The 60,948-nt window shown below is 39.8% G+C and overlaps 3 protein-coding genes across 3 annotated transcripts; 1 reads left to right on the plus strand and 2 right to left on the minus strand.

Moving 5' to 3' along the window:
* Positions 1-28,311: 28,311 nt before the first annotated feature.
* On the minus strand, positions 28,312-31,904 carry LOC133014956 (E3 ubiquitin ligase TRAF3IP2-like). Its single transcript, XM_061082167.1, has 9 exons — positions 31,504-31,904; positions 31,288-31,421; positions 30,367-30,505; positions 29,965-30,161; positions 29,202-29,290; positions 29,034-29,102; positions 28,716-28,820; positions 28,560-28,634; positions 28,312-28,482 (listed from the first exon to the last, which is right to left on the minus strand). Exons 1-9 carry the CDS (start codon positions 31,902-31,904, stop codon positions 28,312-28,314), a joined length of 1,380 nt encoding a protein of 459 aa, XP_060938150.1.
* Positions 31,905-34,426: 2,522 nt separating this feature from the next.
* On the minus strand, positions 34,427-53,509 carry fyna (FYN proto-oncogene, Src family tyrosine kinase a). The gene is made up of 12 exons (XM_061082610.1): positions 53,440-53,509; positions 43,837-44,087; positions 41,825-41,921; positions 41,078-41,176; positions 40,738-40,841; positions 39,948-40,097; positions 39,631-39,795; positions 38,547-38,726; positions 38,047-38,123; positions 37,571-37,724; positions 35,483-35,614; positions 34,427-34,635 (listed from the first exon to the last, which is right to left on the minus strand). Exons 2-12 carry the CDS (start codon positions 44,075-44,077, stop codon positions 34,427-34,429), a joined length of 1,608 nt encoding a protein of 535 aa, XP_060938593.1. The 5' UTR covers positions 44,078-44,087; positions 53,440-53,509.
* Positions 53,510-59,071: 5,562 nt separating this feature from the next.
* marcksb (myristoylated alanine-rich protein kinase C substrate b) lies at positions 59,072-60,707 on the plus strand. Its single transcript, XM_061083436.1, has 2 exons — positions 59,072-59,179; positions 60,111-60,707. Exons 1-2 carry the CDS (start codon positions 59,081-59,083, stop codon positions 60,705-60,707), a joined length of 696 nt encoding a protein of 231 aa, XP_060939419.1. The 5' UTR covers positions 59,072-59,080.
* The last annotated feature ends 241 nt before the right edge of the window (positions 60,708-60,948 follow it).

Genomic DNA, 60,948 nt, shown 5'->3' on the forward strand with positions numbered 1-60,948 from the left:
ACTTGATTTCGTACAGAAGCGTATTGCATTCACTTGAAAAAATAAAAAAAACTCTGGGTAAAAAAAAAAAAAAAGTTCGAAAAACAGGATTTTTCCTGTTTTTTGAACTTTTTTTTTTTTTCCTGTTTTTCCGAGATAAAAATCCTGTTTTTCGAACTTTTTTTTTTCCTGTTTTTCTGAGATAAAATCCTGTTTTTCGAACTTTTTTTTTTCCTGTTTTTCCAAGATAAAAATCCTGTTTTTCGCTCAAATTTTTTTCCATGCTTTTATTTTGAAATGACGTATAGCGTCCATAGACGTAGCGTCAAATAAACCTGAAAACATCAGTCGAAAGTCTCAACCATCTTTCGGGGGATATGCTACATATAGGTAGAGGATAGTTTTTATTTTTGTCCCGTTAGTGGCTTTATTATAGAAGATTGATGTGTAGTTCCTGTTATAAGCAGGTTGGTAGTTGGGACTCTTGTTTTGAAAGGGGTTCTAACGGAAAAGGGTTCTATCGATAGAGAAAAGTGTGAAGGAAAATAAACGAGTGTGATGTCCCGATTCAATAACCATCTCTCGGATCCTCTTAAGGCTGAGGCCTCCTGACAGTATAATAGAACAAACTGCTCGGCTACATTAGTCTGTTGCAGGGTCAGGCTGATGCAGCAGCAACCAGACTCCATGCGTGTGAGAGCTTCAAGCAGGATTAAGGGAACGCCTTTTCCGGAGAAAACTTAACTCAGAAAAACAGGATTTTTATCTCGTAAAAACAGAAAATAAAAAAGTTCGAAAAACAGGATTTTATCTCGGAAAAACAGGAAAAAAAAAGTTCGAAAAACAGGATTTATCTCGGAAAAACAGAGAACAAAAAACAGGAAAAATCCTGTTTTTTACCCAGAGCTTTTTTTATTTTTTCAAGTGAATGCAATACGCTTCCGTAATTTCTGCTGCTGCAAAGCGGTTTCCACAAAGAAAGCAGCATGAAACACAATCCTGTTATTTACCTTTCTTCTCTTCAGCAGGTGTTGGTTTTGCCGCCTTGATAACTGGTGCTACAATAATAAATGGTCCTATTAACTCTGATGTATCTAGTGAATCTAGAAAGTAGTGTGTTCTGCAGAATGCATTAAAAAGGATAGTGAAACAAGATTGAACCTTTTTTGGGAGTCACTGGCTCGGCCTTCTTCTCCTTTACAACTTCAGCGTCTAAAGAAAATAATAATAATCAGCACATGGTAACAGAATGTTTCTCATAACAATTACAATAGATTTTTCTTTTACTCTATAACTAAACAAAGATGCACTGCATAAATCAAACATCTGTAAAAATGTGACAACAGAAAAAAATTCACTAAAATACAAGGGACATATAAAATATAAACATACATTGAATAATAACAAACACTAAAGATGTTAAATCACTGTAACTACCTTTTTTTGTTGGTGCTGGTTTGACTTTTTCTTTGGGAGTTACAGGCACTAAAGCACAGAAAATAATATTTGAATTAATGAAAAAAGTATTTCACTTTAAAAGTCACACACTCATCCTGATGTGAATACAAACATCCTTTTCACTAAAGTTTGTGCAAACAAAAAGATGATGTACCTTTCTTCAGTGGCACCACCTTCACCTTCTCCTTTGAAAGAGACACATTTCTGTGTGGTGCTTCTGCCTCTGTAACAAATAATGGATCAGTGTGAAAATAAATCGATTTATTATTTAATCATTAACATAAAACCAGTAAGTGTTGTTTTACCTCTGGCCACTGGGGCTGATTTTGTCTTGAGAGGAGCAGGTTCTATTGAAGAGATTTTAGGTTTGTAAAAATCACAGTGACACTGAAACTGTGAAATGAAATAATTCAGTCTTACCTCTCTTTGGTACAACTGGTTTGGGCTTCTGTTTTGAAACCTCTGCTACAAAGAAAACATCAAATGTTCTGTATGCAAAACTCAAAATGCCTCAAATGTCACATATATTTTGATTTGAAGTATTAAATGTGCAGTACCTGTCTTTGCAGAGACTCCTCTGATGCTCTCTTTTGGTTCCTTGACCACTGTAAACATAAAGTAAATTGTAAATTCTCAAGTTGCTTTTTAAAGAGTTTCCTAAAGTACATGTCCAAAAACGAATTTGTCATCTTATAGCGAAGCATTTGTATGTTCAAGTAAAATAATGAAAATGACAAAAATGTGTTTTCAGATGACACTTATTCAAAAGACGAACTTTGGAGGTCAACAAAAAGTTCAAAACACGTCTTTGAAAGGATTTAAACATTTACTGAGTCTAGATGATTTAATAATGTTAAACAGTTAAACAGTTAAAGATAAGTTGAATTGTTTCCAGCTGGGTCATGATCACATGGCAGGGAGGCACATCAGCAGCAGCTACGTGTCAGTACAATATTTAAAAGATAAAGTTGGACAGGACTTGATTTCTGCTTCTGCAAAGCGGTTTCCACAAAGAAAGCAGCACGAACACAATCCTGTTATTTACCTTTCTTCTCTTCAGCAGGTTGTGGTTTTTCCGCCTTGACAACTGGTGCTACAATAATAAATGGTCCTATTAACTCTGATGTATCTAGTGAATCTAGAAAGTAGTGTGTTCTGCAGAATGCAGTAAAAGGAAAGTGAAACTAGATTGAACCTTTTTTGGGAGTCACTGGCTCGGCCTTCTTCTCCTTTACAACTTCAGCTTCTAAAGAAAATAATAATAATCCGCACATGGTGACAGAATGTTTCTTATACAATTTTTATTTCTACACAATGATGCACTGCATTAATCAAATATCTGTACAAATTAAACAGAAAAACATTCACTAAAATAGACGCAACATATAAAATATAAACATACACTGATTAATAATGAGCGGTTAATATGGGAAATCACTGTAACTACCTTTTTTTGTTACTTCTGGTTTGACTTTTTCTTTTGGAGTTACAGGCACTAAAACACAGAAAATAATTATATTTGAATTAATGAAAAAAGACATTTAATACTCAATTGTCACACACTCATCCTGATGTGAATACAAAAATATTTTTCACTAAAGTTTGTGCAAAAATAAAGATTATGTACCTCTCTTCAGTGGCACCAACTTCACCTTCTCCTTTGAAAGAGACGCATTTCTGTGTGGTGCTTCTGCCTCTGTAACAAATAATGGATCAGTGTGAAAATGAATAGATTTATTATTTAATCCCGAACATAAAAACAAAAAGTGTTGTTTTACCTTTGACCACTGGGGCTGCTTTTGGCTTGAGAGGAGCAGCTTCTATTGAAGAGATTTAAGGTTTGTAAAAATCAAAGTGACACTAAATCTGTGAAATTAAGTAATTCAGTCTTACCTCTCTTTGGTACAACTGGTTTGGGCTTCTGTTTTGAAACCTCTGCTGCAAAGAAAACATCAAATGTTCTTTATGCAAAACCCAAAATGCCTCAATGTCACATATATTTTGATGTCAATTATTAAATGTGCTGTACCTGTCTTTGCAGAGACTCCTCTGATGCTCTCTTTTGGTTCCTTGACCACTGAAAACATAACGAAAACAAAAGATGGAAATTATTGTTGTAATTGGGAGGTTAAGGGTAATTTTACCTGATAATGGAGGCTTGTATCTGAATTACCTTTTCTGGCAAGAACTGGCTTGGCCTCAGGTTCTAAAGAGAGAGAAACATTTTTAATAAATGTTGTAATGCTTCGTGCTTTTTGAAAAGTGATGGATGTAACATGTGATTGAGACGTGACTGAGATGTTATTTAGATGAGAAACTTGTCTGAACCAGCTTGGATATTATGGCTGTTTATCTGAAATGTAGAAAATGTACCTACACTTTATTCTTCTTAATATTAGAGACAGAATATTGAAACGTATTTGGCACCTTTCTGTGAGGTTTTTGCTTTTTCTTTCACAACAGCGTCTACAATAAAAGAAGGAAAAGTCAGAATAGCTACGAGCCCACAAAGCTTTTCACACTGATGTGATGCAGCTTTCAGCAATACGACTTTCTTTTCAAGTCTTTGGACTTAATGCAACTTAAATGAAAAAAATTCTCGAGTTGCTTTTTAAAGAGTTTCCTAAAGTACATGTCCAAAAACGAATTTGTCATCTTATGGCAAAGCATTTGTATGTTCAAGTAAAATAATGAAAATGACAAAAATGTGTTTTCAGATGACACTTATTCAAAAGACAAACTTTGGAGGTTAACAAAAATTTCAAAACACGTCTTTGAAATGATTTAAACATTTACTGAGTCTAGATGATTTAATGATGATTTAATTGAATAAACCAGTTAAAGATAAGTTGAATTGTTTCCAGCTGGGTCACGATCACATGGCAGGGAAGCGCATCAGCAGCAGCTACATGTCAGTACAATATTTAAAAGATAAAGTTGGACAGGACTTGATTTCTGCTGCTGCAAAGCGTTATTCACAAAGAAAGCAGCACGAACAGAATCATGTTATTTACCTTTCTTCTTTTCAGCAGGTTGTGGTTTTGCTGCCTTGGTAACTGGTGCTAAAATAATAAATGATCCTATTAACTCTGATGTATCCAGAGAATCTAGAAAGTACTGTGTTCTGCAGAATGCAGTAAAAGGAAAGTGAAACTAGATTGAACCTTTTTTGGGAGTCACTGGCTCGGCCTTCTTCTCCTTTACAACTTCAGCTTCTAAAGAAAATAATAAAAATCAGCACATGGTGACAGAATGTTTCTTATACAATTTTTATTTCTACACAATGATGCACTGCATTAATCAAATATCTGTGCAAATTAAACAGAAAAACATTCACTAAAACACGCAACATATAAAATATAAACATACACTGATTAATAATGAGCGGTTAATATGTGAAATCACTGTAACTACCTTTTTTTGTTAGTGCTGGTTCGACTTTTTCTTTTGGAGTTACAGGCACTAAAACACAGAAAATAATAATATTTGAATTAATGAAAAAAGACATTTAATACTCAATTGTCACACACTCATCCTGATGTGAATACAAAAATATTTTTCACTAAAGTTTGTGCAAAAATAAAGATGATGTACCTCTCTTCAGTGGCACCGACTTCACCTTCTCCTTTGAAAGAGACGCATTTCTGTGTGGTGCTTCTGCCTCTGTAACAAATAATGGATCAGTGTGAAAATAAATATATTTATTATTTAATCGGAACATTAAAAAAAAATAAGTGTTGTTTTACCTTTGACCACTGGGGCTGCTTTCGTCTTGAGAGGAGCAGGTTCTATTGAAGAGACTTTAGGTTTGTAAAAATCAAAGTGACACTGAAACTGTGAAATGAAATAATTCAGTCTTACCTCTCTTTGGTGCAACTGGTTTGGGCTTCTCTTTAGAAACCTCTGCTGCAAAGAAAATATGAAATTTTTTGTATGCAAAACCAAAATGCCTCAATGTCACATATATATTGAGGTTATTGCTTTTTCTTTCACAACAGCGCCTACATTAAAAGAACGAAAAGTCAGAATAGCACAATGTTTGAAAAGCTACCAGCCCACAAAGCTTTCCACACTGATGCAATGAGGCTTTCAGCCAAACTACTTTCTTGTCAAGTCTTTGGACTTCATGCAACTTCAATTTAAGATTTTCTCAGGTTGCTTTTTAAAGAATTTTCTTGATTACAAGTCGAAAAACTAATTTGTTAGATTATAGCGAAGCATTTGTATGTTCAAGTTAATAATGAAAATGACAAAAATCTGTTTTCACATGACTCTTATTCAAAAGACAAACTTTGGATGTTCCAAAAAAAGCTCTTAACACGTCTTTGAAATGATTTTAACACTTACTGACTCTAGGTGATTTCATAATGATTTAATTGAATAAACCAGTTAAAGATAATTTGAACTGTTTCCAGCTGGGTCATGATCACATGGCAGGGAAGCGCATTAGCAGCAGCTACGTGTCAGTACAATATGTAAAAGATAAAGTTGGACAGGAGTTGATTTCTGCTGCTGCAAAACATTTCCACAAAGAAAGCAGCACGAACACAATCCTGTTATTTACCTTTCTTCTTTTCAGCAGGTGTTGGTTTTGCCGCCTTGATAACTGGTGCTAGAATAAAAATTGGTGTTATTTACTATGATGTATTTAGTGAATCTAGAAAGTAGTGTGTTCTGCAGAATGCATTAAAAAGGAAAGTGAAACTAGATTGAACCTTTTGTGAGAGTCACTGGCTCGGCCTTCTTCTCCTTTACAACTTCAGCTTCTAAAGACAATAATAATAATCAGCACATGGTAACAGAATGTTTCTTATTACAATTACAATAGATTTTTATTCCTACACAATGACCCCCTGTATAAATCAAACATCTGTAAAAAATGGGACAACATAAAAATGTTCACTAAAATACATGTGGCATATAAAATATAAACATACTCTGATTTATAACGAGAAAAATATGTTAAATCACTGGAACTACCTTTTTTTGTTGCTGCTGGTTTGACTTTGTCTTTTGGAGTTACAGGCACTAAAACATAGAAAATAACAGAAAATAATAATAATTGAATGGATGAAAAACATAATTTTCACTAAAGTTTGTGCAAAAAAAAAATGATGTACCTTTCTTCAGTGACACCACCTTCACCTTCTCCTTTGAAAGAGACGCATTTCTGTGTGGTGCTTCTGCCTCTGTAAGAAATATTCGATCAGTGTGAAAATAAAAGATTCATTATTTAAACATGAACATAAAAACAAAAGGTGTTGTTTTACCTCTGACCACTGGGGTTGCTTTTGTCTTGAGAGGAGCAGGTTCTATTGAAGACATTTTAGGATTGTAAAAATCACAGTGACACTCAAACTGTGAAATGAAATAATTCAGTCTTACCTCTCTTTGGTACAACTGGTTTGGGCTTCTGTTTTGAAACCTCAGCTGCAGATGAAAACATGAAATGTTCTGTATGCAAAACCAAAAAAAAGCTTAATGTCCCACATATTTTGATTTGAAAAATTAAGGGTGCTGTACCTGTCTTTGCAGAGACGCCTCTGATGCTCTCTTTTGGTTCCTTGACCACTGAAAACATAACGAGTACGAAAGATGGAAATTGTTGTTGTAATTGGGAGGTTAAGGGTAATTTTACCAGATAATGGAAGCTTGTATCTTAATTACCTTTTCTGGCGAGAACTGGCTTGGCCTCAGGTTCTAAAGAGAGACACATTTTTTATTAATGCTCTAATGATTCGTGCTTTTTGAAAAGTGATGGATGTAACAAGTGATTGAGACGTGACTGAGTTGTTATTTAGATGAGAAACTTGTCTGAACCAGCTTGGATATTATGTCTGTTAATCTGAAACGTAGAAAATGTACCTACACTTTATTCTTCTTAAAATTAGAGACAGAATATTGAAAAGTATTTGGCACCTTTCTGTGAGGTTTTTGCTTCTTCTTTCACAACAGCGTCTACAATAAAAGAAGGAAAAGTCAGAATAGCTACGAGCCCACAAAGCTTCTCACACTGATGCGATGCAGCTTTCAGCAAAACTACTTTCTTTTCAAGTCTTTGGACTTAATGCAACTTAAATTAAAAAAAATGTTGAGTTGCTTTAAAAGAGTTTTCTTAAGTACAAGTCCAAAAACGAATTTGTCATCTTATAGCGTAGCATTTGTATGTTCAAGTTAAATAATGAAAATGACAAAAATGTGTTTTCACATGACACTTATTCAAAAGACAAACTTTGGATGTTCACAAAAATAGTCCTTAACACATATTTTAAATGATTTTAATACTTACTGAGTCCGATGTTTTAATACTGATTTAATTGAATAAACCAGTTAAAGATCATTTGAACTGTTTCCAGCTGGGTCAGAATCACATGGCAGGGAAGCGCATAAGCAGCAGCTACATGTCAGTACAATATGTAAAAGATAAAGTTGGACAGGACTGGATTTCTGCTTCTGCAAAGCGGTTTCCACAAAGAAAGCAGCACGAACACAATCCTGTTATTTACCTTTCTTCTTTTCAGCAGGTGTTGGTTTAGCCGCCTCGGTAACTGGTGCTACAATAATAAATGGTCCTATTAACTCTGATTTATTTGGTGAATCTAGAAACTAGTGTGTTCTGCAGAATGCAATAAAAGGAAAGTGAAACTAGATTGAACCTTTTTTCGGAGTCACTGGCTCGGCCTTCTTCTCCTTTACAATTTCAGCTACTAAAGAAATTAATCATAATCAGCACATGGTAACATAATGTATTTTATTACAATTACAATTGATTTTTATTTATACACAATGACGCACTGCATAAATCAGATAAACATTGACTAAAATACATGGGACATATAAAATATAAACATACACTGATTAATAACGAGCGCTTAAGATGTTAAATCACTGTAACTACCTTTTTTTGTTTGTGCTGGTTTGACTTTTTCTTTTAGAGTTACAGGCACTAAAGCATAGAAAAAAACAAAAAATAATAATATTTGAATGAATGAAAAAAGATCTTTCATACTCAATTTTCACACACTCATATTGATGTGAATACAAACATAATTTTCACTAAAGTTTGTGCAAACAATAAGATGATGTACCTTTCTTCAGTGGCACCACCTTCTCCTTTGAAAGAGACACATTTCTGTGTGGTGCTTCTGCCTCTGTTACAAATAATGGATCAGTGTGAAAATAAATAGATTCATTATTTAATCATGAACACAAAAACAATAAGTGTTGTTTTACCTTTTACCACTGGGGTTGCTTTCGTCTTGAGAGGAGCAGGTTCTATTGAAGATATTTTAGGATTGTAACAATCACAGTGAAACTGAAACTGTGAAATGAAATAATTCAGTCTTACCTCTCTTTGGTACAACTGGTTTGGGCTTCTGTTTAGAAACCTCAGCTGCAAAGAAAACATGAAATGATCTGTATGTAAAACCAAAAACGCCTCAATGTCACACATATTTTGATGTGAATTATTAAATGGCTGAGTCATCAGGAGGAAAACAGAAGTTGTCATTATGCTTGGTTTGTAATTCCAGCACATCAATGCACCACTTACACCAATAACTACATGTTTCTGTCACCACACATGACGACAATGTGAGAAGTGAATATTCTTTTAGTACCTTTTTTAACAACTGGTTTGACTTTCTCCTCTGGTGCTTTGGGCTCTATAAAAGAGAATATGAATAATCTCAGCAAGTATCTTAATCAGTTATACTTCATTGACACATACTTATCATTTAATTATATATAGTTAGATTGTGTGAGGTACTACTCTGAACAATCAGCAGGGAGGGAGCAGTTCTACCTTTCTTCTTTTCCAGGGATTTGACTTTTTCCTTTGGTGCTTCAGCCTCAGTTTTAGGAGCTGATTCAGAAATGTAACGACAATAACAGCATCACAATACTAAAGTGACTAAAAACATTTTCTTTGACAGTTGAGATTTACCTTTTTTCTCATGAACTGCTTTAGGCTTCTCCTTTACAACTTCTGCTTCTGTGAAACAAGATGGAAATTATTGTTGTAATTGTGAGATTAAGGGTAATTTTACCTGATAATGGAGGCTGTATCTGAATTACCTTTTCTGGCAAGAACTGGCTTGGCCTCAGGTTCTAAAGAGAGAGGGAAAAAATTAAATTAATGCGGTAATGATTCGTGCTTTTTTTTTAAGTCTTTGGACTTCAACAAACGGAACTTTTTTACTTCGTCTCGTTGCTTTTTAAAAGATTTTCCTAAGTATAAGCCCACAAATGCTGTGATGATTTAACATGCACTGAAGATGTTAAATCACTGTAACTACCTTTTTTTGTTGGTGCTAGTTTGACTTTTTCTTTTGGAGTTACAGGCACTAAAACACAGCAAAAAACAGAAAATAAGATATTTGATACTTAAAACCCTAACCCTAACCCTAACACATTCATACTGGGGTGAATACAAAAGTAATTTTCACTAAAGTCTGTGCAATCAAAAAGATGATGTACCTCTCTTCAGTGGCACCACCTTCACCTTCTCCTTTGAAAGAGACGCATTTCTGTGTGGTGCTTCTGCCTCTGTATCAAATAATGGATCAGTGTGAAAATAAATAGATTTATTATTTAAACATGAACATAAAAAACAATAAGTGTGGTTTTACCTCTGACCACTGGGGCTGATTTTGTCTTGAGAGGAGCAGGTTCTATTGAAGAGATTTTAGGTTTGTAAAAATCACAGAGACACTGAAACTGTAAAATGAAATAATTCAGTCTTACCTCTCTTTGGTACAACTGGTTTGGGCTTCTGTTTAGAAACCTCAGCTGCAAAGAAAACATAAAATGTTCTGTACATAAAACAAAAAAAAGCCTAAATGTCCCACACAAATATTAAATGTGCTGTACCTGTCTTTGCAGAGACTCCTCTGATGATCTCTTTTGGTTCCTTGAGCCCTTAAAACAAAAAGAGAACAAAAAATGTTAGTACATTTAAGTCTACAATCTGAAACCAATAAAATAAAAGTAACTCACCTGTCTTCATAGGCGCTATCTTGACTCTCTCTCTTACCACGGAGGCATTTCTGGAAGCACCTTCTTGTTCTGTCAATACAAAATTGAGAATAAATTACACTAAAATGTGATTGTAGTTCAAGGTGTAGTTAGTTAAAGATTTCCTATTTGCATCAGTCTTACCTTTTTTCACAATGATTGATTTGGCCTTTTCTTTTAAAGCAGCAATATCTGTGTGTCAAATACACAGAGTTACAACGAGCGAATACCGTCCTATTATGGTAATTCATATTTTTTGCTATTTCATGATCAGATCATTGGCGGGAAGTTTACTAGCAACCAATGTGAACATCACCTGTTTTGACAGGAACTGCTTTGGCCTTCTCCTTTGTAACTTCTGTGTCACAAAACACAAAGTTAGTCTCAAGTTTAAAAAAAATCAAACTATAATGAAGACAATTTTTTTCAAGAGCAGCCTTCATTAAAGTATCATCAAACTATACTATAATACGAAAATTAATTTCTTTTTTAGGAACGTGGTGCAGTGAAACTGTAAACAGTGTTGGATTATTGTGTATTGTAGAGCAGCACAGTAAATGTACCCTTCTTTGAAGGTGTGGTCTTTTCTTTGGTGATTTCAGCGTCTAAATGAAACGTGAACGGTACAAACATATAACATCACAAGTCAAACAATCTGACATGAATAGTATGACGTCTGATAAGTGTAATTATTATTGATATGTACAAATTATAAATTTTTATTCTGCATCATTCATGAAGATTTTTTTTAAATCAATCCCACCTTTCTTTGCAGTAGTTGTTTTCTCTTGTTTCTTCACTGCAACAATATCTGTGGATTGGCACAAGATGTCTTTATGTTTACAATCACAGCTGAACAATGTTATCAGTTGTTAATATCACCTGGAGAGTTTGCATTACCTGGTTGTACAGGTTTAGTTAGGATTTTTGGCTTTGTTTCCATCTTTGGCTCCTTGGCAGCTGCCACTGGTAGAAAATTGAAAGAAAAATGTTTTGAGTTAAGTTTATAATAATAATAATTTATTGTGTGTATCCATTTTTGTGTACCAACATTAAAAACAAGTGTCATAAAAGTAAAATTCCTGCATATTATCAAACTACAATATGGCTGAATATGATTTTATACATCGTTAAATTAAAATGATAAATTTATACAAGAATTTGTAGAATCTTAAAATGTGAAAATTATGTTTGTACCTTTCTTTGCAGATTCTGCTTTGGCTTTCACCTTTGGAACCTCTATGATTGGGGGAAATTATAAAATTAATAAAAACATATATATTACATCTTCTTTGCCTGAGACCTGCATCTACTGTAATTGTAACAATGGGCCGGATGCAGAAGCAACACGTTTGCATGCTCTCCAAAACAATTGGTTGCAGGGTTCAGGATTCTGTGAATTGGTGCAATCTGTCTCCTGCAGCATGAAAGAAAGGTGTCAGATCGTGTGCTCTGAACATCTTAATTAAATTATTAATTCCAAGTCCAAAAAAACATGCCAGGGCTTTGAGATGAGACAGCAGCCTTTTGGCAAAGATAACTGTCTGCATTTCATGATTAGTTTTATGACAGCTTTATGATGGCAGGCTGGGACATGCGGTCTGAGCAACACAAACACCTGGCGATGGTGATAAGCTTCACATCCACTCAGACTTCAAACAAAAATTTGATGTGTATTTGAAGTCAGAATTAGTTTTTTTTATGACTCTACACACTGTAGCGTCAGTTAATACACACTGTGGTTGTGGCCTGTTACTGACCTGACTGAGTGACATTCAAATGTTCCTTCTTCAGGATAGGAACGATTTGTCTTTGAACACCTCTCACCACCTTGATAATCCTCTTGGGTTCTGCAGCTGAAAAGACAACACACAGTTAATTCTTAAGTTATACTATCACACTCGGGCGTTTCAACTATTCCAAGAATTTGATCTTCATTCAAATATGTCTCAGAATTCATTCTTATCTAATAATTGTGACTGAACCTTGGCAACCTTCCATTCTGATGAGCTTGTGGCGCTGATAGAGACAAGTCATACCTCGATGATGAAACAGACTGTGTGTAGATGTATTATATATTTGGCGCCCCCATCAGTGGAATAAAGACAAAACAGCGTTGAAACTAAAACTTGATTTAGGGAAGGGAACGATGCCATCTGAAAGTCACACTTACTGTCGGAAACAGGATCCTAACAGCAGTCACTTGTTGTGTTTACCATGTAACCAATGCATGACCTTGAATGGCCATGAATACACTGGACAGACTGGTTAAACTTCCCAGTGACACAAACTTTGGCATTCTTCCTCACCTGATTTTGTAACATTAAGATGTTCCTTCTTCAGGACAGATGCAATTTCTCTCTTGACTACTTTGATTCTACTTGTAGCCTGTTTGCGTCTGGTGTCTGAAATAAAAAGGAAAGTCAATGTATAAGTTTCATATTGTCCAGCAAAAAGAGTTTCATTTTCTATTAATAATCACAAATATCTTGTTATGAGAACTGTTTAAATATCGTGACTGTATTTTTTATTAATGATAATATCAACCAGTCTGGACGGATTGCAATGGAATTTGGTGCAGACATTCACGATCCTTTAAGGATGAATTGGAATTTCTGTGTTGCCCCAAAATGTGTCTGTTGTCATAAGCAGGTCACCATTTCAGTTTGTACTTTAGGTTTTGTGCACTTGTCAGCACTCATACTACTAACGTACTAAACTAAGATGGTGCACTTTATACCTAAATGTCACCATTTCCTAATGATGATATATGTTTTTCTCAGACTACCACTGTGAAGTAGAGCCTCACAAAGTCACAAAGGAATCAGTGGATCTTTACATTGTGTAAATCCTTGTATCGTTGGCCTTTACAGTATGTACCTGTATCTGTGTCTCTCTTCTTGACAACTTTTTTGTCTTCTTTCTTTTCTGTTATAGGTTTCTTGATCTCCTTTGCCTCCTCAGATGGTTTCTTCACTTCTTTCCTTTCCGTTAAAGACTTAACCTCTTTCTCTTCTTTGGAAGGCTTCTTCACCTCTTTCTCTTCTTTAGATGGTTTCTTGACTTCTTTCTCTTCTTTGGGAGGCATCTTCACCTCTTTCTCTTCTTTAGATGGTTTCTTGACTTCTTTCTCTTCTTTGGGAGGCATCTTCACCTCTTTCTCTTCTTTAGATGGTTTCTCGACTTCTTTCTCTTCTTTATGAGGCTTCTTCACCTCTTTCTCTTCTTTAGCTGGTTTCTTCACCTCTTTCTCTTCTTTAGGAAGCTTCTTGACTTCTTTCTCCTTTTTGGGAGGTGTCTTCACTTCTTTCTCTTCTTGGGGAGGCGTCTTCACCTCTTTTTCGTCTTTAGATGATTTCTTCACCTCCTTCTCTTCTTTATGTGGTTTCTTGAATTCTTTCTCTTCTTTAGGAGGCATCTTTACCTCCTTCTCTTCTTTAGGTGGCTTCTTCACCTCTTTCTCATCTTTAGGAGGTGTCTTCACCTCTTTTTCTTCTTTGGATGGTTTCTTCACCTCTTTCTCTTTTTTAGGAAGTTTTGTGACTTCTTTCTCTTCTTTGGGAGGTGTCTTCACCTCTTTCTCTTCTTTGGAAGGCGTCTTCACCTCTTTTTCTTCTTTAGATGGTTTCTTCAACTCTTTGCCTTCTTTAGGAGGTATCTTCAACTCTTTCTCTTCTTTAGATGGTTTCTTCACCTCTTTCTCTTCTTTAGTTGATTTCTTGACTTCTTTCTCTTCACTAGATGGTTTCTTCACCTCCTTCTCTTCTTTCAGTGATTTCTTGACTTCTTTCTCTTCACTAGATGGTTTCTTCACCTCTGTCTCTTCTTTAGTTGATTTCTTGAATTCTTTCTCTTCTTTAGATGGTATCTTTACCTCTTTCTCTTTTTTAGGAGGTGTCTTCACCTCTATTTCTTTTTTAGCAGGCATCTTCACCTCTTTTTCTACTTTAGGTGATTGCTTGACTTCTTTCTCTTCTTTAGGTGTTTTCTTCACTTCTTTCTCTTCTTTAGATGGTTTCTTTACCTCTTTCTCTTTTTTAGGAGGCGTTTTCACCTCTTTCTCTTCTATAGATGGTTTCTTCACCTCCTTCTCTTCTTTAGGAGGCATCTTAACCTCTTTCTCTTCTTTTGATGGTTTCTTCACCTCTTTCTCTTCTTTAGGAGGCATCTTCACCTCTTTCTCTTCTTTATGTGGTTTCTTTACCTCTTTCTCTTCTTTAGATGGTTTCTTTACCTCTTTCTCTTCTTTGGATGGTTTCTTTACCTCTTTTTCTTTTTTAGGAGGCGTTTTCACCTCTTTCTCTTCTTTAGGAGGCATCTTCACCTCTTTCTCTTCTTTAGATGGTTTCTTCACCTCTTTCTCTTCTTTAGATGGTTTCTTTACCTCTTTTTCTTTGTTAGGAGGCGTTTTCTCCTCTTTCTCTTCTTTAGGAGGCATCTTCACCTCTTTCTCTTCTTTAGATGGTTTCTTCACCTCTTTCTCTTCTTTAGGAGGCATCTTCACCTCTTTCTCTTCTTTAGATGGTTTCTTCACCTCTTTCTCTTCTTTAGATGGTTTCTTTACCTCTTTTTCTTTGTTAGGAGGCGTTTTCTCCTCTTTCTCTTCTTTAGGAGGCATCTTCACCTCTTTCTCTTCTTTAGATGGTTTCTTCACCTCTTTCTCTTCTTTAGGAGGCATCTTCACCTCTTTCTCTTCTTTATGTGGTTTCTTTACCTCTTTCTCTTCTTTAGGAGGCGTCTTCACCTCTTTCTCTTCTTTAGATGGTTTCTTTACCTCTCTTTCTTCTTTTGATGGTTTCTTCACCTCTTTCTCTTCTTTAGATGGTTTCTTTACCTCTTTCTCTTCTTTAGATGGTTTCTTTACCTCTTTTTCTTTTTTAGGAGGCGTTTTCTCCTCTTTCTCTTCTTTAGGAGGCATCTTCACCTCTTTCTCTTCTTTAGGTGGTTTCTTTACCTCTTTCTCTTCTTTAGGAGGCATCTTCACCTCCTTCTCTTCTTTAGTTGATTTCTTGACTTCTTTCTCTTCTTTAGTTGATTTCTTGACTTCTTTCTCTTCTTTAGATGGTTTCTTCACCTCTTTCTCTTCTTGGGGATGTTTTTTGACCTCCGTCTCTTCTTTAGATGGTTTCTTCACCTCTTTCTCTTCTTTAGAAGGCTTCTTCAGCTCCTTCTCTTCCTTAGATGATTGCTTCAGCTTCTTCTCTTCTTTAGGTGATTTCTTGACTTCCTTCTCTTCTTTAGATGGTTTCTTCATCTCTTTCTCTTCTCTAGATGGTTTCTTCACCTCCTTCTCTTCCTTAGGTTGTTTCTTAATTTCTTTCTCTTCTTTGGGAGGCTTCTTTACTTCTTTCTCTTCTTTAGGAGGCGTCTTCACCCTTTTCTCTTCTTTTGAGGGTTTCTTGACCTCTTTCTCTTCTTTAGGAGATTTCTTTATTTCTCTCTCTTCTTTAGAGGGTTTCTCAACTTCCTTATCCCCTTGAGCTGGTTTCTTGATTTCCTTTTCAGTTTTGTGCAGTTTTTTGGCCTCTTTCTCTCTTTGGGGTTGTTTCTTTACTTCTTCCTTTTCTTTTGAAGGTTTTCTCGCTTCTTTCTTTTCTTTGGAAGGTTTCTTCACTCTATCTTCTTTGGATGGTTTCTTACCTTCCTTATCTTCCATAGGTGGTTTCTTTACTTCCTTCTCTTCTTTGGGAGGCTCCTTTACGACCACTTCTTCTAAAAGCAATCAAGTGTCAGTTTTCATATATTGTTACATGTCTGAAACATACTTAAAGGAGAAAAGACCTAAAACTGGACAAAGCTGTTGTTTAATGTTGTGCTGAAACAGTTTTGTGTATGTAGTGTTTTATGGTGAACAGTATTATCACTATGTTCTGTATACAGTATGGTTAAATATTGCTATATTTGTGCATATTTCAGAGCTTGTTTATTCAAGTATTTCGAAATTAAAAAACAAACAGTTTTCAACAGCATCTTTCATACTTTTGATAATTTTATAATCAGTTGTGATTACCTTCAGTCTTCTCTGGTTTAGTCTCAATTGTTTTTGCTTCAGGTTTGATCTCCTTCTTTGGCTTTTCTTCTTTTAGTTTGTCTATGGTTTCTTCAAGTTTGGCTCCCTTCTCTTTTTTCTCCTCCTCAGGTTCCGTGGATTTTAGGTCTGCACACAACAATAAATTCCCATTTAAGCAAAACTACAAATTGAATTATACCCGACCACTAAATTTAGTAACAACATTTGGATGTATAGAATTTATTTGGGGAGAAAGTGTAGTGTAGAATGTTCAAAAAACTAGTTCATCATGCAAACATATGTAGAAAATGACACAGTGACAGTGACAAGTATCAGACCAGTACTATCATCATGACTAATAACAAATAATCATTCTGGCATTAGCACTAGAAGCACTACAGCATTAAACACAGCACAAGCTTTGTTTAATTGTTCAAACAATCAGACCTAAGTTTTATATCTATACTGCAGGGATGTAGTAATGTAATGTAATGTTATTACACTGACGTACTGTAGGCCAACTATGAACAGAGCAGATAGGACACAACACGTTGAGTTTCCTCCTCTTCAAAAGACTTATCCACTTTTTTTCCTCAGCCTATTAGCTCCATCTAGCTGCTATAGAGCTTTACTATCTCCCTGCATTGACAAACAGCAATGACTGTTTAAAGGAGGAACACTTAAGTACATAATTAGCGCTTCAGGAAATAGATTTGTCTTTACTTAGTCATCGAAAAGAAAATGTTGAAGGAGCTTAAACTCACAGGTGCTGAACTCAGATCCTCTTTCCTCACAGCTGTTAGCACCCGACTCAAAAAGAGTTTCTGATATAAATAAAACTAACTTGACCTTATAAGGTCAATTTTTTATTTCCTTATCAGTCTGGTGTATAATAAAAAACGCACACACCAGTGCTTTGGGAAATCGTTGTATCTCCTACTGAGAAGAACAGCATCAGTCTATTGCTGTGTCCAAGATTGGTCAGGCACACAAATCTATTTTTCAGATGGGAGATAAATCGAAACTAAGCTGATTTGAGTGAATTTGAGAGCAACTGACAAAGCTATGATTCCTTAAAAGTATATTGTTAAATATAAGGGTTCCTCTAACCATAACATATGTACTGTATTATATACATAGATACTTTCTCTTCTTTAGAGGGTTTCTCAATTTCTTTTTCCTCTTTAGAAGGTTTCTTGATTTTTTTTTTTATTTTTTATGTAGCTTCTTGACTTCTCTTGCTCTTTTAAGTTGTTTCTTAATGTGTTAATTTATGAGGTACTATAAAGTGTAGAGGGTGCTAGTACACAGCACAAGCACTCTCCACAAACAGTTTGCTAGCTAAAGTTACACCTAACACTAAAACACAGGTAGCAACCCATTAATCGATGTGTATTGTTAAATAAAAGCCTTCAAACTGTTTTCCAGTTTGTGCTAAGCTACGCTTAACACACTGTAATCTTTGGCTCTTGGAAACACAGGTTTTAAACAGAGTTCAATTAAATGTTTCACCTGTAGAATTTAAAACAGTCACAAGACAAATTTCTCAGACATGTTAGCACTGAAATGAAAGAAGACTACGAAACATGTGACACAAATAACAGAACAAATACCTGTTCGATGAAAAGACATTCAGTGTGTTTGACCGCCCACATTACTGCACATTCAACACACTCGGCATTCAGAAACATTTCCAAAATAATGTTTACAGATGTGTGATGATGATGATGACGGTGAGTTTTGTACCTTTGTCATGTTTGTGGAGTTGCTCTTCGTCTTTGTGAGCAGCTCTGGATCGGAGTCCTCGGATCCTCCTAAAGGGAACGAGATGTTTCCTCCTTCCTTTAGCTTCAGCTTTACTGTTCTCACTGTTGTTGTTGATTTCGTCGTCGATGACGTCGGAGTATTTGTCTTGGTCATAACCAGAAGGAAAAGTGGTATCGTCTTCATCATCGGATTTGGGTACAAAGCTGACGTTGCTGAGTTTTTCAGCCGACAGAGTTTTAGGATCTTCGTCCTCAGCTTCTGTTTCTTCATGCTTTTCTCCTTCCTCCTCTGAAGCTTCATCGCCTTCTATTTCTAGATTAGTGTTCGTTAATTCAATGTTTTCTCCATCTCTTTCTTCATCCTCATGAATATCTATATTTACAGTTTCCTCCTCTTTAGTCTCTTTTTCAAATTGTTCCTCCTCATCTCCCACTAAATCTTCCTTAGTTTTGATCTCTTCCTCCTCCTCCTCCTCCTCCTCCTCCTCCTCCTCCTCCTCCTCCTCCTCCTCCTCCTCCTCCTCCTCCTCCTCCTCCTCCTCCTCCTCCTCCTCCTCCTCCTCCTCCTCCTCCTCCTCCTCCTCCTCCTCCTCCTCCTCCTCCTTCTCTACCTCTCCAGCTTTCTCTGGAAGCTCTTTAGTTTTTGTTGTATGTGCCTCCTCCTCTTCATCTTCTACCAAATCTTCAGTTCTGGCCTCCTCCTCCACCTCATCCTCCAAAATGTCAGTTTTGGCCTTCTCCTCCTCATCCAATACTACAGTTGTGGGCTCCTCCTCTTCCTCCTCCAACTCCTCCTCCTTTTCTTCCAAAGCTTCAGTTTTGGCCTCCTCCTCCTTTTCTTCCACAACCTTAGTTTTTGCCTCCTCTTCCTCCTCTTCTTCTTCCAAATCTTCAGTTTTTGCGTCCTCTTCTTCTTTCAGAACTTCTGTTTTGGCCTCCTCCTCCTCATCTTCTTCCAAATCTTCAGTTTTCACCTCCTCCTCTTCTTCCAGTACTTCAATTTGGGTCTCTCCCTCATCTTCTAGAACTTCAGTCTTGGCCTCCTCTTCCTCCTCTTCTTCTAGAACTTCAGTTTTGGTCTCCCCTTCCTCATCTTCTTCCAAATCTTCAGATTTGGCCACCTCCTCTTCTTCCAGAACTTCAGTTTTGGTCTCTCCCTCATCTTCTAGAATCTCAGTTTTGGCCTCGTCTTCCTCATCTTCTTCTAGAACTTCAGTTTTGGCCTCTTCTTCCAAATCTTTAGTTTTGGCTTCCTCCTCTTCCTCATCTTCCAAATCTTCAGTTTTGGCCTCCCCCTCTTCATCATCTTCCAAATCTTTAGTTTTGGCCTCCCCCTCTTCATCATCTTCCAAATCTTCAGTTTTGGCCTCCCCCTCTTCATCATCTTCCAAATCTTCAGTTTTGGCCTCCCCCTCTTCATCATCTTCCAAATCTTCAGTTTTGGCCTCCCCCTCATCATCATCTTCCAAATCTTCAGTTTTGGCCTCCTCCTCTACTTCCAAATCTTCAGTTCTGGCCTCCTCCTCTAATTCCAAAACTTCAGTTTTGACTTCCTCTTCCTCCTCCTCATCTTCATCCTCTACCACTTCATCTGTTTTTGGTTCCTCCTGCTTTCCCTCCTCTTTTTTTTCAACCATCACTGCATTAATGTTGTCTTGTTCTCCTTCATCTTCCACTGCTTTTAAGTCCTCCTCCTTTTCTTCACCTTCCTCCTCTGCATCATTATCAATGACGGCCTCATCTTCCAGTGGTAGGTCATGTTCTGTTTCTTCAAGGTCGACATGTTTCACTAGTGATGCGACAGTAAGAAATTTAGTGCCTATGCCTAATGAATGTGACTATTTAAGAAAAACCATGTGAAATACCATCATCTTCCTCTTCCTCTTGCACATCTGTCTCACTGGCAGCGTCAGTGGGAACTTCAGCCTCCTCCTCCTCCTCCTCAGTCTTTGAGTCTTCACCTATCTGTGCGGGAGCAGCTTCATCTTTGGCCGCTTGCATAATCTCTGCAACTGTAACATCAACCTGTGTCATCTCTCTTATCTGAAAGTAATTTCTTTGGCATTTCTCTTGGAAATGCAGATCCAAACAAATTTTAAGGTACAAAGGTAATTTGATGAAGTGAAATGGAACATGATGACAGAAACCATTCATTGCATCATACAATTTACACCACATTCACAAAGAGAGTCTTTCCTTTCTGCAGTCACCAAGTGCTTGATCGGACCTGTTGGGTCTCTCTTTGTTGTAAGGACCTTGCTATGAAAATCGCTTGATTAAGACATCGTTCATTTTGACGTAAATTGTGAACCTGAAGTTGTTCTGCATTTTTCTCACTGTCAACAAATCCCAAGAAAAGAACAAAACCAATAACAAAAATGCTGGATGTGGTAGTTTCCTACCAAACATCAAACAGGAGTTTGTAATTTTTGTCCTAAAACTATTGTAGTATTAATAGACATGCTATTTTATTAATATAGACCCATTTTTTGGCTCTTTGATGTGAGCAGCTGTGGTTCAGGAGGTAGAGCCCATCGTCCATTAACCAACCATTCAGTGGTTCGATCCCTGGTTCTCCCTGTTTTGTGGAGTATGAGGCACTTTGACTGGTTATTAAAACATAAAATGCTTCATGAATTTAGTCCCTTCAACATGTAATGCTGGAATCAGGCTTTGGTTACGAATACAATACTTAGTGGGATCAGCTCCTTGTTGTTTTGAGTCTTTTTATGGGATTTATTGACCATAAGAAAATAGAGAATATTTACAGGAATATATTCTTTCGACATTTTTCCTCCAAATTGAACCTCAGAAAATTCTAGCACCAAACATGGCAACAATCAATTATATTCTCATTGCTCACTTTTGAGATGTGGTGTAAACCTGTATGATTTCATGCAAAGTTAAAAGTATTTCACACACAGCCGCATGACATCCAGCATAAACATCAAGATACACACACACACACACACCCTGTGTGATACAGATGTTTAAAAAGTAAAAATACAGATGTCAGTCGTTCGGTTGCACAGAAAATGCTTGAACAATGCAGAGGAGGGCAGCAGAGGACTGCAACTTCAAAACACACAAATAAGGCAAATATTCATCAACTTCAAAACACACAGGTTAGACAAATATACATGTGCAATAGTACATATTATTTCCAGTTTTCCAAGCATAGGACACAAGACATGACTATATGAATGAAAACAACTTAATGGCAAAACCCTTGAATTCAGTTCCATGAAACAGTCAGTGAAACAAACTGAGGGAGCGACACAGCGAGGCATAAAAACTCGGTTGCATACAGACGTTTATTGAGATCAAAAATGTACAAAGGTTATGATGCATGTTTGTTCATGCCATAAAGTAATGAGCACAGACAGAGTTTGAAAGGGGGTTAAATGGAACATGACATATTGTAAGTAAGCTTGTTAACTGGTAAAAAAACTAAAATCTTCATGCATGGAAGGCCACACGATACGACGGAGGACAGACACGACAGGTCTATGCGAACTATCTGCTGGCAACACACATTGCACATTGTACAAAAACACATCTTAAAGTTTCAAACATTTTCTTACCTTTTACCATAGGTGGCAGAAACACTCCTACGTGTCAAAAAGATAATTAAGTGGCTTGAATATTAAATATACGATTTGATTTAATAATTCAATAAAGTCTAGTTCTTACCTTTTTTTTTCACCAAAGTTATATCAGATGGAGAAGCTACGGTTTCATCTAAATAAAAGAAACACACACGTGTGAGTAAGCGTGACGGTTAATGGTGAATAAGTGTATAAGAATATTGCGAAACAGTTACAGGTTAATACTATGTTTGAAGATGTATTAATGCTGTAATAAAAAAAAAGAAACCTTCTTCAGTTACTACATTCACACTGGGCATGGCTACAGGTTCACCTGGAACAAGGGAAGAAATTACACCCAAGAGATATAACCCTATATCCCTAACCCTAACCCTAACCCTAACCCTAACCCTATACATTTTATTATTGAGAATTTTTAAAATCTTATCCTATATATAATTTGAGACAGAATATTATAGTATACAGCTAAATGAGAAATCATACCTTGATCCCCAACAAGCATGCTTGACATGTAAGCCACGAACAAATCTTTCTTGTCTGAGAACTGCAACACGGCGTCTTCCACAACTTTCATGGGGTCGATGGACACTTCAGACACGATCCCTGAAAAATCTGCAAAACGCACAGTCAGTAAAATCATACTTATCTATGTCTTTCCTTCTAGAGATTTTGCAACCACATTAGATGTAGTTGGTACGGACCTTCATCATCGAGCAACATCGTGGAGACGTAGCTCAGGAGCATGTTCATCTGTTCTTTGGTGATTTCTGCAGTCTTCTCCAGAACCGACATGGGACTGTATCCCACAGCCTGCTGGACATCTGACCCACAGAGACGTCAAAACAGTTTAGTCTTGTGAAGTTTGTGGAAACAGCAACTGCCATGCCTCAGCAGTGTATACATTGAGATGGGTCACAGATTAGGGAAAGTTTAAAAATCAATTTCTAATGTGTCCAGTATTACATCCAGCTAAAAAAATCTTTGGTTACAGTGAACTGATTTAGATTGTTTTAGTCCATGAACTCTTTATAAAGATTGACGACATTTCTCCCCCTCCCACAAAAATGAAGCCAGAATATTCTGAATGCGGCTGCCACCATCGTGACCTTATTTGGAGCCAGAGTCTACGTAAGTTGGAAAATTTAACACATGAATACATTTCAGTGTGATATGAACCACCCAAAATGACAGAAACCCTTCTTTAGGGAAATGTTTATTTTATGTGTAATTTTACTTTTTATTTTGACCCATGTCCCATCTGCTAACAGAAGAGGCAGGGCTTTATGACCTATACTGCAGTCAGCCACCAGAGGGCGATCAAAATGATTTGCTTCACTCTTGAGTCATTTTGTCCATGTCTATATAAATGACATCGTTATTCATCCAAAACACAGGCTATCAGTTATATTTACTATCAATGCTGATTAAGTAATGAATAAACATAGAATTAAATTATAAGAAACATGATATTATGACATGTAAACAATACAAAGTTTAAATATGAAGCAGGTACCTTTTATATTATCCAGTGTGCTGTCTATGAGGGAACAGAGTACATCCTGGACGTAGATCACTATTCCACTGAAAGTGTCGTTAGTCACACTGAAGACGTTTCTGCCAACGGACACAGGATCCATGAAGCTGATGTCTGTGGTTCCTGTGAAGGAAAACAAATAAAACAACAAATAAATCAATGCCGTGTATTGTGTTATTAGTAATTTTAAGATGTTAGGCAATTGCAGCTGTTAAACGAGGAGAGTAATTACCTTTCACCACGTCCAGAATAGTGTCCCAAATGGCACAGAGAACATTCTGGATGTAATCCTCCACTCTACATATGAACTCAATCATAACACTGAAGATGCTTCTGCCTGTCAACACAGGGTCTATGTTGCTAAGGTCAATTTTTCCTGAGAAAAACATAAACATTGTTAAGTAAGTTTTATTATAAGACAAGTTTTTTAACACATTAGCTTAGGTCATTTACTTGCAAGTGAAACAGGGAAGGCAAACTGATTTGAAGTATTAAAACATGGAATACATACCTTCAGTTATATCTGTTATAGTATCGAATAGAGTATCCACAATAGCACACATTGATTCCCTGACGGAGCACGCCATTCCACCCATGAAGTCGTTGGTTGAATGGAAAACTTTTCGTCCGATGACCACAGGGTCGTAGTAGCTGAGGTAGAAGTTTCCTGCAGGTTTGGAGGGACATGGTTATGTCACATTAAACGTACAATGTGTGTGATTCTTTGAGGTCGAGCGAGTTGCCATACCGTCCTTGTCTGAAAAACGTCGAACAAATCCATCTTTTGCATCCGATATTTCTTCAGCTACATAAGCGGCAGTAGACGCGGGGTCACTTAAATCAGGTGCACATTCTGGAGGCCCAGGAAGGAGAGTTACATTTTACTATGCTTGCTTTCAAACGTAAAAAAAACCATGAGAAACCTTGTGTCCAATTTTTCTTCTGTACCTTGAAATTTGTTGAGCAGAATGGAAACTTCATCTACAGCGTCGTTCACAGCTTGCATAGGGTCCGTAATGATTTGTTGAATGTCTGAGAACACAAACACAAAATAATCTTTCATATCTGATGCAAGCAAAAACTAAAGGAGATTTGTTTGTGTGTGTGTGTGACTTACCTGGAACAGTCTTGTACTCCACAAAGTCAAACATCACCACTCCTACAGCCGCCCAGGACAGCAGAGCGGCCAGAGCGATCAGCAGCTCCACAGACACCTTCACCTTCCTGAGGAGGCCCAGACCTTTAGACTTGAGAGAGTTCGTCTGTGGCGCCGCTGCTCCACTGGCGGAGGCCGGTTTACTTCCTGTTTTTGAAAAGACAAGGTGTCTTTAAGAACTCTGAACAACATTAGGATCTTTAGGATTGTGATCTTTATCTTGTTGCTTACTATGCGAATGCTGCCACACTGAAATTTTTTTTTTTTAACTCGAACTGATCAGTATTTTCAGCCCAGTTCTCACTGGGATATGTAGTAGTTCAAACCAAATACTAAGCAATAAAGTGTATAATGACATAATAGCGTGTACTTTTATACTGAGCATAATTTCAGAGAGGAATGGCTCTTGCATAAGTGCACTGGAAAAGTGCAATGCCAATATATCGCCTGATTTAGCTTATTGCAAATATATCAGGATGAGTGTTTATGATGTCACAGAAACGCCAAATGTTACATTGTGTCATCACAAGTTTATTTTCTCACTGTTAAATCCCCCACCACAGAAACATTTATCTATATTTTGGTCACAATTGTCTAAAAATAAAACAAAGGATTCATCTGTAGCGACCAGTTTATCCTCATGAGATGTTTTATACTCTTAAATATTGAAATTTGCTCCAAACATAATGTTCCATCAGAAAACTGTATATATGTATATCATTATCTTCAATGAAGAGTGATTCAGAACCATGTTGAAAAACTTATGAACAGAACTTGCTGATATAATGTGTCTTTCTTGGGAATTGGATACAATCTACTGCATTTAGATGACTGAGACTAAAAGTATCCACTGGTACTTTCCCCATTAATTAATTAATAAATTCTTCATGAGGTTGCGCCTCAGTAAGAAAATTACTTTAATGACTCAATGAAGTTAGTACGACACTGATCCTTCGTAGACACTTTTCCAGTCTGATCATTTTCACACTGCAGCAAGTGAGTGATACTTCATGTCAGGTCAAAGGACTTGAACATAACATGGAGAAGACAGTGTCTAATTTTTCCATTTATAGAATAGCATCATATTCCTGTGTGTTCCAAATACATGTAAACTAGTATATGAATTAGATTTATCTGAGATTTCAACATTTTGCCACATTACAGATCAGAAAATGCAGAACTCAGCTGTCGGAGTTTCATCTAATACATTTTATGACATTTGCACCTGATTCCCACGAGTAAAACTGGATAAAGCCTGTGACCACATTTCATGACAGCCTCATCATCATTAACAAACTGCTGTACTGGAGCTGCAGGTGTCTCTAACTCTCTGGCACCAGGCCAGGGAGTTAGAGACACCTTTCAACTGTGATTGAGCTCCAAGCATACCTCCCTCCTGAGTCACTTCCTCATATATAAATCCTCAAAAAAGAAACATTTTCACTCAACTAAAGAATACTGAATGGACATCACAGAGGTTTGATCAGGTTATGCAAAACACAGCCAGACAATTAAACATTCTACAATCCTTAGTGGAAAGTAACTCGCTCACGTACTGCACTTGTTCTTAACGTAACCATATCCATTTAAAGTTTCTTTGTACTTCCATTTAGCTGAATTTAAGGGGGATTGTTGCATTCTCAGTTGAAAGCGATTTCCTCCAAACTTTTAACATGGTCTCATTGAAATTACACTTTCAAGCCCAAATAGGTCCAATTTATTTAATATTTCACCACATAATAAAGTCCAAAAACTAAAAACAGATGTGTATACCAGAAATGTACTCTTCCTTTAATAATAAGATTTATCTTCGTACAATTTGGAAGGGCCCAACCCCTGGATTTATAAAATACTTTACATAAACATAAACATAAACATTCCTGCATCAATATGAAACAAACGAATAAGGTCACACACAATAATCTATCAGTCATACGGAATATTTCATTGCAGAACCAGTACATTTAAATTTCAGGGGAGTATATTTTTTCCCAATACTTATTCTGTACTCTGACATAAGGTGGCTGAAAACCCAGAGGTCAGCGTTCTGTCACAAGAGAGCGGCGCTAATACTGTGGCTACTTGATCTCCTGTATTTATAGCAACCGGCTTTCAACATATTTTCCAAAGAGGAGGCACCCTATCAAAACATTGACATTTATTTATTACAGATGGAGCATATATTATCAATGTGACTATGCATATCAGAGCAGTAAGGCGTAGCAAGCCTACCTTGAGCCATGGTGATATGGAAACTATTTCAGGTATAATCCTTTGAGTTGGGGCCTAAGCCTCCATATGCAGAAGTTACAGAAAAATCACAGCTTCAGTGTAAATCCAATCAGCTTCCACTGGTCAGTAAACAAAACCCCCCGTATTTTTAGTCAATTATTCCATTCCCATTGGTGATCACAGTCTTGTTTCCGGATCCATGTAATCCACGGTTGAACTTCTCCAAGGACCGAAAAAAAAGATGAAGGAGATGGAAACCCCAAATACAAAATGTAGGTTTACAGGAGTACTTTGAGAATCTGGAGCTGCCGGTGTGGCAGCATGGCAGACGGGGGGGTCCAGGGACGGTGGGGCAAAGGAAAGGCGACGCAGGAGAGGAAAGAGCCAAACTAAGCACAGGGCTGGGGGAAAGTGTCAGGGGGGGCAGACAGAATACCCCACCCCGTGTTATTGGTGCCTCACATGGGTATGGGTCAGAGCAGAGAACATGGAGGCCTCAGGGTAACTGTATCCCCCCAGAAGGAGGGTTATTCTTAGCTTGAGCTCTGCACACACCAGTTGCTCTGCCAGGCCTTTTTTGGCGGTCTGAGGGGTGTGTGCAGGATCAGTTGGCAGAACCGGGACCCCTACTGGTGGGACACTGTAATCTGCCCTCTGAACTGGTGACCAGGATCAGGAATTAACAACAACACAGATCAACACTTTGCACACACATTACAACTACACAACACGGCCTCTACCTGCTTCTGCTCCTGGTGCAGAGTCTGTCATATCACTTTGTTTTTATGTTCTTGTATTTGGTTACACGTGGCAGCCTGCTTATTATAAAATTTCTATAAAGAAAGATTCTGTTAAACAGCTCCATCTTGTGTTTCTTGATTAATCCTGTAACAGCTCCTTTTCTTAGTTGGTGACAGAGACTGTATATAAAGATTGACAACAAGACTGCCCTCAAAAGTGAAGTCAAAAGGTGGCCAGCTGCGGGACAGGTCATGAATCCAGCCTCCTCCATGTTAAAGGTGGGACACAGAAAAAACTTAAAAGTACACGACAAATGAGTTTTTCTCTAAGATGGTTTTTGTTATTTTCCTGTTTCTTATCACATTGATGAATGTCACATCAAAGTGTAAAGTTCAAAGTGCAAATTATATTTTTGTGATATTTGAAAGGTGTTGGGATCACTAACATGTTGTTGCTGTAATTCATCCTGACAGAAACATGAATGTTTGAACCTAATTTTAGGCCAAATTACTTCCGACGGTTGCTGACACATGTCAGTTAAAAATGCCTGCTCAAAGGTTGAGGCACTGACAATGTCATCCCCAGAGGTAAAACCACACCATAACATATAATAAATATTGATATAGTAAATATTAACACACACAAAGAAACTTTATTACTTTTACATTTAAACAACAACTAAACATTGGACACAATAAAGCATAAACCATGAACTGTCATTGATTTGTTCAGGATCGATTTTGAGGATTGTTAAACATAATCATAAATACACTAAAACAGAAACATATAACACATGAATGCTAGTAAGTGTTTCACAGTGTGGCTGCAGCACTCGGGGCCACAGGCCTGATGATGAGGGTGAGCTCCATCGGAACAGGGGGAGGAACGTATCTCTCCTCCCTCAGCAGGCGCAGCAGCAAATCCTCAGTGTCGTGAGGCCAGCGGTAAACGTGTGTGTTCTGAAGCCAACTGGGGACGTGCTTCTGTAAGAAGACACTCATGTATTATTTTCAAGAAGAGAAGCTAATGGAAAATGTCTGTTATCAAGCAGAGCTCTGACCTGGGAGGCACTGAGGAAGAGAACCGGTATGAATCTAAAGTTCAAGCTGCCTTGTTGGATGAATTCATTCTGCATCTGCAAAGTTAGACTTGAAATTTAGATAAACGTCTCCACATGATTACGTCTCATTTAAAAGAAGAGCTACCACTGTCTCACCATGGAGTGGATATATTTAGTGTGAAGGGCGAGGCTGTCCACTACCAAGCCTTCGATATCCGCTCTATACTTTGGACTGATGGCGATGATAATCAGGTACGACGGCTGTTAAAAGAATACAAACACATTTTAGACGTATTGTCAATCTGAAAAGACAAATGTTGAAATCAGAACAAGGCGAGTATTGTGAATTCATTTGTCAATTAAAGTACAAAGCCACATTTACTTTGACGTTCTCTTTGAAAAATTATCCAGCAAAACTTTATCTGACATTTTATGGAAACAATACAGTAAACTACACTAGTGCTACTCACTTACGTCTTTTAAGTACCTGTCCTTCCACTTGTTGATGTCCAGGCTTCTTATAGGGTCGTCAAATAGGTCGATCTGTGAAATTGAAATCAGGAACGTAAGTGAATTGTTAAAAGTTTAAAACTCAGATTATCTTCTAAATGTCTTAATTCAAACCTGTAGGTTGAAACTTACAGCCGGACGAAAACCTTGCTTTGTGAGGAAGTCCACGAAAGGAACCATCTCTGAGCACACGTCAGAAGAATACGTGATAAAAATGTTTCCTGAGAAGGTAAAGGTCGCTGAATCAGAATTAAACTCAGACGTTATTCTGTTTAAGTTGGTAAATAAATTTTAAGTAAATAAATCACAAACAATTTCAACAAAAATGGAAACAACTGAAAGCTTTAATACCATGAAATACAAGAGGCCTTCTATTAGTGAGCCTGACTTGAGTTCAGGCAACAAATCTACCTTGTTGGTTTTAGGGAGAGATCCTGGTTTGGGTTTAAATATCCTTAACAAAGACATAAATTACATTTACTAACATTAACCATGTGCAAACTTTTCCTGTGTGCCTTTAAATATATTGGTTGAAGGGAATCTGAACGGCTCATTGTTTATCTTTTGATTATAATTATGAAGATTGCAAGACAAGGATCATTGTAATCCTTAATTTAAATTTGACTTTTCAATTTGCTGTACTTATCATGCAGATTGTCCTGTGGAATTAAAGATCTGTTCTCAGCACGTTGTAAATCCATTTGTGGGCTAGAAAAAATGCGATCATGTTAAATTAAATTTTTATTTTGGTTTATTTTACTAAGCCCCTGAAACAGGCTTGGCAGGTTTATAGAGACACATACAAATCCCCGACACACCCAACGGGCTCTGCTGATGTTTTTATGAAAAGGAGCGGACTGTGACTCAAACAGGCCTTCCAGGTCAGGTGACTCACGGCACTCGTCGGGCAGACTGACGGTCCTTCTTCTCTCCAGTGGATGGGACCCGGGCGCCTCGGCTCCTGCACGGCTCAGGTTCATCACACTGACCTGGGACATGCCCATGACGGGGGGGACGGAGAACTGCGGCACGTTAACCGAGACGCCTGCCTGTGCCCCACCGTCGCTCATACAGCTATCGTGACGTTGGAACCTGAGGCAGCGAGAAAGAAAGGCAAACAAAGGCTGTTCAGCTGAGTTATATGCAAAGTAGAGGCCGCGGCAGCACCTGACTCACATTTTTCAAACACATGACCTGTGACCCTGTAGATACTTTGTGGATTTGTGTGTAGAAGGGTTGACACCTTCATGTTCAACATATTTCTGTATTTGCATTCAGGAGTGGCTTTTGTTTTTACCACGTGGGGGGGGCATCACAGGGTCTTCTGTGCTGGCTGGGGGCAGAGACGGGGGGGCGAGGCTGAGGGGGGAATCTGAGGTCGTACTGCCCTTCTGCTGCAGGGGGATAATACCGGCCCTCCGCAGTGTGATGAAGTCCTGTCAAAACAGAGAGAAATCTTTCTGTACGACGGCACATGAGTCAGGTTGGAACAGGTTCACATAAATACTTGGATAATTCTTGGGGAGAAAGTTACAAGCCGTTAAAAACAAAACTGTTTGTAATGACATTTAATTGATCTAAGACATTTACTAATTTGCTGCAATTAACATTTGCAATTATACCCTTTTTATAGAAAACCCTGAGAACTTTTCTTTTTGAATGTCAGTCACACATGTGCCACATTGTCTGTTTTGCTGTGTATGAACAATTGGTTGTGCATGTATATGATTGCAAAAAGCATGTTTTGTAACATTTCTCTATAAACATTTGAAATGAAAATTAATAAAATAATAGTAATAGTAAAATAAAAATAAAAAGTTATGTTTGTTCCAGATTCTATAAGTATTCAGTTGCTCTACTCACGCAAACCTACATTTTTACCGACCTACATGTTTTTTTACAATGTGTGATAATGACTTCATGAAAATAATCAAATAAATCATTCATGTCATTCAGGTAAAGAGTTTCAAAACTGAGTCAGGCTCACATATTGGAGAATATATATATATATGTATTTTCATTACCCTGTTGTTCTTCCTACTTAAAATATTCATGAATCTATATTTATGTTATGTTGTGTTTAGGTTTTTCTGAATAAACTAAACTATAAATAAATATAATAAGTAAGTAAGTAAATATGTTTTCAATACAGAGGTTAATATAACTAATATAAAACAGAAAACAAACTAAAAACAAACAAACAAAAACTCTTTCTTACCATAGTTGTGTGTATAGTGGTGAGGAGGTGGAAAGGGGCTGTTGTGTTGCCACTCGTCATCAGATCTCAGCGGCAGCGGAGGCTCAAGCTCTTCTTCATCGCTCTGAAGCTGAGAATTGTCTTCATACTCCCCTCTGAGAGTCAGAAACAAACATTTAATACCAATTATACACTTTGTTTGTTGAATTTCATACAAGACGGTTTCTCCTCAGTTACCCAGCCGTGTCCCTGTTTGCAGGCCCTGCTGCTCCACACTGGTTTGGTCCACAGTCCCAGCAGCTGTGACTCTGTCTGGGGTCTGCAGGTAGTGGGCCCCAGCTACTGGGAGGGGGATGATGGAAATTCATCCTGGAAAAACTTGCTCCAGTATCTCGTAGCTGCCTGTGGTCCATCAGCTCGACATGCTGCCCCACACGAGGTGGCCAGCTCCCTGACTCATGGCTCTCTGGTCCACCTCCGCACTCTGAGCAGCATGTTGGTGAGAGTTTTTCCTGATGTGGTTTGACATAAAGCATCTGGTTGGCAGTGACTTCAGGGTCCAAGAGGCGCACAGAACTTTTAGAGTCATCTGCAGCTGAGAAGACTTTCCTTTCTGATACTTTTTCCGATTTCTTCATCTTGACCAGGTGACGTCAGCAACAATTCTGTGGGACAAGAAGGAAGAACTTTGACTTTTACAGTCTGGCCTATAGAAAACACACAGTTTTAGTGAAGTTATTCGTATGATTTAAAATATAGTTGAAACAAGACTCAAGAAATAATGTCACATGCATGCAGAGAATAACACACACACACACAGCATGTGAAACACAATCCTATTCTTACTTGCTGTTGAACAGTTTAGTGTGAATGGAGAGTAACAAAGGCATACCTGTTCTCTGCTGGCTTCTTCACACTCATGTAAGTGCAGAGGCTTGTGTGTCTGTGTCTGTGCTAAAGTCTGCTATATGCAAATTCTCCCTTCCTTGAGCTGCAGCCAATCAGAGCCAAGAAAGTAGTGTTTATGCTGTTCAGCCAGACCGGCCGGGCTCAGTCTGTGGTAGCTATGATTAAGGAGGAAATATTCTCCTCAGCAAATGGAAGCAGTTTAGAAGGAAATTAAAATGTGAAAAAGAGGTTAAATGTGTTTTAGCAACAGTATATTCTCATGCTAAGAGGCCACAAAGAAACCCACTAGTCTCCTAAACATCCCTGTTTATTTTCATCAGGATCCATGAACTATTAATGACATAAGAAAGTCTCCTCCCCCCTATGTATATCAAACTGTTCTAAGTTCCTTCTCGAGTCATGCCCCCTTGACCCCCTTTACAAAAGGACCTGTAAAACAGTTTAGTAGTTATTGCGTAACTTGTGATCACACAAATCCAGAATGAAACAAAACCTCCTGGGGTGAGGTAATTAAACAAGCACTAAATCATTCTATGTAGCGCAGATGGCTGCTGGGCACTTACAGAGTGATTTGCATACACTGCCTGAACGTGATGTGCGTTCAGTCACGTTATCTGTGTGTCAAGTCCAGACTGAAGGAAAACCAGAAAAACTCAACCGCTCTCCCGGACACCAGTGTCATTTGAGCTGCATGTATTTACACAGAGCTGGTGGAGGAAATTGGCTCAATGGTGTTGAACATTCTCCAGAGAAAGTTTCTGACAAGTGTTTATTGTTTCCATGTCACAGGCTGATGATGGCAAGATTGTTTATTTCAAAACCAGCTGTGTACAAGTAACAGACAGAGACAATAAATAATGCAGAGAGACCAAAAAAAAAACAGTTGGTGTTCCACTGAATTAGGGTTAATATGTCGTACAAAATCTAGTTTTTTGCTCATGGAAAAATCAACATGAATACACACAGACGAGGTGTCTTGCCTCTCAGGCGGGGGGGAGACATGTTGGATACTTGAAGATGATAAAACCGTCGTCCGGAGCTGCACGTTTCTCCGGCAAATCACATAACCGTGTTGCTTTGAGGACACATAGGACTGGCCATGATGCTGAGCAAAATAACACAAGAAAGTCACGCACGTTTGGTCTTGTAAACAACATGTTATTTCCAGGAACACAATATGGAGGGACAAACACAAGTTACACATCCTTCATTCCCGTCTCGTGATGTGGCCGTTTGTTTGGCCACTGAAGCAAGACGACGAGTTCTTACACAGCCTGCTGCCATTCGCTAATGAAACATACATTTTAAAAACATTGTCAGTATAATAAGCAGTCAGCCGAAAAAACAATGGTTGCAGTCGAGAGAGGACGTCAGCCTCCCCGTGGATTAAGCTAAACTAAAAGTTACTTTAAGCCGTTTCTTAAAAATCATTTGGCCGAAGCTGAAATGCAATGAATGCACTCGATATCAGTGCAAGATGCCGCACAGAGTTTGGGTGGAAGAGTCCATGACGCACTACGTTAGTGTGTAGAAAGCATGAAGGCATTCCCTTACATTAGAAGAGATATTACTAAACATGAAAAGGCAAGAACAGGTGTTATAAGTACATCTAAGTTCCTTGAGAAGAGGAGAGAGGAGTATTGTCAAGATTAACCTCGTAAAAAAGGTCAGTGGACTCCCAGAAAAACCTCTGAGAGATCTCGGTCCATGATGATTAACTATGAGCATTCCTACAATTATCATTTGTTACCAACTGTGAGCCTCACGCAATTTCTCTACGAGCCGTAAATCTGAAATAACTTTTAACCTTGGATTAAAAAAGAAAACCCCACATATTTTCCAAAATATCAAAAGTAATATAAAAGGAAACAAACAAACAAACAAAAAAAGAGATAAGTAAACAAGCATTTTGTATTTACACTACATACAAGTTACACAACTTATCTGGTTCATCCACGGCAAGTCATTTCATCTCAAACGCCCCTCCCACCTCACAAACATCCACTGAAGTGATGGTAATTTTGCTGACAGCAGTCCGTTCGTCCCTGTGTGTGCATGTGTCTCTGCATGTGTCTGTGCATGTGTGTGTGTGTGTGTGTGCATGTGTGAAGCTTGGAAGTCAAGAAGTCAGTCGATGAGCCTTTGAGATGGTAAGAGCCACAGGATGAGAGAGAGAGAGAGAGAATAACGTGGAGTCTGGCTCTCTCTAGTGGAGAGCCGGTGAAATGACATGAGTTGAGGCCGGCGGTGCTCAGAGATTATCCCCTGGCTGGTACTGGGGCTCAGTGGCAGTGAAGTAGTCCTCCAAAAACGCCTGCAGGTACTCAAAGGTCGGCCTCTCCTCCGGGTCCTTCTTCCAGCACTGCACCATCAGCTCGTGCAGCGAGATGGGGCAGTCCTGCGGGCACGGCATCCGGTAGCCTCGCTCCACCTGCTCCAGCACCTCGCGGTTGTTCATGCCTGGAGGGAGGAAGAGGGAGGAACGCAGATAAATACATGGACAACGCAGCCTTCCAACAACTACCTCCCCCAGATGTAACTGCCTTGTATTTCTGGACATTTCACATGAACCTTGTTTGGATATTTTATATTTTATACAACTCCATCAAACAATCTGAGCAAAAGTTTATTATGGGATTGACTGAAAGTTCTACAGCTTTAATTTACTTCATATTATTTTCATCACATTGTCCACCAAATATATTTAAGTTAAAAAATTAAACTGATAAGATTATCTATCAGCTAAATACTCACAGACTAGATTTACCGGCCTGCTGTTATATGTCTCTGCAAACCAGTGCAGTTTCAGTCTATAAATTTATATATGGGAAATGTACAATATATCAATAACAAAACTCCTAGTGTGATGACATTATATTTATTATATTTTTATATATTTCATTTTGAATGGCTGTATCGCTGAGGTAAGAAGAAAATTAAACCAGTGCCCATACATGAAAAAGCTGGCAGTCATTTACCAGCCATGCTAATGGCTTTTGTAATAATTCTTTAATTTAAAACAATGTAGCTCTTCCTTCTCTTCTGTTATTCTGCTCCTCATGCAGGAGACTTCAGTTGAATGCGTAAGGGAGCAGATGAACACACACTCATTTCACATGTTGTCACAGTCAGCTGGTACAATTCTCTGGATTGTGCACAACGTAATGTGAATTATGCAACGTACTGGGTTTTTTTAGCATACAGACCCATGGCTGTTCTCTCAGAAGACTCACACGCACGCTGCATTAATCAAACATGATTAGAGATGAGATGTGATTACATAATCCACTGGGCTGGACACACTCACCTGGATAGGGAACTCTGCCCTTTGTCACCAGCTCCGTCAGCAGGATGCCGAACGACCACACGTCGGACTTGATGGTGAATTTCCCGTAAAGAGCGGCCTCAGGAGCCGTCCACTTGATGGGAAACTTGGCCCCTGAAAGAAATTCCGAAAAGATGCTTGAGATTTCAGCAGAAAGACAGAGACATAGAATGGAACTCAGTTGAGTTCATACCTCCACAAAAGCCAATAAGTCCCCTTAAATCTTAATCAGGCTGCACCTCACTACACACAAACATAGAAATCGGTTCCCTAACTATATCCCTGATTTCTTTCATTTAGATCCATGCAGGGCGGCGTGGAGGTGCAGCAGTTTGCATATTTGCCTCTTGATTTGAAACCTGGTTCAGCTTAGGTCTTTCTGTGTTTCTTTGTGGGGTTTCTTCAGGTTCTCCTGCCTTCGCCCACAGTCCATAGTCATGCAGATTTGAGTTGGGTTAACTGAGGACTCGGAATTGTCCTTAGACTGATAAAACTCCAAGATTGATAGCTTACAAAAATTGTATATTACAATTTGGACACTTTCTGTTTTTACCTTGTTTATTCTAGATTCAGTTTTTATGCTTATTTCTATTTCTTACTAAATTTTCCCTTGGGTTGCAACTCTTTTTTTTGGCTTTGTCAAATTAGAATGTCCCTTAATGCAAGTTTAATAAAGGTTCATCTTATCGAATGTAGGACGGGAAGATCCATGACTTATTTTCTGAGTAATTGGTAAGAATGTAAAAAAAAAGGTTAAAAGAAGATGTTAAGAAAGTCCCCCAAAAAATGCTGGACCCGCCCTTTTGCCTCGATCCACCACAAATTTTACTGGATTTTTTCTTCACCTAAGTCACATCAACAAGTTTTGGGGGGAATTTCGATTACGCACTCTCTGTGTAAAAGAACAAACAAACAAACAAAGCAATAGACAGGGGTGAAAACATAACCTCCGTGTCAGAGATAATTAAAGCAACATCCTGAGCAGGAAGTAGGTCAGCCCGTCTGTACGGATTTATTCCTTCATCTGATATTTCATCAGTGAAGAGACATGAGAACATGGCAACATGTCACCAGGGAATAAAAAAGGAGAGATTCCATTATCTCTCCTTGTCTTCGTTTGCATTTGGCACAGAACGAAGTAAACATTTAAAAACGCTAACCAACGAGCGAGCGTGTTGACAGAGTGACGAACGGAGTGTGGAAGTCCCCTTGTCTGTGTGATCCTTTCCAACAAGATACACAGTGACAGATTGATTTGTGTATTTAACATTGGCTCTGTCTTAAGTCTGCACTGTGCCCGTTGTGAATGTGATATTCTGTTGTCTCTGTGCCACAGTGTAACCACACATACTGCTGTTTTCCACTGGTGTCACCGGGACATATTCCCGCCCATTTACTGTAATTATTCTGAACATTAGCATGTGTTCTTATGAGCGAGTGTGTGTGTGTGTGTGTGTGTGTGTATGTGTGTGCGTGTGTGTATGTGTGTGTGTAACATGTGTTTTGGAATTGACTGCATGGAATAAGTCATCTGCCAGCCCGCTGACTTTTTCCTCTGACGATGAGGTTTTTAGAAGATGCTGTGGTGAGAGACGAAGAGGCGACTGCAGAAAGGTTGAAGTCAGACAACGGATAAAGAAAATGAACGGGTCTGAAGTTAATCTCTATTCCATCAGTGTGATATAAAAAAAAAGAAATACATTTCCAGAGTGGGATCAATGAATTCAAAGTCTTTCTTATTAAACTGTGGCCGCTGGTTGCAGCATCATTGTAATTCCCGAGTTATAATAAGTGTTTGATAAGTGTTGTTTAAGTGTTTGCTGAGTAAAAATTAAAACACTGAAAGATTTGCAGAAGGATTATGATTTCAACTTCAATTTTATCAATCTAGCGACTTTTATTTTGTGATGCTACAGTGACCTCCTGTTTACATAGTTGATTGTTTTTCATTGGACAGCCCTTGAGATGTTTCCTAGCAACCACATCTTCCTAAACTAAAACAGTTTCATTGGTGCAGCACAAATTAGTAAATCTACAAGAAGTTGGTGTGACCCAGTGGAACCAGTCTACCTTGTCTGGCTGTGTATTCATTGTCCTCGATGAGTCGGGCCAATCCGAAGTCAGCGATCTTGCACACCAGACTTTCTCCGACCAGGATGTTGGCCGAGCGCAGGTCTCGATGGATGTAGTTCATCCTCTCAATATACGCCATGCCTGCTGCCACCTGGGAAACAAGATTTATGTCACCTAAATATCAACAAAGACTTTCAAGGTGATCAAAACTGTGCCCACAGATTTACACCAAAATAAAATTCAAGTGTGAAGTACAATTCCCTACGAACAGGAAGTGATGAGTTAAGGCTTCAGAATAAAATACAAACTGCGCTAATTTTGTCCATGTGGTCTCGGTATAAATTGATCGCAGAGCAACCAACCTTTGTTCTACTAATGTGAAAAGTGCCCTTATGAAACTCACTGCTAACAGCTGGATCTGTTTAAAGTGGATAACTCTCTTAAAAGATGTCTGATCATATTCGTCATCGTACCTGAGCTGCCATGTCCACTAGATTTGGCAGCTTCAGAACTCGTCCTTCTCCGTCCTTCAGGAATTCAAGCAAACTCCCTGAAAAAGGGAAAAAAAGAGAGAAAACAGATGAAACGAATGGATCGTGCTGTTTCAGCTGCTCGAACTCCACTCGGATTTGGATCAAAACTGAAACAACATGTTGTCGTTAACGTGACATCAATTCTGGGATTCCTGCCACACGTTACACTTGGTTCAGACATTTATTTGTTAGTTATTACTGTGGTAACCGAGAATCTCAGTGTTTCTGAGCTAAATCTCTCCAGTTAAAACCACACCTGTGTTTGCATGGCTGCATTGAAATTGTGTTTTCTACAGTGTACATGGGAGTGAGCAGCACGCGATGAGGAAGAACACAAACTGCACTGTCCATGCAGATGTTTAAATTATGCACACAATGTGTAGGTGTGTGCACATATGGATATGCAATATTCATAGTGTGACTCTAAACTCAGCTTCTACCTTTGCACATGTACTCGGTGACGATGTAGATGGGCTCTTCGGACACCACGGCGTACAGCTGCACCAGTTTGTCGTGTCGGAGCTTCTTCATGATCTGAGCCTCCTCCAGGAAGGACTCGGGCGACATGGTGCCGGGCTTCAGGGTCTTCACTGCCACTTTGGTGGTGCCGTTCCACGTGCCTGCATGAAAGGAGAATTATGAGGTTGTTAAAGTTTAATTTACCACAGATTAATGATTGGAAATAAAACCCTGCAGAAATGCCAAAGTGAGATTTTTGTCAAATTAAAAAATTACGATTCAGAGTCTGACAAAATGAAATATCAGAGGTATGACAGGACATGAAAGTAAAATGTGCCGTTGAAATCTACTGAAGTTATGAGTTACCTTGAGATTGTAATATCTGTGTAACTTTATACAAAGGGTAATCTCTATAAATAGATTCTGCATGTGGATATTCAGAATCTGTCAGTGAAGGACAAGATTTTTTGGTCAGAGGACTTCTTGTTTCTGTTTCTAGTTTGACCAATAACGCTTGTCCTCACAGAGTCTGACACAAGACAACACTAACAAGTGGTCACTGCTAAACTGGCATCTCTCTGTAAACACTGTGCTTTAAAAGTTGATAAAATAGTGTTGACAACAAGTTTTCAGGACTTCAACTTCAAGCTAGAAGAGAAGCATTTGGACACTGGATTCGGATTAATCCATGTTTTTGGAAGCAAAGCAGCAAATCCGACACGCATGGAGCCTGTTACTGCCCAATGTGGGACAAATTAAGTTTTACTGAACTCAAATGAAGTAAAAGAACATGTCAGAGACACAAAGGTTGACATAAACCAAGTTTTGACTGGTCTAAAAGGCCGATTCAGATCCTGAGTCCAATCAGAAACCATGGAACAATCTTGATCCAGTTAATATGGACTGAGATCATGCAGAGCAAACACTCCTCCCTGCGGGTAACATTAGCTGGGTGTTCGTTTTTGAATGATCCAACCCACACAGAATGTTTTGCAACATTGCTCACAGCTGTACAATTCTTTTCCATTTGTGCCAAAAAGAGCTCGACAATAAAACGGTACACACCCATCCAGACCTCTCCGAACTGGCCGTTTCCGAGACGTTTGATGAGCTGCAGCGACTCTCGTGGGATCTCCCACACGTCTTTGGTCTTGACGGACAGGTCGGTGAGACGGGGCATGCCTTTGTGGCACGGCACAATCAGGCGGCAGCACAGTCCGGCAGCCCTGGCTAGATTGAGCACGCAGTTTGAATTCATCAGTATATTAAAGAAGTATTAAACCATATGACATTGGAATTTAAACGAGAGAGAAAGCAGACATGGAGTAGATCTGTCAGGTCAAGAAGTTCCTGTATTACCCCCCCCCGCCCATAACTCTCACCAGAGTAGTGCTGTACGAGCTGCTGCAGCGTCTCGAACTGGGCCCTGGTGGTGATGTAGTAGCCTCCACTGTCCAGCTTTCGAATCTTGTAGTGTTTGACATGATCCCCCTTGATGTCGTCCCAGTCCTGGATGGAGAGCGAGTAGGCCCCTGGCACAGACACAAGGATAAAGTAGGATCAGCGACCCAGTGCAGTTTCATATGAGGTCACCGTGACCTTTAACCTTTGACCACTGAAATACACTCATCAGTTCATCTTTGCGTCCAAGTGACAAATGGTCAAATATTAAAGAAAATCTCTAAAAGGCAGAAATTAGATTTAAATGTTCAAGAGGCCAAAAACCTGTTTTGTAAGGCCACTGTGACTTTGACCGCCAAATTCTAATCAGTTCATCTTTGAGGCCAAGTCATCAATAATATGGTGTTGTTGAGAAATCTTGTTAACAAAAACTGAAAGGACAGATGGTCAATAAAATCTGATAACACTAAACCATGCTGGTTTTCATAAGGCATCACAGAACATGTGATGTGTGTCAGTGTATATTTAGCACAATGTGCAAACGATTTAGGACAATGAATGTGGAGCAACTGACAAACTAATGACATGAGAAAATAAATTGAATTTTTTAGCGGCGATGTCGGATGATTTCATCGCAAGCTCCTCTATAAATAAGCATCTCCTAATTTGCACTTTGCTAAAATCTTTATTTATTCCCACGTGGGCCTGTTGCCTGAAGTTTAAAAGCGTTCAGCATGTCGGCGTGCGGGAAGCAGCAAAGTCAGAAAGTACCTTTAGTTGTTTCACTCTCACGGATGAGGAAAGTGCCTCTAGCGTTGCCATTGGAGAGAAGCTGCCTCTCTGCATCCTTTCGACCTAATTTGCCAAAATACCAGCTGCAGGGGGAAAAACATGGGATCAAACTACAATGAAAAACATTTGGTCTGAACATAGTTTTATTTCCCCCAATATTGTAAACTCTTTCTTTCCGTTCGTGCTGCGATGCCACATTTAACAAACAGGCAGCAAGATGAGCTCTGAAATATTTATGATGGGATCTCTGCGGCTGAAGCTGAGACTGTGAGAGAGAGCTTTTGCTTATGTAAAAAAAAAAAAAAAAGGTTCTACTCACTCCTCAGCTTGGATGGAGTCCACCGGAGCTACGTAATTGCTGGGAATGTAACCAGTTCCACCTGTAGTGAGAGAACGAGCCTCCCACCAGTCTCCCTCACTGAGGAGGAGGAGGAGGAGGAGGAGGAGGAGGAGGAGGAGGAGGAGGAGGAGGAGGAGGAGGAGGAGGAGGAGGAGGAGGACAGAGAGTGATGGGGTAGATAAACAGAGACAGATTAAGATGAACACTTCATCAGCGTTTGAACCTAGTGCATCATAGTTTGAGGTATTTATTTCAGGCTTAAATTTCGGATGATTACATTTCAGACATTTTTAGATTTTATAAGACCCAGCAGAAACCCTGTTCATGCACAAATAACCAGTTAAATCAAGTGGATGCATATTTATTGGCTTTGTCTGACACCTCATTAGAAATCAAATAAAAACAGACTACGAAAAACAACCTTTTTATTGTATAAAAGCAGAGTCTCTGCTTCTTACTGACAAATCTAACGAGATGTTTTTTATTCCTCTTACGCAAGCAGTGAGACAGCCATCATTACAATGTGAGAAATCTGCCAGATCTGAAATGTAACAACCTGCATAAACCAGGTCAAGTCTTCACCAGATTACAGACATGTTTCCTCCATCTGTGGCGATGGAAACAACATTTCCTTTCGAAGCGCAGGAATCAGACCTTTCGCCACAGAGGAGGAAAACACGACCGCCACCCTGTCTAATGGTGTCACGCAGATATTTTCACACTTACGTGCTGTTGAGGATCTGGAACCTCTCCCCCTTTCTGAAGCTGAGGTCATCCTCGGTCCTGGCTTCATAGTCGTACAGAGCCACGAACAGAGTCACCCCTGCAGGGAGGCAAAGCTTGAATTGAATGGATGGGATCTTCATTGTGGTTTGTTAATGTGTTCAACACATGGGCTGCTTGTCATATAACACCGATACTAATCACTTCATTTACTCCTTACATCACATCTGCTGCTTTATTTTAGTCAAGTTCAAGTCTCACAGTTTAAAGTAATAATGTTTTCCATTTAGGTGCTTTCATATACGACAGACATGGACTGAATGTTAAGTTGGACGACACAAGAGCTCCCCAAAAAGTGAAGCAAAACTTTCTTGATCACCCCCTGGTGGCTGGGTGAAGTATAGGTAATAAAACCTGACTCCTCCATGTTAGTAGATGAGACATGGACCAAACTAAAAGGTTAAAATACACGTCAAATACATTTTAAGTCCTTTTAAATGTTATAATTTACAGTGTCAATTGCCACTTTTAAAGTCCTTTGGCCTGTTTTTATAATATGTGATAATATATCATTAATAATTTATGTTTGAGAGATTGAGTCATTGATTTACTTTATGACATTTGTTGGGCCTTTTGAAGCTACATTAATCAATACTTCATTAACATACAAGCATTTTTAAGCTGAGTGTTTTCGTTTTATGTCCTGAAACTTTGGTATTTTAGTTTTTGCAGTTGTTTTAGTTAAACAGACGGACTGTGCACTACCCGAGCAACACTACATGACGAGCATTCACAGCTAGCGAGAAGCAATGAGCTGTAAGATGATGGAAAACAGCAGCTCAAAATATAAACATTTTCTTCAGGAGTGAGTGGAGACAAAAGCAGAGCTAAATAAGGAATAAAGATTGGGATACCTCCAAATAAAATGCTAAAATTGTTGAATGTGTCAATATGTCGCTTTATTAACTCGATTGCTATAACAATCAATTTGGAACAAGTTACCCCCGAGTCTAAAAACACAATAGTTACATGTTTAACATGCAACAAAATAAATGTCCCTGTTTTGTTAACAACCCGATAAACCCTGACTCCTCTTTATCAGACGAAGCATCGTCTGTGACCGAGTGAACAGTTAACGCTGCTGGTCCAGATTACGGGGCAATCAAATTTATCTGATGTGATCTGGAACAGCCCTGGAGCCACGTATCTCTTAATAAGCCTGAAACTGTGAAATGATTTCATTTTCTGATGTGATCTGAATCCTCCCTGGACGACTGCTGCCAGGAGGCCCAGCACATTTCCCTCTTAACGCAACGCCAACTGCAAACATGCTTCACAATGAGCGAAAGGCCGACATGGTGCAGTATGCAGAGGTCAGACGAGGCCTCTGCTCAACTTCTGTCCCACTTTACTTTTATTTGAGAGGCTTTCTAAATTTAACTCCTCCATGTTTCCTTGTGCTGCCCTCCTGGAGTAATCTCTTATTCATACACACACTGACTCTGCTGACTCCGCAGCTGCCGAGTGTTTATCTGAGCTGGGATCAACCTTCAGAAGGAAAAAAAAACAGGCCCAAAGTAGCTGAGATGCTGTTAATTTATACATCGCACATCGTATGCATCTTTAACATCTTAAGTAAGAGACTGTGATGCACGTTGCTCAGGCTCACAAGCACTTTTATTACTATTCAGCACAATGTCTGATCTCTCTGGTCGTCAGATGTGCCTCGCAGAACACCGGGGATAATTTAGGTCACTCTGTTTTCCATTAACTTGCAGCCAGTGGACATTCATCTTTAGCAGAGAGATGACTTTATAGCAGTTCCACAATACCAGCAGAAAAATCAGCCAGCCAGTGAGTGGTAATCAAACACAACTTTGCAACTTAGACGTTTTATTTCTCCCTTCTAATTGCTCCATTTGTAATTCGACCCCCGTTTGATGACAGCGACATATCTCACAGTCAGTGTCACCTTGTCTTAAAAGCCCATATGAAAAGGGAAATATAATCCTCACCTGTTCCTCCCCGAGACCGCAGCGTCCCAGACTGCGAGGACGTGTGGACCCCTCCGAACACGGTCACCCCCTGCGGGGCGGCAGTGTGGAAGTTGTTGTAGTTGGGGATGGTGGAGAAGCTGGGGTAGTGCTGCGGCGTGGGGTCCGACCCATAGCGGTATCCCGAGTTGTGCGAGACGCTGGTCTCCCGGTCGTCGGTGAGTTTCGCTGCTTCTTTATCCTTACATTGGACGCAGCCCATCCTCTACTCTCTGTGGGCGAGGATAGAAAGAGGAGACGGAATTAGCACGGAGGTAAAGTAATAGCTCCAAATACCGTCTCCGTTGGGAAAAATTGTGATTCAATATTCCATTATTTCAAAGCTTCCTCTGAGAGCGACAGAGCCTTCATGAAGACACTCTCAATTAGGCTGAAATTAAACACGATACTTTAATGTCCATTACTAATTAAACAGAGGAGCACAAAGTGACAGAGCTGCAGTGTAAGGATAATGTGTGCGTTTGTGTACAAACTGATGTTGATGTGAGACACTTTGGGCTGAGAATATCCAGGTTAAGTTACCATAAAAGGATTTAACTGCACCAATTATCATAGTTGACTTTTCCCTCTAACTGCACGACCACACTTTACACCCGGGCATTGCATTTACAAGTTGGCATGCGCGTTATTTTTGTTTGTTTTACGAGGAGCCGCACGCCCATCGATGGATTCACAGCACAGAGTTTAAATGCACAGAAATAAAACCCATGGCGTCTCATGAGGGAGGCTGAAGCAAAGCTAAAGCAGTTTCTGTCACAAGTGAGGCCGTTTGCTTTACCAATTAAAAAGAGACTGACTATTTCTATAGACCCAGTTATGCAGATTTCCCCCGGCTGTGTCCTTCCCCACATTAAAACGTACAATATAGCTTCTAACACACGACGGACGGCAAAAACAAAAGAAAAAACAAGAAGAAGACAAATATCTCAGGGTGAAAAGGAGGTGTCACACAAGTAGAAGATTCTGACGAAGATGTCAACTTGCAAAGACAACAAGATATGTGAGCTTTTGGTGATGAGGGCAGAAGTCTGGCTCCTGTTGTTTGGAAAGAATCTGACCCGGACCATCTCCAGCTGTGTTCTTCATATGTGAAAAGTAAATATCTTCAGGGGTCTCTAAATCCAAAGCAATAGGATCATGGGATTTAACCCCCATTACCATTTACTCTTTAATGGGACAGCTTTGGCGACAGAACCCAAAGAAAAGGGCAATGAATAATCCATTACATGTGACCAATTCAAACAGTGGAAGGAAAGAGCAGTTGACTGGGTAACTGGCTCGAAGTGTGTTTTTCATTTGTCGTGTCCCCAGACATTGTAGCAGAGTTGGATCAAACCACGGGTAAAGCAGAAAAGACACAATTAAGAGGCAACTTGAGTGAAACATGTCGTTACCCTGGATAAAATCTGGGATTTCTCTGGGTTTGAACATCGTTGGAAACATTTTGTGTAACGATAGTACACAAGTCAACAAGATAAACATCACAGATCTAGTTGTTTTTATCGATTTGATGAAGAACTGTTAAATATAATATCTCAAAGCTCTTGAAGCCGGTTGCAACATGGCTGCGGAGGAGGAGGCCGCCCGACATCAAACATTAGCGGCCAGCTGACGTCGGAAACGGCTAATTGGAAACACACTTGTTGACAGAAGTGGCGCTCGGGGCCAACGCCAGCGCTGCAGCAGATGGAGGAAGAGAGGGAGAAACTCTTGACCCAGCTAAAGACTCACTTACACCCACGTTAACAGCGCACTCACAGGTGGTGCCTCTTTGCGGTGGAGGGTAAATAATGGAACAAGGCGAACCTGAAATGTGTTTCACGGTGAGATAGACGGAAACATTAGGAATAACAAATGTATAATCGATAAAAATAACCAGCAACGTCGCACATCTGAAGATGATTTAAAGGGAACAGTTTGAGCCGGAGGATTTTTGAGTCTCTTTTGATTTGGAGGTCACACGGTTAGTCAGTTCATGAATTAGTTTATAGAATAAAGATAAAAAATATTTTAATCATTAAAGAATTAAAGCAAGAAATGGCCAAAATCTACAGATTCCAGCTTCTCAAATGTGAATCGTTTTTTCAAGTTGAGGAGCTAACCAGAAACGATCATGTCAGGTTTTGAAGTTTTTTCTCTTGGAGACAGAGACATGTCATGAAGGACATGTCTCAGTTGAATTGGTAACAAGGAAAGCTACACACAGTAAATAGCTGAATTCCTTGAGAGCTGTTTTACATTTACAAGCCAGAAAAGGCTGAAGCATCAGAAACACATGTGTAACTTGTTGCACACTGCAACAGGGCACAGACAAGTCAAGTACAGCTTCCAGATTATACTATGCCTTCAAACAAGTTACAGAAAAAGTCAAACCCAAAGCGTCTTAGATCATTTAACAAACTGCACTGATATAAAATCCAAACTTCTGCTTCATGTTGTCATGATATCCTCCGCCAGAAGGTTATGTTATCGCCCCTGTTCATTGGTTGGTTTGATGTCAGCAGGATTACACAAAAACATCCTGAACTTGTTGGAAGGATGGGACATGAGCCAAGAAACAGGCCATTACATTTTGGTGCAGATCTGATCAAATGGGGGAGTTCCCTTTCTTTAGCATTGCAAGTGTGAAGTATGAGTGTATGTAGTTTGGTGCAACTTGATTGCATTGAAAGGAACTCTCCATGATCCAACGTTTTTTCCAGTATAGTGAAAGTCATTAATGCGTTAAAGAGGTCTTATGAAATCTAAAAGATGAAATACATGCCCGGCAAATACAGAATTCACCTCCTGTGCACATTTCCAGTCCTCTACAGTATTTACTCCGCACCTAACTAACTCAAAGATAGGAGCCACTGCAGAGAGAGGGAGGACACTGTAATTCATTACTGCCAATAAAACCCCATAAAGTACCCAGAAGTACAGACGAGCCCGGCGGTAGCTTTGCAGTATGAGCTCCAAGCAAAGCTGAGCCCACAGACTGAAACACAAGACGGAGGAGGAGGACGATGAAAGCGTCTCTAAAATACATCTTGGACTTTAATACCACCTCACATCGTACAGCAGCTTCTTCATTGCAGCACAAATACACTTCAAAACCACACGTTAAGCCTCTGATTTCAATTTCAGGTGGTAAAGCACATGTCTCTCCAAACCGGAATAAATGACAGTTATACTCTCGACATGACAACGTAACAGTCGGACAATTTATTGATTAGGCATGAAAAATGTCCACACAATTTTTGATAAATTGTAGTTTCTCTCTGTTGGTGGGATCTGCAACCAAATTAAATGGGTTCATCTCTGACCACATCATTCCACCAGGTTTTTGTGGAGATCAGTCCAGTAGCTTTTGTGCGATGCTGCAAACTAACAGACACACAAACAAACGCAGATGCAACAAAAACCTCTTAAGCGGATGCTATAATCTTTAGCATACACGGCGACATTCCTGAGCTTTGGAAACAGGGGAGCATGAGTCTGACTGAAACCAAAACATACGCACATACATACAAACACGAACTGGGGCACTCTGACGGCAGCGATTGAAATAGCACCGGCTCCACTCCTGGAGGGATCCGAGTAAATGAGGGGAGATCTCATGTCGTGGTGCTGCCTGTGGGGATTATAAAAATCTTCCTGCTCTTCAAGTAAAAAGGCCTGAGACGAGCCTGGCTTTTAATACACCCGCATGTAACGTGTCTGCTGCAGGGAAGTAGGCCATCTTGTATTGTTTATATACACTAGGTCCCTTCACGTGTTGCTTTTACTGTACAGTGCTCGCTCGGTTAATATTTGCATATGAATCACGTCTGAGTTGCTGCACAGGAGCAATAAAATCCGCCATCTTTGGAGATCAGACACATGAAGTGCGCTCGACAGCCACAGGAAGCTTTGCCACATTTTCAATACAATAAGAGCGTCGGAGCCATTCATCAGTGGCTCTCAGATCTCTGTGATTCAATCTGTCAAGACGAAGCCCTGGATCTCAGCTGTGTTTTCCCTGCATTTCATCATTTTGCTCGTCTAACCAACCTGTGGCACAACGATTCTCTCCTCGCAACACATCAGCACATGGAGGCATCACAACCACGGGGCTCGTTCCCTTTCCGTGGCAAAGCCCGCGCATCACATGACCCGGCTCATCACGCTATTCTCAGGCCCAGATGAACAGCCTGCCTCCGAGAGAAGGACCACACTGGCGTGATAAGCGTGGTCCGATGGGGACGGGGAGCGGAGACACGTAATCTCTTGTAGCACTAGGCGGAGATAAGAGGGGGGAGCGAGGGTGGGCTTGACTGGACAAAAACACACACACACACACACACACACACACACGGGCAGAGATATCACACTGCAACTCCTCATCTTGATTGGCTCAAGATGCAGTCTGAAAGGATGTCAGGCCAAATCTGTTAAATATGATTTATCAAAGCAGTAGAAGGATTCGTTCACATCGGGAAGTGAAGACTGGAGACTAAGAAGACGAAGAAGACAAACAAGAAAAAGTAGATAAAGAAGAAGAAAAAGAATAGGAGGATGATGTGAAGATAAAGCAGAAGATGAAGAAAAAAAAAATGGCTAGGAAGATGGCGAAGAAGAAGATAAAGAAAAGGAGGAAGAAGATGATGCTATTAAAAAAGCAACAGGACGAGGTTAATGCCTCGACATTAATCACAACCACTGGGCTCAAATGGAAATTAATTTATGAAATGAAGGCCTTTATATTGATGCTGTATGGGAACAAGTGTTAATCATCGACACTATCCCACACACAGACACACACACACACACACACACACACACACACACACACAGAGCTGGCAGCCATAATGAGATCCTCGTCCATTTGTATTGAAGCTAACTAACTAAATGAAAAAGACAGACATGTCAGGGTCACACAGCAGAACTGATGGATTCAACAGGAGTCGGTCAATGAAGCCTGAGAAACAGACATATGTGCCGCGTGATGTTGTGTGACAGAGGGTAAAAGATCTGCATGTGTGTAGAGATTAAATAATCTGATTATTAATGAATTATATCAATCAACACATTTTTTTTAGTTTTTCTGAAATGATTAAGGGCTTAATAGTTTATACCCGGAAAGCATGAAACACAAATGTGATGATGTGCTCTTTCGCTCTGTAAATTTCAATTAAAGATCTTTGGCTTCTGGGTTATTAATTGACTATTGATTGAAAAGAAAAATGCATCTGAAGACATCACATGGAGCTCTGGCAAATGATGACGGTATTTATCACAGATCTTTATTTTATATAGCTTAACAACCGATCAATCATTAAAAATATAAATGACATATATATATTAATGTAACTTATTAAAATAGTTATAAGCGCAAGCCCTTATTCATTACCATATGTCTAATAAGGCCTGTGGAGTCAATACAAGTGGCACATGTATATTTTAACAGCTATTTGCATTACAAATCATGTATACGGCCCGTTGAGTGTTGAAGCGCTTATAGAATTTTTTATTTTTTATTTGCTTCAAATTTCTTAGTCCGATATTTATACAAATAGTTCTTTATCCATTCCCTACTTCATTACACAGTTTTTCAAAATGTTCTTATAAAGTATAGGCTGAAACTAACATTTTTTTTAAACATTTATTAATCTGTTATGTCAACTCATTTTCTCTAATGGGGACACAGTGTTAAACTGAAAACAAGCCGACCTGATATTATTTCTGTTCTTTATTACCACCACCAGGGAGGTTATGTTTCCACCTCCAATCCGTTGGTTTGTTGATCTGTCCTCAGGATTACGGGAGAGAATACTGATCGGATTTCCACGAAACTTGAATGGGACATGGGCCAAAAAAGGAAGCCTTTAAATTTTGGTGCGAGATAGGGCCTTTTTTTATTAGATTTTCACTTATCTCCACATTCAAAAGGACAGACATCTATGAGTGCCTGGTGCAGCTTGATTGAATTTAAAAGGCACTGTTGGATCTTGGCGTATTGAACAAAGATCACACTAAAGTAGACAATGGCCGCACAGAGCCTTTCAAGGTTCACTGAAACTGTAATAATGTGCTCAGCTGATTATTACATCTCATAACAAACGTCATTATTTAACCCTGGAGAACTTAGAGAACACAATCATTCTGCAATTCGAGACAAGACAGGCCTGTTCAGTTGGGAGTGTGGGGTCCCTGGACACTCAGGTCATTGACACAAGCCACAACACAAGGTCAAACCACCCACAGCCCTCCCACTTATAACGACCTCATTCAACCACAATAAAACCTGTTATACGTCATAAATGAAATGACCCAATGGGGACCATTTATCGGACGTGTTCCATTTGAAATCACGCAAAACCCGCTGCTGTGTTTACTAGACCCGAGAACAACTCTCCTCCTTATGGCCGCCATTCTCTGAATAGTTACAATATTTGCTTGTGTTGGACAACTGAGTTCATTCAGTGTATCAACAACAAGACAATGGCCACATTTCACTGCGCTGCATGATTATCTGCACAATGAGACGCAGTGTTAAGGCTTTCAAAGCTAGTTATAAAACCCACAGCTGAGCTTCATACAGTATGTATGTGTGGGTTTAAGCCTTAGTGGGCTTTTGGTGTCACAGTGTTCACAGTTGAGTCATGTTGTTAAATCACTGAGCCCATTGTAAACATCCATTCAGTCCGTCAGCGAGATTTGTGCCTCGTACGTAGACATTTTTCCAAATGGCATGAAAAAACAAATTAGAGAAATCTGAACTAATGTTTCGGTTTCTTTTTTTTCCAGAAGCAGCAGCAGATTCTCGCTGCTTGGGCTTGAGGGATTTTTCATCATTCTTTCCAAATCTCATGCCAGTGGAGGGCAATGGTCAGTGCACGGATACAATGGAAATAGCCATACAGCAGCTGCATGTAGGGCTGCAGCACTTAGTTGATTAATGGATTAGTCAGTTGACAGAAAAACATCTGACGCCTATCGGAGGAATTAAATCATTTTAAGCAGAATGTGAGCATGTGTTGCTTTTCTCGGCTTTGGGTCATAAATCTTTAGGTCGCACAAATCAAGACATCTGAACATGTCAACTTGCAATCTGGAAACTGGGATGGACATTTACATTAAGTAAATAATCTGCAGATAGATCCATCCATCCATTATCTATACCGCTTATCCTTTGAGGGTCATGGGGAGGGCTGGAGCCCCTCCCACCCAGCTGACATCGGTTAAACCCTGGACAGATCGCCAGTGTGTTACACGGCCAACATACAGACATCGATCTCACAATCATTCACACTCACGGGCAATTTGAAGTCTCCAATTAACCTAACTCCAATCTGCATGGGTTTGGACTTTGGGTGGAAGCTGGAGAAAACCCACACAGATACAGGGAGACCCTGCAAACTTTACCAATCCGGGATTCGAACCAGAACCTTCTTTCTGCACCACCATGCCACTGATAAATCATATTTAAAAAACAGGTTGATTGATCTATGGAGTATTTTTAGGAATGTTGAGTTTTCACCCATGTCTGTTTGTTGGTTTATTTGTTCGCAAGTAAAAACTACTCAATCAATTTCCCACAAACTTGGTAGAGAGATGAATCCTGGGAAGCCAGGGTTGTCTTTTTCAACTTGACTATGTTTCATGACAAATTTATAATTTAGGTTATCAGACCATGTCCTCTTTTATACTATAAGAACTAGACAATCATGTGTAGGATTGTTTGGCCTTGGTGGAGGTATGCGCTCTACTGTGGGCCGTTCTAGTGATTAATTGTTGCTTCAACAAAACAGAAGAAAAACGCAAAACAAATCATCCCTATTTTCTTACATTCTGAGGTCTCTTCACGGGTCTTTTTCTGTTTGACCAACAAACCGAAGCCAAAAGACAGTGAGGTTACAATCATGTTAAGACACAGTGAAGCAGAAAATCTTAATTTTAGGATCAAATGTTAAGCATTTTTGCCTCAGAAATGATTGGAACAATTATGGATCAAAGAAGATTCCAATGACCTGTGTGTCAATCGCCTATTCCACCAATCTGGAACTCTAAATGGCTTCTGTGTGACATTTCTTCAGAGGCACAAAAACAACTACTAGATATCTTGTAAATAAATTGACCAACTGGCCCTTTATTGAGATCTACACCTTTAGGACCACACATTTCATGAAAACCTGACATCCTGAAATCCCAGGATTCATAGCTTGCGTGCAGAGTAACGGTTGAACTGTATGGACACGGAGGGCCTGAGGGGAAACGTATATAGTCCATGAACCACAGTGTGTGAGTCCTTTCATTCAAAGGTGACACACATCACGCACAACGATTGTGTCATGGAGCAGAGACTGCATGGTGCTGCTGTTTGTAAACCAGCACACAACTGCTGCTTTGAGTTACTGCACATGTACACAAACACACATAGCATTGACTTCCTGAAAACTTAAGCATAGTTACTACTTGTCTAACCTTAACATTTATAAATCTAACATATCCTTAACCTAAAACTAACCTTAACAATTATAAGCCTAACATATCCTAAACCTAAAACTAACCTAAACACTAAGCTCACTATAACCTTACGTTGACGTAAACCTAACGTTAACTTAAACAGAAACTTAAAACTAACATTAATATAAACCTAACCTGACCTTACCGTTAACCTCACCATAAACTAATCTTGACATAAACCTAACCTTGATGTAAACACAACCCTAACCTTAATGTAAACATAAACATAAACCTAACCCTACTGTAAATCTGAACATGGACCTGAACCCAACCTTAAAACACGTTTTCCCCTCAGACTGTAAGGATCTATGTTATAGGGACTTGTTTTTTGTCCCCATTATGTTACTGTGTAAACAGATTCAGGACCTCACAACAAACACACACACACTCACACAATACACATACACACACAGTACATCAACCCAAGATGGATGGCTGCACCTCCAGACCCTTCATATAACCAGATTATGACACCGCTTTAATTTGATATTTAACAGCGTGGTGATGCGATTCCCTTTAACAGTCAGTGACAATTATTTAGGAGGAGATCAATAAATCGGAGGCTGTCTGCAGGCCCCTGTGTGTGTGTGTGTGTGTGTGTGTGTGTGTGTGTGTGTGTGTGTGTGTGTGTGTGTGTGTGTGTGTGTGTGTGTGTGTGTGTGAGTGTGTGTGCGTGGCCTCAGTGGTCAGCTCTGTTCTGCAGCGCGTCCATCTCTGCTGCTGCTGCAACACAAGAGCCTGCTCCACAATCACAACAGCGCAAAAAGACACACACACACACACACACCATCACCACTACATGTGTGTGTGCGTGTGTGTGTCTCTGGGTGTGTGTGTGTGTCTCCATCACAGCTACATGTGCAGATCGTCCACAGTGAACCTACTCTGTGTTATTTATATCCTCTCTCTCTCTCTCTCTCGTCAGGAATCCATCTGGCTGTAGAACCGAGGGGACCAGGCATAGGGTGCACCACTTGAAATTCAACGCAGACGGAGCAGGAGGAGGAGGAGAGGAGGAGGAGAAGAGGAGGAGGAGGAGAAGGGGGGTGGGGGGGGCAGCAAAGAAACGCAACTTACCGCAGAAAAATCACATTAATCCATCGGAGTGTGCGGGGAGTCGATCAGGAGGAGGCTCGCTGGTCCTGTCAGCCTGTCGGGTCGGAGCCGCGGAGCAGGAGGAGCAGGAGGTGCAGGAGGAGCAGGAGGAGCAAGAGGAGCAGGAGTCGTCTCTCTGCAGCCGAGTCCTCAGCTCCTCCACACAGGATGACGAGGGCGGCAGGGAGGCAGCATGCGCGTGGCAGCACACACCACATCCGGCCTGTCCCCTTCAAGAGAAATCTCCCATCTGGGTTGTTTGTAATCGAAAAGAAATGAGAATCACAATTAGAATCAGGGTTTATCGCCAAGTGGGTTTAAACCAGTCTATGGTTCAAACACACACAGGGAATTTGCTCTAGTGTTTTTTTTTGCAAGTATGAATATAAAATATGAAAATATTATAAACACTAGAAAATGATTGTGTAATATAGATTACACAATATTAACAATTTGTAGGTGAGTGAAAACAAAGATAAGGAATATTTTGGAAAAACTAAATTTATTTGAATAACCATTGAATTTATTTGTTTAAAGGTTCAGTGTTAAGAATTTAGTGACATCTAGTGGTGAGGTTTCAAGTTGCAGCTGAACACCCCTCTCCTCACCCTCCCCTTCCAAACATGAATGAGAACCTGTGGTGGACGTCAGTGGACGTTGTGATAAAAACTCATAAGGTTTTTAGTTTGTACAGTTAAGGCTACTGTAAAAAACATGTCCGCCTCCGTAAAGAGGACCCACTCCCACTCATGTAAATATGAAGTATTCAAATATAAAGCGCCAATTCTAGGGTAAAGAAAAAAACAGTTAGTTTAATTTAAATGAAACACACTGGTGAAAACATAGGTAGGATTATTTCCTATTCAATTTCTGCCAATAGATCCCTTTCACCTAAATCTTACAAACTGAACCTTTAAGCTAAACTATACAAAGCCGGGCAGTTTTATCCATATAGCACGTTTCATACACACAGAGGTAGTCGGTTTGAAATCATGTTCAAGCAGAATATAAGATTATAAAGAGTTAGGATCAAAGAGAATGAAATCAAATAGGATACATCCGTGTGAAATGTAAAAATATTTTGAAAGAGACAAATAGTACAAATACAGCAGATAGAGCTGTGTAAAATAATAAAATGCAATGATGGTTTGACATTTTAGAAAAGCTTAGTTAAACACACTGTTTTAATATCAATGCTCATTGTAACATTTCAAATATCATAAAAGCTTTGGGGATTTTATTTTGGTATGCCTACCTTCAGTGTTCCGGTGTCTGTACGTTATCTTGACGCAGATGTTATTGCGTCCGACTGATGCGGATCCACATCGACCAGAAATTTGATGGACAGGATTTACAGCCAATAAGAAATTACAATGTTTAGCAGGACACCGCCTCCTCTCTGGAATGATTGGAAAAAAAAACAAGACAAGATGGATAAATTGTCTGTTTTTGTTTAACTCAAGTAGAGTTCGATTTGCTTTATTTATTTTTAATTTACTTCAAATGTGGATTTTTAAAACAGTGGCTTTTACCTTGCAGGTCTGATAATAAGAGAGATTTGGTTCCAGCTCAAATAAAGAGCAGGTGATTTCCTTTCTATCAGCCTGAGGGGCTGTTAAGTTGTTAATAAGTGGGACCCCCCTGCTGAGGTCTGAGGTTTTATTTGTAGAGTCTAACACTACACACACACATACACACACGCACACAACACACACACACACACACACACACACACACATGCACGCTCACACGTACACACACTAATATTCAAGTGTTAACTACTCCTACTGGAAGCTGACCAAGACAATTAAAGGGGAAAACACCAGCAACATCCAACCACTGCCTTTCGACAGCCTTCAACCAGACTGTAATTTTGTCATTTATAAATTATCTATTTGAACAGTTCAACAATAAATACATAGAGAATTAATACACAATGCAGGGGGAGGCAGCAGTGGGCGGATCTGAAAGACGCTTATGTTTCCCCATAACAGAAAATGTGAAATCAACATGACTAACTACAAGAGTCAATACAATAATAACATAACATGTATGATAAAACAATAATAACATCCAAATAAAAGCTAAATATGTGTGTTGTGTTGTTGATGTGCATATGCATTCACAGGCAGCACGAGTGTGAGTGTGTGTCGGGGGGTAAAATTTCACACTCATGTGTTGACTCATCTAAATGGCAACACTACACGAACAAACACAGATATGTAACAGAAGTCAATTTGTCTTTCAAGCATCATTATATTGTATATTTTACTTTTGGATGTTTTAACATCCTTGCTCAGGTTTGTGTTCTGAAACTCGGTGTTGACCTTTGACCTTTACTCACTGAGCATTCCTCCAGTTTTACAGAGGTTATTACGGATCAGGCTGAAGAGCAAAAACACTCAGAAACACAATCAGTCAAATAAAATATAATAATAGAATATACAGTAATTTCTTTTATATATCACATTCATGCTGGCAGATGCATCAATCTAGTTTAGTGTCTTGCTGAATAACACTATGACATGTGAAGGGGGGGGGGGGAGTAGGGAATCAAACTGCCTCTCTGTCATAGCACCTCCAAGATTGATAGTACTGTGTATCAGAGTACAGGACAAGGTGCTCTATCTGTCACATGTCAGAAAACAGTGAGAGATATTCATCACATTTTCCAACAGTGAGTGGTGATGTCTTAAATGTCTTTTTTTCTGTCCAGAAACCACAGATACGTAATTTAAAATCACATAAGTCAGAAAAAAGCTGCAAATCCACACACAGGAGAAGCTGGAGCCATGAACTCTTTCAGATTTTTACCTGACGTGAACTTATATAATGACTTAATTATAAATCTTGAATCTTGTGTGATGCTTTAAGCTTGTTTTAGTATCTTGACACATTTTGATGTCATATCTGCAAACCTATTCTTCTATAAATGCTGGAACGAGCTCCCCAATGACATCAGGACAACAGAAAGTCTACACATCTTCTTCTATCTGACCTTACCTTGAATACAAAATAAAAAAGTGCGATTTAGTAGCACTTATATAGCACTTTGTAGTTTGGCTTTCTTGAAGAAAATTGTACTTTCTTGATTCTTGTTGTTCTGGGTTTGTACCCTCATGGTTGAATGCACTTATTGTAAGTCGCTTTGAATAAAAGCATCAGCTAAATGAAATATAATCTAATGTGTGTGGGCAGGAAGTGATGTTAGACAGTGGGGTGACCTTTCTAGGCTCATTCCAGACTTTCATGCTTGTGTATCAGTAAATGCAGCAGTTAGTTATCTTTAATAATGTTTTTTCTCAATATAAAACATAATATATATCTTATAAATATTGTCCTTGTCCACTAAAAGAAGAAAATGCTTTTCATTTTAATGAAAGAAATTATGTACAGATTGTCAAGCTCTTACTCTAAATTGACATTATTAAACATGGGGTAGCGGTGAACATTTACCATAAATGGATAAAGCAACCGATTGGCAAGAGGCCTAAAATAATAATAACAAAAATACAAAAAATATAAACTAAATAACAATATTTGAAAAAAAATGTCCTTGTTTCCTGGATGGTGCCATTGAATGGTAAAATTGTATTTAATTTACAAATTATTGAAAGTTGTGTTGATTTGAAGCCTGCAGCTCTTGCAGACACACACACTCACACACTCACTCACACACTCACTCTCACACACACACACACGCACACGCACACGCACACACACACGCACACACACACACCAGGATTCTTGCATATGGAAGGCGTAGCAGACAGTGTGCTCCTGACAGGTGAAGTGTTTGAAAGGTCTGGGGTCCCCGGTGCTTTCTGAAAACATGTCCTGCCCTGCTTGGCTTTGTCTTCCACTTCACTCCTTCAGGGCAGCTCAACACAACAATCACAGCTTTGCATGTAATCAGAATATCACAACAATGAGCATGGCCTAGTTCTGATGCCGGGGCGAGGGTGGGTGACAGAAGCCACCCTAATCCCCAAACTGCTGTCTGCACCGCTCACAGTTCTGAACTCACTCTCACCCTACTTCTCCCCAAGCGGGAGTCATGACTGCCGAGCCGGTGACACGCAGCCTCCTCTTCCTCGGGGCCATTTTGGACTGGTAACCATGGAGATGTGGGTCATGCAGCGATGGCAGAGAGAGGGAGAAAGAGGAGACTCGTGGCTGGTGGTGGAGTCGGAGCACTGCAGGCTGCTGGAGGAGGCAGCAGCAGAAGAGGACGACCATAAACTCTCATTATATCTGGGTCACTGGGATGCTCCAGCTGCAGCGAGCAGACAAGACGCTATTATGCAAGAAGAGGGATGCTGGGAGCTGTGGGCACAGGCGCTTATAGTTACTGCTAGTGAGCATATGTCAGGAGGCTGCGTGGTGATGGAACATGAGACCAGCTGAGCTCGGCTTTGTCAGCTCCAAAACATGCTGTTGTTCTGGTGCCAGCATATACTAACACAACCATTGTGAGCCATGTTGAAGGGTGTGTTACTGTTTATCATATTGTGTTACAAATACAAATAAGGCTATTTAATTGGATGATCTGGAGGGTGGCCAGATAAGCAAATACCCAAATTACATAAACTCAACGTCATCTTAGGTCGATATGACCAAAAATTATATCAAGAAGAAAGTGTTCATATTTTAATCAATATCTATAATAACCACGATACATGTCATAGTATTATTTCATTTAGATTTAAGGTCTTATTTCTGCTTTTGGGTGAAGGTTATTGCTTCAAACTGACAAATCTGAGGTACATCAAATACATGTAATACCTCATCAGTGTATTTACACAATGCACAAGCATCACATCATTATATATTGGAGTTTTGTAGTATTGATGTTGATCCAAATCCCTTTTTGTCGATAACTATTGACATTGCGTTACAGCCCAGCCCCAAATCAGCTCCATTTAAAAACAAATGGGGGCCATTTTTTAATTCTTGAAAAACACAGATTTCCAAACAGGAGGAAAATCTGTGTTCAGTGCAGGAGGAGCAGGAGGAGCAGCTGTTTGTGGAGGGACAACATTCTCCTCTTCAGAATCAGAGTCCTACAGAGGAACTTTCTGCAGTGTGGCAGTAATGGAAGACAAGTTGTAGGCCATGTTGTTGTGTCTCCTCCATTGTCCGTGACCACCGTGCACCCCCAACACCCAATCCCCCCCCCACCCCATACCCCTCTCTCTTTTGCTCGTTGGATGCCGGGACTCGTGATTGGCTGGGATGCACTGGTCGTGACGTCACAGCCCAGTCGCCCACTCATCAGTGAACTGGGGCGTTGTTCTCCCGCATCTCATTTGCAGAGGGGGGGCGATTTTTTTTTTTAAAAAAAGGAAAAAAAAAAAGATCGGGAGTGAATTTCCCCCTTTTCCTTTTTTTGACTCCTTCCGCCACATTTTCTCCTCGTCTCCTTCTTCTCCTCCTTCTTCTTCTTCTGCAGCTTCTCCTCTCTCGTTGGGTTGCGTGTGTTTCTCTCTGCGCAGAAAAAGGAGGTGTTGCTCGTGTACGTGCGTGTGCTCGTGCCCGTGCGTGTGTGTGCGTCTCTTTCTAGGGGGGGAAGTAGCAGGAAGCTTTGCGGTCTTTGTTCATTCATCTGATCCTGAGAGAAAGCATGGGAGCGCAAACCTCCAAACCCGCCGGGAAAGAGGACGTGGTGGCGGGGGAGCAGCCCGCGGAGGGAGCGGCCGTGGCGGCGAAGACCAACGGACAGGTCGGTGGAACCAATGTTCGATTCCCGGTGGCCGATGCGTGGAGGTTTCACTCACCCGGCGTCCAGGGGGGAAAGTGGCCACATGTCGGATCCATTTTCATTGTCTCAGTTTGTCTCAGTTAAACCAAATTGTTTGCAAACGCAATTATTTCCACGTGGTTTAAATGCTTAAATTGTCGCTTGCATGCGTTTTTGCGTTTTAAAATATGAGGAATTAATTAAGTAAATCTAAATGACTGTTTCTCTGTTTCTGACTGAGATTGATTCAAATGTCATTTTTCAAATTATTTTCTCAAACATTTTACGTCGTTTGCACTCGAGTGTTTTCATTTCACGGCGTCATTCAGTCGCAGTTTGTGCAGATTTGGTTTTTCGGGCGCTCCCACTGAGGCATGGCCATTTTTTTTTTCCTTCCAAAAAAGATACCACGCCTTTGTTGCCGGCTTCAAGAAAGAAAGCACGTTTTTGTGCACACGCAACCCACAAAAGCAATGATTTATACCAAGTGCACGTTAAAGTGCGTGAGGATTATTGATTATTTGACGTTAAATGCGTTTTTATTGAAAATACAGGGCGTTAAAACAAGATATAAATTCCCCAAATTCCCATCTTGTTCCCATCGTCTCCACACCGAACGCCACCCTCAGGATCCCTGCGGTACTGCAGTCTAACCGAATAGCCTACTGCTGAAAGCCACAGATCTGTCGTCACTCTCCTGGTAACAGATGCTGCTGCAGTTTTAGGGCCATTTTCCTATTGGTTACCACCAGTCGGTGCATATAATTAAATGTGAGCACGCCACATGTTGCAGGTGTTAGTCTTGCACCCACATGTGCACACGTAGACCAGCGTCTGCCCCTCCCTTTATTCAATTTAAATGGCATGGTGATGCATTTGTGGAGGAATTAAATCGTGTCTTGTTCTTTTCCAGGAGAATGGCCACGCCAAAACCAACGGTGATGCCTCTCCGACTGCGGAGGAGGCCAACAAGGCGGATGTCCAGGCCAACGGCAGCACTCCAACCGAGGAGGCGCCCAAAGAAGGAGAGAAAGTAGAGGGTGCCGAGGCCAACGGAGAGAAGGAGCCCGCGGCCACAAACGGCGAAGCCTCTGCCAAGCCGGAGGAAGGCACTCCATCCACCAGCGAGGACGGCAAGCAGAAGAAGAAGCGCTTCTCCTTCAAGAAACCCTCCTTCAAGCTCAGCGGCTTCACTTTCAAGAAGACCAAGAAGGATTCTGAGGAGAATGCCGAGGAAGGAGCAGCCGCCGCCGCAGAGCCAGTGGAGGGAGAGAAGGAGGCGTCAGAGGAGGCAGCCGCCGAGGAGGCCAAGCCAGCCGAGGCCGGTGAGGAGGGAGCCAAGGAGGCTGCAGCTGAGGAGCCGAAGCCAGTGGAGGAGGTGAAGGCAGAGGGAGAAGTAGCAGCAGCAGCCGCCGCAGGAGGTGCAGAGGAGAAACCGGCTGAAGCTTCACCCGCTGAGCCGGAGACGGCAGCCAGTCCGGAGGCCGCCCCTGCCGCCGCCGCCGAGTAATCCTGCTGCTCAAGACACCAGAATGAAGGAGATGATGGAGCCCGTCTGAAGGAATGCGAGGACTTGTCTAAAACCAGGGATTTTTTTTGTTTAATTTTTTTGTTGGTGTTTTTGTTTACTATTCTGCAACCACCCCGTCCACAATGACTGCAATGTCCGTGGCAGTGATGGACAGGAGGTGTACTGGCGAGTGTGCTGCTTCTTCACTGCTCATTGGTGCTTGCATTTGTGACGTGGGTGA

Source organism: Limanda limanda, chromosome 12 (assembly GCF_963576545.1).
Source record: "Limanda limanda chromosome 12, fLimLim1.1, whole genome shotgun sequence".
Lineage (NCBI taxonomy): Eukaryota > Metazoa > Chordata > Actinopteri > Pleuronectiformes > Pleuronectidae > Limanda > Limanda limanda.

Excerpts from the sequence above, each read along its gene's own strand:
- LOC133014956 (XM_061082167.1), bottom strand. The coding sequence starts at position 31,904 with ATGAAGAAATCGGAAAAAGTATCAGAAAGGAAAGTCTTCTCAGCTGCA. Across the intron at positions 28,821-29,033 it reads AGGACAGGTACTTAAAAGAC|CCGTCGTACCTGATTATCAT; the intron begins GTAAGTGAGTAG and ends TTCTTTTAACAG. Across the intron at positions 28,635-28,715 it reads CTAAATATATCCACTCCATG|ATGCAGAATGAATTCATCCA; the intron begins GTGAGACAGTGG and ends CTAACTTTGCAG.
- fyna (XM_061082610.1), bottom strand. The coding sequence starts at position 44,077 with ATGGGCTGCGTCCAATGTAAGGATAAAGAAGCAGCGAAACTCACCGAC. Across the intron at positions 38,124-38,546 it reads CACCGAGTACATGTGCAAAG|GGAGTTTGCTTGAATTCCTG; the intron begins GTAGAAGCTGAG and ends TCCCTTTTTCAG. Across the intron at positions 35,615-37,570 it reads TGAATACACAGCCAGACAAG|GGGCCAAGTTTCCCATCAAG; the intron begins GTAGACTGGTTC and ends AATTTCTTTCAG.
- marcksb (XM_061083436.1), top strand. The coding sequence starts at position 59,081 with ATGGGAGCGCAAACCTCCAAACCCGCCGGGAAAGAGGACGTGGTGGCG. Across the intron at positions 59,180-60,110 it reads CGGCGAAGACCAACGGACAG|GAGAATGGCCACGCCAAAAC; the intron begins GTCGGTGGAACC and ends GTTCTTTTCCAG.